The sequence below is a fragment of the Glandiceps talaboti genome, chromosome 8 (assembly GCF_964340395.1).
Source record: "Glandiceps talaboti chromosome 8, keGlaTala1.1, whole genome shotgun sequence".
Taxonomy (NCBI): Eukaryota; Metazoa; Hemichordata; class Enteropneusta; family Spengelidae; genus Glandiceps; species Glandiceps talaboti.
In genome coordinates, this window is record NC_135556.1 from 12,068,293 (window position 1) to 12,140,381 (window position 72,089).

The following is a 72,089-nucleotide window of genomic DNA, read 5'->3' on the forward strand; positions in this document are numbered from 1 at the left end:
ATGTAACTATTATTACAAATCCGTGGCAATGAACTGAATGAAGAACAGTGAAGTCCCAAATGTCATTGTCACTTACGGGTCATGAGGCGTCTCAATCTCTGCCAGCTCTGGGAATTAAAAGTGACGAAAGTTCATATCAGATACGTTTTTACACCTACGCTGTCAGCATACCTTATCGATGTGGTCATATAACCTTGTCTGTCCGTCTGTTTGTTTGTTTGTTTGTTCATTTGCGTCGGAGTGGTGCGTTAACATTGCTGTTTGTCTACTTGTGGTTCAATAACCACATAAATCACCGAAAAAAGTAATAAGTTGTCAGCAAATTTGTCAACACCTCCAGCAGAGTTCCACTTCCATTAAACTTCTGCCCCCACGTAGAGAACGCAACCACGCCTCTAACTCGTTCAACCGCTCTTTTTCCACGTACACTCTGAATACAAACTTACTGAAGCGAAACAAGAAAGAATTGGTGTGAAATTTTGATTTTCAAATTTTATCACAGGTTTGGGAATACTACTCTCTTTGTTATCTTCAGTTTGCCAAGCAGGGGAGCTATCCACGGGAGGTGATATTTTCAACGGGACCTGTCGTCAAAACAAACACAAACAAATTAAAACTCGTATATGTCACCCATTTCCATTGATCTAATTTAAAAAGATTTTTAATTTCGGATCCTCGAACCAGACTTTATTTATGTTACTGAACACATATTCTACCAGATATGGAAAATTACAAATTCAACGGGGCTTGTATCAAACGAAAGTGATCAAAGAGTCAAGATATTATAAAAAAAAGGAATGACCCGAGAGTCAGTATGAAGTGTACAGGAAACTAGGCGGGAACGGTGCAGTCAGACTGTCGTCTGCAACCAGGATCTGAAAGCGTCATTAGTTCCAATACTACACCTGACACACATAATAGGCTTTAAGTTAATACTTTGAAACGAATCCTAAACCGTAAGCCACACAACTTCGCACCATTGTAAATATTACTTCATAATAAATATTTTTTTCTAAAGTTTCTGGATTCAAAACATAAATAATATTTCATCATATCTCTGTCGACATATGTTGTGCATTAAAGTGGCCATATGGATTGGGATTGGCATTTGTATTCCTTTCGGATTAAATTTTAATTTAGAAAACAATTTTATCATAGCTTCCTACTTGGAAAATTAATGCGGAATAACATATGCCAAGTCTGTGTCTGTAACTCAACATATTACAAAAAGCTATAAAAAATGTGTACTTACAATAACAATCATTTTACACATTTATTAAAAAATAAAATTAATTTCATTACAAACAAGAAGTTGGCATACGTTGTTTCACAGTGATTCTTCAAGTAGGAAGCCATGATAAAATTGTTTTATAAAACTATTTTTCCAAAAATAAATGCCCAACAATCCTCATCCATATGGCCACTTTATTATTTTGATAAATTAAATTTGTTCTATAATATGAGGAGAATCAGTAATTAGAATTCCCGGTTTGTAACCCCTTTATTTGTGTTCCATTAATATGGATATTTTTACATAATACAGGAATTTTGATAAAATTAAATACGTTTTTGAAATACTTTAGACAGTAAATTTGTTTTGCGACAAGGAACTTCTTTATCATAGACGCGTACGTGATGCACCCTACACCGACACCGTTACATATACATAACTCAAGCCAGATCTAGGCCTGCATGTATGTATGTATGTATGTATGTATGTATGTATGTATGTACACGAGTCAGATCTAGGCCGATAAATACTCGACTCAGATCAAGGCCGACATGTACTCGATACGCGATTCAGATCCAGACCGATATGTATTCGATTAAGATTTAGGTATGTACAAGCATGTACACGAGCACATCTAGGTAATATGCGTGTACTTGAGTCAAATCTAAGCCTATGTACGCGAGTCAGATCTAGGCCTGTATGTATGTATGTACTCGGGTCAGATCTAAGCTGATATGTACTCGAGTCAGATCGAAGACTGTGGGTACTCGACTCAGAAAATTTCATTATTCTTTCATTGCTTATATTTGAAATTTTTACAGAATGATACATAATGATAATAAATACACATGCTTGTACATACCATAGAATACGGTTATTGTTTCCGTCTTAAGGCAGATTACCGTGCTTATATGGTGACACTGAATACCAGACCTACCAGACGACCCCATCTGTATATTAAGGGAGCGATCGTTTTAAACACCGTGACCTTTGGGGCGTGAAGTATACGTATTGGAAACATTGGGAAGATTGGAAAACGTCATACAAAATGTGTAATATTTCTGAAGCGTTGACAGAGAAGAAACAAACTGCAAAGTGGTCATATTTATAACAAGAAAAATAACAGATTTAGGGCAATTGTTGTTTTGGTGGTAAGAAATGTCTCTACGAAATAATGATGTACGGATAGAAGGGATGCACCTCCCCCCCCCCCCAGCTTCTGATATGATACTAACGGCTTACATATCCACTTACTGCCTTTTTCATGAAATAGAGCAATTAACTATTTGTTGCTGTTGTTGTTGTTGTTGTTGTTGTTGTTGTTGTTGTTGTTGTTGTTTGGATACAATATCTACGAATAGCTACATAGATTTCCTATCATGCCTATGACCTTGAAATCATTCTTTGTGTACGAATAATTTTCGTATTTTCTTGACAATTCGTCTTCCTTATAACCAGAGATGAAATCGTTGACGGCTTTATAACCCTATCCAAAGATAATTTATAGATTCCTAATTTTAAGAAAGGAGGTAGTAACATACGTGCGTTACACAAGGCCGTGTTTTCACTGTTACATTATTCTGTCTCTGTCGATTGAAAGAATTACTACATAAATTAAGCAGATGCAGACATCATTGGTAGAATTATGAGAAGGCGGTCATCATGAATCCATGGCTGCGATAAAAAAAAATGAAAACGAAGCTGCAGTAGGCACACTGGGTCACCTTTGTAAATTTCATGGCTATCGAAGGTGCAATAAAAAAAGTTTTGGTCATCAAATCAGATGATTTTGAAAATAAAGCGGTATTCAACTTCAACCCGTACCCCCCCCCCTTGTCAGCTAAAATGGCCACTCCCTGAAATATACTGTTTGGGCATCGCTACGTATAAGTGTGAATTCAGGCCACTGCAGTAGTCCCCAGTGTGTAATACGTTGAAAGAATGAGGTGGCGCGTACAAGTGTGCTATGAATAAAACGTCTTAATTCTTCTCTAGATATAGTTTCTTTTGTACAAGGTGAATAAGAGCAAGTCGGGACATTGTTCTTTTTTTCTACCGATGTCTTCTCATTGACTGTGACAATAGCTCGGCAGAATGAACCACGTTAAGTGTACCTGGAAAGAATAAATACGGACAAAGAAATCACGCGATAATAGAGATAGGTCCGATTTGATCAAGTAAAACAAATTGTCCATATATATATATGTGACCTGGTTCGATATTGTATGCACCAAGTGATCGAACAGACAGTCAGTGCGACCAGTTTGCTAATTCGATATCACCGTCGACGTCGCTGTAATAGAGTGTAAATTACTCGCGTAATAGTTCAAATGTCTTAAGGAAGACTCAGTTCAGGATGAATTCGGGCGAAAACTGATTCTGACATGAATGTTAAGGACAACGAGCGACAAGAATTTGTGTTCAGAAGGCATTCCACATCACACCGGGACAGTACTTAAAACACGTTCGCCGAAAACCAGCAGTCCACACCTAACACCTTCAATCACTCATTTGGTTTTTTTAACGACCCTTAAGCCTTGGGCTAAAAACGTTCCCTCGGATAGGGGGCAAGCTTGCTAAGTAATTATGAATGGATCGTATCACTCACTCCATATCGTGCAATCATTGAATCTGTCATGATCTCTTAGGATAAAATTTACTGACCGCGAACGAGGCTGACAGCGCAAGTGAACAGATCATTTATCGCTCTCATTCAATTCTACTGTTCACAATGCTGACTTCACCACATGCACCGTGTTTTGGCAAAACAGTTGAAGACACTTAATAATCTATTGTGTTCTTGTGTGTTCACGCAAAGATTGATGAGGGACGTTTACGATGTTTTACCCGCCCTGGAATCTTCCTTTTGTTGGTCGATATACGAGAACTATGGGATCTTCGCAACCGGTGGTATATAACGGTCTCACCGCACCGTTAGTCAATGATTCACTACGAGATACTTTAACTAAGTAAAAGGTACAGTAGCGGACAGATAGAGGTGACGTAATCACACAACCAAGAAGTCGAAGTACTAGGTATAATCGTACATTTTTGTGTGGTTATTCACAAAGTTTTGTTGCGGGAGAGAGAGAGATAGAAAAAAAAAGAACGCAATTTCCTTGGAGGTCGTCATCAGCATCGTCGTAGTTGTCGTCGTCGTCGTCCGGAAAATATAAACAGTCACTGATTTTTTTTCACGTTGCTCTTCATTGTGGAACGGTGCATGGTCGCATAGGACTCGCAGGAGATTGACACCAGAGGAACGGAGCCGTAGTTTGGAGTACAACGTGTTGCAACGTAAAGACATGAATTCTGAGCAGATGAAGCCTACATATTCACAACGTCGCTATATACTGTACTTTTTACTGGTATTCACCCCTTTGGCCAGAGGAGCTTCTTTACCAAGAAATGTCAATATCGGTAATTAATCACGTACATTATTATCTTGCTTTCTTTTCTTAGATTAGCGACAGAGAGATAACGTTACAACACCTTAGGACAATAGTATACATGCTTAGTAGAAATTTCAATTAAAAAACGAACTATGTATATCATTTTTTATCTCTTTCAAATTATTGTTTTGATAATTTTATTGGAATATATTAGTTTGATTGAGGAAACATGAATAGGTGTAGAACGTTGGGTTTCTGGGATGAAGTAATAATGTTCACACAAAACGACGCCCCAACCTTCTATAATAATGTCAATTTGTTCAATTTCATTACAGCTCGCTATGTCTATTTGAACAAATGTTTTATTACATTTGTGTAAACTACGACTGTCTTTCACAACGTTCCATTTTTTTCAACAATGCTAAAGTTGACAGAAACGATACGGTACCACCATTTCTCATATTTTATAAACTAAACGTATTAGGGTAGCATATACGACCTTTTTTTGACTAAGACGAGGGTGCGTAGGAATACATATTTTGTAAAAATATAAAATAAAATAAAATAAAATCCAGGGGGACATATGAAATAAATAACACCCTCAACAGGAAGGGATCCTAGTGGCTTGCTTTGAGATATAAACTGTAATACTGTCAACCGAATAGTCTCACATAACAACGGAGTTTACGATGTGAATGCTAGACTATTGGTGTCTACCTTTTAGGTAACTATCAGCCAGTGCCAGAATGACGCGTCATATAAAAATCGCGACTGTATATGGCCGTATGATAATGAACAAAACATAGCAATAACTGTGATCCAATAAATACCTCATTCAGAAACCGACTCTGCCTAGCAGATTGAGCTAATAAAAAAAAAACTCGTCCAATCCCTACGTGTTTATGCCATAGGCATTCATGTGTATGAAGAGATAGAATTGTTGGTGTGGACGACTCACTCACAAATGCGATATATCACCTTTGGGGTGTGCCTGAATACTGGTTATGGTTCTATTGTTAAGTAGCTTAGGAGAATTTAATCACTACAATAGAGTAACCGAGCAGATACAAATAGACTATATGTTCTAGCCGGCTGAACAGTTAGAATGCATGAATACCAGAGTAAGATGTCATGTAAATGTATACTTCTCAGTGACTACACAAGACTATGCAGACTGATATTGAACACTCCGATAAACACTTAACATTCACGATGTGATGCGTTGAGTAATATTATATATATATATATATATATATATATATATATATATATATATATATATATATATATATATATATATATATACATACATACATACATACATACATACATACATACATACATACATGCATGCATGCATGCATGCATGCATACATACACACACACACACACACACACACACACACACACACACACATACACACACATACATACATACATACATACATACATACATACATACATACATACATGCATGTTCAAATATCGAGTCACAGTTAAGGTAACAAACAAAGTGTGATCAATTAGCAATTGATTTTATTCTAGCATGGCAGAAAATGAGTATTAGCGGACTAACACCACATTCAATTCCAATACAATGTCAAAAAGCTAAGCGTGAATAAAAATGCTGAGTAATAGGTTATTTTGCCGATAATGTGAAACGAATTCAATCAAAGACAGAAACTTCCGTCCAATAAGACTGTAAAGATCGATTTGCTTCAACGTATTGAAGAGTATCCGGCCACGTTTACATTGTCTAATCCTTGTAGTCCAAATAGATTATAGAAGATCCATCAGCGCTGTAGACAAGACAGAATTCATACGTGCCGATTCACACCATTCATTTCTGTAAAGAAATTGATAAAATGTATCACGCCATACTGATTTGTTTGGAACCAACTAACTAGATATTGTATTCATAGAAGCATAAAATTTGAAATGCCGACATGTATGTAACAGCGATAATGACTGCTATTTATATAATATTACTAAACGAATGATGAAAAGGCAAACTCTTTGTTAATGTACTTGTGGCCAATTTCACAATTTGTTGTTAGTTATTAACCGTATAGTTTGTCAAATTCATTTACGTGTATTATTAGACACGCGTGTTCGCACAGAGAAGTTTCGAGCAAAAAGACGTGACGTTCTCCTGTGGTCGACAAGTTTGACAATTTTAGGACAAAATTGTAGTCATACGTATATATATACCGAGTATAACGGTACCCAAACTTTGCCCGGGCCCTATTAAGAACGTTTAATGTGTAAGCTTAGATGACAACGTTTTCATATATTTTTCCATATCATTTTTCAAAAACCATTCTATGAATTTCCGCCTTTGTACCACTTCCCTTTGAATTTTAGTGACGGGGTTCACAAAGATGGCTTTTGTTACGTCTAATGCGTTTTAGCCAGGACTAAAATCAAATCTGTTTTTCCTCACTACATCGATTTATAGTTTGATTTGAAGTGACATATTGCCGGAAGCTAAATGCCATGATAGGTCCAGCCAGAACCGGTAGAATGTTTTACGCTCGGGACCTGTATGTAACGTTATCAGATAAAACATATTGAAACCATAAAACGCTGAGGACAACAGGAATGCATATGATGTGTTTTAATGTCTAAAAGTCATAGATTTTTACAAAAACCATTTCGAATTCAACGTCTTTAAGTTCTAACTCTTTAAGGCGAAAAATGTCGTTTAAAAAGGCCTACTAATACATGTAACTTCCAGCGCGAGAATCGTGTTAGCATGTACGAAGTTCATTCAAGTACCCCGGATGTCACAAGAGACTTTGAGATACGGTAAAGTTGATAAATACGACAGCTAGCTATAAGCAGCGGTTAGACAACATGGTGTGTTTTTTCAAGAGGGGGCGATAATAGGTGTTCTCCAACTGTCTTTATCTCCCTTTTCCGCAATGAGACTTTCATGAATGTGATAAAACTCTAGCTTTGATGCCAGAAGTCCAGAAGTCCCAACTATAGTAATTTTGAAATAATGTGATTTTTCAACAGTGCATTATAATTTGATTAGATTACATCAATTATTATCTTTAAACATAACGTCATTTCTTTTGTGAAAAAAAACCTCTCCGTAACTGACTAATCCAATGGAGATCAAAGGACAACCATAAAATCGTTCCATCATCTACATAATTTCATTATGACTTGCGACTTGTCGTATTAAAGTTCTATTTACCGGAACCTGATCCATCGAGTAACAAAAGTCGAGAGCTACACCAGACGCAAAATTTGATAAACTAAATTCCTATACACGTAGGAAATATGAATTATCATATTCCTTTTAATATTATTATGGTTCTTGCCAATGGCTGAAAAAAACAATAACCTATCCATCAACCACTCGTGTGGCCACTGCTACTAAACAAACATCGGTAATTCATATTTTGAACAAATTAATAAACTCAAATATTTTCAAAACATTTTTTCTTGTCATTAATTAAATCAATACAAAATCGAACATGCGCAAAACACCTTCAGATCTATATTCAGTATTTATTTCCTTAGGCAAATGTGTTAAATTTTACATCATAATCTTCAAGCTTTGGTTATCTCTTTCAAAACTTACACATTTACAAATGAAAATACTGCAAAATAGTAATTGAAAAACAGTAATTGTTTTCCAAGGTTTTTGATATGTTGCATTTTTATTAGCAAAAATATCTTTTTTAAATGTATAACGTAAAAAAAAACCAAATAGATCAGGTGTCACAAATAAAACGTGTGTTGTTCATTTCACCAAAATGTGATCACTGCCTTGTAAGCAAGTTCTCGGTAAAAAAAACAACGGCATTTAATTCTTATGCTGCTCGGAATTATAGGCCCATTAGCAGAGAAATGCGTTTTTAGTTCATGGTCGTGTACCTCTAATGACGAAGAAATAGAGAGACTAGGTCCGAATATAATGTATTTCAATCTTGTATAACTTGGAAACTGACAGCGACTGGGAACCAGTCGCTAGAATTATGACATATATGATAATGGCGACAGTTCTGTTAGCACCTGTGTGAATGAAAGTGCATTTGACAAACAAAGGTGTCGATTTCACCACAGGCATGTTGTCTGTTTCATTAGAATTAAAGGGAAATGCATTATACCTTGGTGAGTTGTATTAGATTTAAAGGGATTGACATGTACGAGGGACCAAAGGATGGGTACTCCTTTTGTTCGAATGACAATAGCAGCTTATTAAAGCACATCACAATAGCTCGTTTTGATAAACGGATAATACCGCTTTTTTTTCAAAAAATCTCACTGGAAAGTTTAAGAGATACAAGTCTCCCGCAGAGCGGCGTCGAATCGTTTTACCTTTTGTTGGTGTGGATTTTCCGATACGGTTCATTGCCATCACCCCTTCGCTAGTTCCCTTGGTTGTCACAAACTTAAACACTATCGTTGTCTCGATTAGACTACATGTATGATAGATCTATCCTTGTGCAAGGTTATTCTTGTTTCTTTAGTGTCACGCTTATTTTGTTACCATGGAAACTGCATTATCGAAACAATAGTTTATTATAGTTAGCATTAAAAGGCTTCTTGAGTTTATATGCTTTGATAAACCAGTCATTGATTATAAGAAAGTGCTTTCTTTAAACTGGGTCAGACGTACGGTAAAAATATCGACATTTTTTTCAAACGTTGTGATTTCTTCACACAATTTTGAAGAGGAGTCTAACCTCAACTGTCGTCCATCGGTTCTTTGTCACATGAAGTATTTAATAAATAAAGCGGATATTAGACCGATTTGTAAGGTCAGAAAGTCGAAGGCAAGCCATTGTTGTTTTGGGCAGATGCGCACCGTTAAAGTTTAGTACTTCGGCGTGGAACGACCCCCAGGGGACTACCAAACAATAGACATTGTGCTGTCATGGCAAATTCCTCAATTTGGAAAAAGAAGGAAACAATTTGTTTACATCATGTCTTTTTTATTGATGTATTTATTCAAAATCATCACGATGCGATCCGTTGGCATCGATTTGTTGCCATGGAAACATAACGCCCTCCAGCAACTTTGTTCACACGAAAGGGCGACTGATGACGTCACTACCTTGATATAGACTTCATTGATACATTTCAAGCATTGATTGGATTTACAACACGAATTTATCATGTGATCAGAATTTGATCTGTGCCTTACGACAACAGTTTCAGTTTGTTGTGCAATACGGATTTCAACTAAGACATAAACATGTTGTGTAATACATTCCTATGAGAATATTCATCGACCTGTTTTAATTGACAGTCCTGCTTTGTAAAGTATGTATGTGTGTATGTATGTATGTATGTATGTATGTATGTATATATGTATGCATGTATGTATGTATGTATGTATGCATGTATGTATGTATGTATGTATGTATGTATGTATGTATGTATGTATGTATGTATGTATGTATGTGTGTGTGTGCATGTATGGATGGATGGATGGATGTATGTATGTGTGTATGTATGTATGTATGTATGTATATGTATGTATGCATGTATGTATGTATGTATGTATGTATGCATGTATGTATGTATGCATGTATGTATGTATGTATGTATGTATGTATGTATGTATGTATGTATGTATGTGTGTGTGTGTGCATGTATGTATGGATGGATGGATGGATGTGTGTATGTATGTATGTATGTATGTATGTATGTGTGTATGTATGTATGTATGTATGTATGTATGTATGTATGTATGTATGTAAAGTGAATACCAAGTATCACACCTCAGCATATATTCGAGACTACGTACGTTCCTTCTAAAGATCATTGAAATATTATAGATTGTCAAGTATCTCGAAGTTGGAAAGAAGATTGAAATAAATGTTGTCAGCGAAAATATTGTGTCCTTAATGTTAACAGACATTTTTTGCATGGAATAAAACCCTTCCACTATGTAAATGTAACATACATACATACATGTACGTGTCGTCACGTATATATATATATATATAAAAACGGATATTACGTATAGGTCGTTGAAGATTGCACCTTGTAATATTGTTAATTGCATATCACTTACTGGAATCATCATCCAAAATTTTAAATAAGTGGTACGGAAACACTGCTATCTGACAATAATCAGTTAGCCGCATTAAAAGCTTGTATTATTCTAAATTGTCACCTAGACGAGATCGCGCTTATCTTGGGTTGTACATTTCAATCAATCGTGTCAATTTTGTGTACTGGCGAGTGATATTTTTTATAATGAAACTAGCATACATGCATACTAGTCTGGCACTGGTCCCTTGGGACAGTTTTTTTTACAGTCGCATATTCTTCCAATGTTTTGAGGTTTTTTCATTTTCAAGTTTTTTTAAAGCTGTAACTGAAACATTGTTTTGAAACTTTTTTTGTTAAACATAATGATTTATAATTACTAGTGGTATTGTTCACCATGTATTGAATTCTTTGAGGGTACACATATTGTGTAGCAGTACACATAACATGGTGCTATACATCCAATCAATATAGATTTTTGGGTCCGCACACAAAAATCAGCGCCACAAATGAATCCCGATTTCAACTTATTACTATACTACTTATAGATAAAACAGACCGCTAATTGATGTGGGCAATGTCTTATCAATGGAAATTTAAGAATTTCAGTAATATATCATTGACTGGTTGATCGGAAATCTGGTTACAACTAGTGTAGGTTGAAAGGAAAATGTCCACAACGTTTTTTTCCCCACTTACTAGTAGCTAGTCTCCAGGGCTCTGGCCGTTCACTCAAATGTTTCGCAATCACTAAATCTTATAAGTCGGGTTATTATTTCACACACAAAAACACAGTTGTGGTTTTTTTTTCAAAATAAACATTTTAATCAAATTAAAAGAATGAAAAAAGCCCGGGGACTTGATCTCTAACATGGATAGCAGTACGTTTGGCATTCATGTGAAATTACGTTTCAAACTATAGAATCGTATATATGGTCTGAATTCACCAAGCAAATCAAATTTGCTCTAATATGAATTCAAGGTATTTTTTAAATTTTTTTCACGTTACTTTGTTCAAAGTATGAGAAACAAAAAGATAAATGGTTTTATTGTAAGCTGCCATTTTATTGATTTCCCCTTCCAGTATTTAAAGTCCATGGCATGTAAATCACGCATCTACCCAATTAACCAATCAGCATAGTTAAGTCCATTACCACCAAGGTCATTCGTGTTAAGGCCATTAACACCCAAATTTGAAAGCGATTGTTGGCATAAAAAATACAACGTGGTACCGGAATAAACGGTTAATCGCATTGATGCGTAACTACATCTTAAGATAATACAGACCCACGAGATGTTAAGAAGCTAAAACAAACCCCACGAGATGTCGATTCGCTAGATCACGCGGCACCATGAATCTGTGCTCAGTATTCACCACGGAAAGTTAATCGTAAATAAAAAGTCAGCGACCTTCAAGTTCAAATTCATCATGCCTCTCAAATTGAAAAATGGAATTCTGTCAAACTTCTGTTCCTTCGCGGCCTTCTCTTTCATTATGAAACTTAATAAAGTTTCCTCAGTAACAAAAAAGGCGGTAATTTTTTCTGACATAGATTTGTTTAGACAGCTCTGAAGCTGTGTGCAAAGACAGTCATAAGAACTTAACCAAGATTCCTCAAGATTGCCTTGGAGTCTTTCTTTTGGATTATGATGGCCTGACTTGCATGACTTTATAATACTTAATGCAAATCTAATAATCCTGGAATTGTTATTGCAGCAAATTTAAATAAATTCTTCAGAGAAAATCGTTCCTTGTTCCCTCGGGAACGATAGCTCGCCGTCATCTGACAGTAAAAGTGAATTTAGGTATTAATTTTGCTATCAGTAATAAACAATTTCGAATGTTCTGATAATGACCAAAAACTATACTTTGCAATTTACAAATATGCCAAGAAGAATATGAGTGACAGAAAATGGAGTTTTACCCCCGGGTTTTAAAAGTTAACCATAGAAAATTTATCTGATGACAAAATGAATTTCTGAATGTACTTAGGTTCAAGGTTAACGTTATAAACATTAACTATAATCCCAAAAGCATACATGTGTACCAGCATAAATTAGATAAACTCAGACGTGTACGTGAGTATAAACACGGTTTTGTTTGTTTTTTCTTATTTTAGAAATCTAGTTAGGTACAGAAGACATTCACCTGTCGTTAATTCGTGGGTTGTTTTTTCACTCGTCTGACCTAAACTGTATGTTTTATTAGATAAACTTTACAATGTGACTATCTACATCTATAAGACCATATATTCGATAACGTTTATCAGACGCCGACAACAACAGAACTAATGAAAACAATAAATCATTCTTTCTTTCTCTCTTTCACTCTCTGACGTGCAATGTACGTCTTTATTTTGGAGCTACGCCGTATGAATACGACCAGTGACGAGGTTCACACGTATCGGTACAATCAGATCTAGTCTCGCTTGGGTTACCTCCACGCGTGTTGATTCGCGTTGCATTGTATGTCTCACCTCTCATTACCCTTGAACGTCAATGTCACATTTTGTGTGGGCTAACAGCTCTCAAATGGTGTCTGTTATAACAGTTGTCGGATCACACTTGGACTTTTAATTTAAAGTGATATACCATATCAACACATGATAGGGCACCATGTCTTTCGTTGTGTATATGAGTAATTAAAATGGACATATGGATGAGAATAGGGTACTAGTATTTATTTTGGATTTTTAATTAAATAAAACAATTTTATCATGGCTTCCTATTTGAAAAATCAATGTGAAAAAAAACATTGCCAAAGTCTGTGTTACAGTTAAAACATCGAGGGGTCGCCGAATGACTGTGCGTATCATACACATTGTATGTTTCCTAAGAACGATTTAGATAGATAGGAAACAGGAATGTGCACATACATGTATTTCTTTTCACTTTGAATCAATACACTTGCATGTGTCAAAATCTGAGCCTGCAGTGTGGTGACTTTCAATAGCTTATTTGTTCCAAGGATGATGATGATTATGATGATGATGTGTGTGTCTGCCTGTCTGTCTGTCTGTCTGTGTGTGTGTGTGTGTGTGTGTGTGTGTGTGTGTGTCTGTGTATCAGTAGGGGCCGGATGATGTTGTTTATATTTGTATCGAGTGGTCTGTGGGAAGTCTGTTTCTTATCTATCTAAATTGTTCTTAATAGGGAACATAAAATTGTATGATACCAGGCACAGTCGTTCGGTGATCCCTCGATGTTTTAGTAGTAACTCTATACACTGCAAACCACGTACGCTAAAAATGAGTTTGTAAACGTTTGTTTTTGTACGTACAATAACAAACATTTACTACATTTATTTTTGGCAGTTTATTGCGTCACAAACAAGGACTTGGCATATGAGTTTTACGTTGATGTTTGAAGAAGCCATGATAAAATTATTTTATATAAATCAAAACTTCAAAATAAATATCCAATCCTCATCCATATGTCCCCTTTAAGAAGTCCAACTCAATGTATAATATTCTAACACATTCATGTGAAATAACACGTACGAATAGTCACGTAGTCGTATAGCAATTAAATGTCTGAGTCACAAACGTGTACATGTATCAATGAGTACTTGCCACTGACTGAATTAATATGCACACAAAACATAAATATTTTCACTCCCTTTTCCAAAATTCAAATTATTGAATTCAATCAACGTTAGATGCCATGAAAAATGTATTTTTAAAAACGGATATTGATCATATCCTGTGAACAACAGAATTTTCATGATTTTTTTTTATAAAGCTTACATAATTTCTGTACTATAGTTTGGCTACAGAATAACAAAAGCTGAAAGCAAATACATGTTTGAACGTGTTGTAACTCATTACAATGTTTGCAACGTACGTACTTTCAATAAAAAGCATTTGCATTCTGTAATAATAAGAATATGTGAACGAGACTGCAACGGATATATGAACTCCGGCAAGCTGAAGTCGAGATTTGTTTCAGACAATATGAATATTTAGCTATAGAGTAGATTTATCAGGAATATATACTGTGACATTAGTTTAAGTCTGTATTTACATAAATTCACATTACATTAATTTGATCTGCAGATTTTTAAAAATAAAATCGATTTAAAGCTGCATTGGCTGGAACTTTGAACTTGAACTTTTGAAATTTGAAACTGTGTTGTTGAATATAATAACTTAAACATAAATATGATACACTCTGAACGGTATTGAATCACATGTAGGTAAACATATTTGTATAGCAGTAGACAAAGTATAGTGCAACATAGGCAATCAATTTGATTTTTGGGGTCCGCACCCAAATATCAGCGCCCTCAATTTATTACAATTTCAACTTCTTAATATAATACTACCTACAGATAAAACAGGCCTCTATTCCACGTAAACAGTGTCTAATTATTGGTATTTTAACAATTTCCAGTGAATATATTGTTGGTTGTCTGATCGACAAAAATAAAACTCCAGTTACAACTAGTGCAGATTTGTTAATGTAATATCGATAGCGCGATTCAAATGCATGAATTCAAGGTTTGTTCTTCTGTTTTTTATTGTTTTATTATTCATTTTTCTGTGGGTTGTTTTGTACTTATATAGTCATTCATTTGATTTTATTCGTGTCACTTGCTTTCCCTCTATTGTTGTATTGTATTGTATTGTATGTATGTATGTATGTATGTATGTATGTATGTATTTATGTATGTATGTATGTATGTATGTATGTATGTATGTATGTATGTATGTATGGATGGATGGATGGATGGATGGATAGATGGGTGGATGGATGGATGGATGGATGGATTTGTGTGTGTATGCATGCATGCATGCATGTATGTATGTATGTATGTATGTATGTATGTATGTATGTACATTGTATGTATGTATGTATGTATGTATGTATGTATGTATGTACATTGTATGTATGTATGTATGTATGTATATGTCTATTTTTCTATCTGTCTCTCTACTTGTCTGCATGTCTGTCTGTCCAATTGATAGCCCGCATCACTTGTTTGATAGGCGTTTTTTATGCTTACTACTAGTCGTATTTTGGAATATTCCCAACAACGATGACTACCACATATCTGATTAGAAACCCAAGTAGGACTTTTAACGAGGTGTGTCATTTCATGTAGTCAATCGTTATTTTCACATTTAAGACCACATTCAACGTACAAAGAGAATTATGAAGACACTTTACTAGATCTGAAGTCTTTCGATTCATTCAATATGTCGTTTGTTGGCGGAAAACTAAGCCAGCATGACTGCCGGAAATATATAACATTATTAAAGCGAGATAGCTATTCTTCACGTGCAGAATCCAATAGAAAATGCCATGATCTTCGACGGCGAACCAATTCTATTGGGAATTAACTTTTAATTCTATCCATTCTTCAGCAATTATGTTTTCAATATGAGTAACTTTCTTGGCCTTTTAATGAATTGATCAACATTTCGCTTTTTTTACAACATGCCAAAAAACACAATTTGATTAATATTGACGCTTAATAAAAATTGTTGGCCTAATCTCATCATAAAGTCTTTTCCTTTAAGTAAATTCCATAACAGCTCTTGAATTTGTAAGACAATTAAAGCCGAGGGGGACCATCGAATCTTTAATTTGATTTCTCGACAATCGTGGTATGAATGTATGTGATGTCATAATCTCTTATTAAAGACGGGGGTCAAAGGTCCTTAACGCATCTTCGACGGCTGGCTGTAATTATGATTTTAGCTTTAGGCACTGAATGCCAATTGTGCGCATTTTGGAAAGGTCAAGGCAGAGAACATTCAAGATGAAGTTATTTCGCCATATTCTTGTTTAGCGGTTTGAATAAGCTCCAAGCAAGACCAAAAATGTCAACAATTTGCGTCACAAATCATAACGTGTCAAACGTGGTTAAATTAGCACCATGTAATTAAAATTTCAATTTCGCAACAGAAAAGTTTAGTGTTTGTGTGTCATCCATGTTTGGCCTACTTTCTACGTCCGCCTTTCCTTAACTACTGATCGACGACATTTTATCTTGCCAAGACTTTTTACCATTACTACGTTAGAATACTCACAGACAGACAGACAGACAGACAGACAGACAGACAGACAGACAGACAGACAGACAGACAGACAGACAGGCAGGCAGGCAGGCAGGCAGGCAGGCAGGCAGGCAGGCAGGCAGGCAGACAGACAGACAGACAGACAGACAGACAGACAGACAGACAGACAGACAGACAGACAGACAGACAGAACAAAAAAAAGTAGGAAACATTTGTGAAATGACATTTACAATATTCGGAACACTGGGTGTCTCATTTGTTGGTATAGAAAATATTTAGACGAAGGTTAAAAAAAAACTCTTTAGTATAATGACATTATTGTATTTTGAAAATAATTTGTTAAGTTTGATTTTCATATATTTATGTGTGAGCACAGAACGGAGGAAATGTTGTCTTCGTTTGACATATACACATTTTAGAAGCAAAAATTCGTGACCCGTGAGTGATTCGGCATTGAAGAATGTTTTCCTTTCTTTTAAAGAAACGAAACACACACGACTTGATAAATCTCACTTGACGTTAAATGAAAACGTTTCGGTGTCTTCAACACATAATTGGTACAACGTGTGAGACACGTCAACGATATTACTACACTATCGGGTGACGAGGCTGATATCCGATTATGATTTGATACGTATTTGTTACACATAAATGAACATGCTAAAATTATTGCTGTTAGTTCTTGTGTTGACTTAGTACTTGTAAACCCCCCTGGTTAAATACTCTTACTAGCGGCACATCAGTACTATAAGGGTTGAAGCACCACCTCATATTGCAATAATAATGGTCAACACACACACAATTCCAATATGAATTTGTTCATGTTTGTTCTGACTGATAACAAAAAAACCGTAATGGCTTTAAACTGAATAGTATAGATGTAAAGTGAGAGCAAAGACTCGTGGAAAGTTTCCAAATGACGTATTGCTTTAGTAGTTTGAATTAATACGAACCTCAGAATTGATCGAGCGTAAACGTTCATCTCGGGATGTTGATTCAGATAGGTCGGGGATCGAATAAATTCTCCCACCTTTGACCTCTCCAGGATTATCATTACCTCTGATATTCGACAAACCATTCTCCTTTTATCATTGGAATCCACAGCTCTTACTTTCAAAAACATAACGCAGACAGATAACAATTCCCCGATTTATTTTAATAACAATGCGTCCTGTAGCATTCGGTCAGGGGTCTCTAAGACAAAGGTTAAGATACCCTCACACGTGTTTGCCATGCCCTTCAGCCAAAATCTATCCCGATAATAAATGATGGGAGAATTCTTGGCGGCTTGGTCATAACGAAATTGAAGTAACCCAACACTTCAACAACAGAAAATTGAAAAATTACTGAATTTACCAAGATATTACGCTAATCTTATCTCGTCTTTGATTAAACAGTCAATTAAAACTGTTATTTGACCATAAAAGTTTGTGAACATTATTATAGTTTTAGTTTCAACAAAAGGGCAAAATAAAAAAAATGGTGTCTCTGCAACTGAAAAATGAAGGAATAGTTCTTAGCTGACAGCCATGGATACTTTTGCTCTACTTGCCTATTTCTGAATCAATTGTTTTCTGAAGCATATGGTGTGGCTAGGTATTTAGCAGAACATGATATCAAACATTATAACCCCGTACATTCAACTCACAGAGTGACACATTACCAGTCAAAACTCACTGCACTATCTTGTCACAGGCTAGGCAGTGGTGCTTACGCTCAGTCAGAAATACTTCAATAGACGTCTAACATCCCTGCTTTACATTATTTCGAAGTCGTCGTATTAGTATGTCATCATGAAAGAACATTTCTGTTTTGAAGTGCTGGCGAACATACGCCAAAAAACAAACCAATGAATAGATGCAGTTTTAATTCCCCTGGCGACATATGTTTTTTTTCATATCCAATCGAAGCAATGTAAAGAACATGGTGAATAGAGATAGAGAGATGTTGCTGAAGTGTGACGTAGTCAAACTGTCATTTTAGTCATATCCATGGTATTAATGAATTTTATGATGTGTGCTATGTATTTCAAGTCTACTGTTTCTAACGGAAGCAGTACCTCGTTCGTAACAGTGATTAATGTTAATTTTATGGTATTCTATGCCTGCTTCGATAGTGATTATTTTTCAGTTTATAGTAGTTTGTGCGTCAATTAGATGTACTGTCCCCACCAATGGTAGCATTTCCTGTCACCGCTCGTGGCAGCAAAAATTAAGAATCAAACATAATATATGATGGAATTGCATAATAGATTATAATAATAAAAAAATTTGAAGGTTGCATATTTTTGTGAAATGACTACACCTCCAAACTGCGAAAAGATGTCCGGTATTGTATCGTATGATGGATCACGTTACTTTTTTTCTATGCCACGTTGCCATCCCCTTTTTTAGAAGAGCTCAAAATAATCATCACATATCACGTCTTGGCGTCTGATTAATTTTAAAGAATTCTGACGACATGCAAGCTTGGAGAAGAATAGGGGGTGAATATTCTGTGCATGTCAGCTATGTCGTGCTAGCAGCAGACATAAGTTCAAATGAGACTACATTGTATTTGCTTTAACCGTTCTTTTCCGATGACAGAACGATGCTATGTGTTGACTCAATATATATTTGAATTTATGTTTCTTTGAAATAAACAATGTATTGTAAACTACTGTCACTCTCAGTCCGTGCCGCCAGGTAATGTTAATGTTGTAAATTTACCTCGGAGTGGAGTCACATTCTTTGTAATAGAAACATGAGGCAATGTTTTTTTTTATTAATAACCGATCTCGAACTCTCTATCGTTACTGTTTACATCGCGTGCAGAGAAACAAGGCAGTGTTGTCACACTAGCCAAGGATTTAAACCCTATACATTCTCTTTACTCTATATACATATATATTGGTTTAAAACCCATTTTATTAGGATTTTTTATCCTGAATATTAAATATATTGACAGATGACCATATGTTATCGGACGCTACTGTTCAACCCAGACGTCAAACCGATCTGTCTGAGGGGAATGTAGTGCATAACACACGAGTATAAATATACATCGTACAATTGTCAGTATTCGCTTATAAAGGCGCGTTCTATGGGAGCCCAATACATACGATATTCCTGCAATGATAAATAAACTACTGTCTTAGTGTGAAATGGTTATGGTGTATGTATGGGACGTGACTGCACATATTTGTATTCGGAAAATGTCATCAATGTTTCTTAGTTATTTTGTTGTTCGTTTGACCAAGTGTCACTGTATAGTGGCCTGAAGTTTACCCCGACACTAGCGCACAAGGAAGTCGCCATCAGAATATTCAAAGTACTTGTTACAAATTGTCATTTCTTTCTTAGCTTGTTGAACTTTTTCCCTGGAGGACCAATGGAAGACGAGGAAACGATCAAGCGATGAAATATTATCTGGCATCGGAATTGAAGACTGTCTGTGTATTTTTTTATGATGGTACAAAAGAATAGATTGTACGAATATGAACCAAATATATCAATGACAATTTTTTCCTCTCCAGAAGAGGAAATTGCGTGTGGAATTGGCTCCTCTCGATTTCAGTGCAATTTACCACTTATGATTATTCAACACACAAAACTGTTAACCCTTAAAGGTCAAAGGTTGTGATAAGTAAATATCATAAAATGAGTGACACTTGCCTTTGTCTGCTACATACCAATATTCGTATCACGTATACGGTCTCTGATTGCCGGTGAAAAGTATGTGTCTACTCTTTAGGAACAAAATTTGCAGCGTGGCATATCAGGAACAAATTGGCTTCTTGTGAAAGGTACTTCCGGTTTGGGTAATGGGAGTCCTTGGGAGTGCTTTATAGTGTCTATGAGTGTACTTCAAATGTTGTAAAATAATTTGATCGAAAGAATAAAAGATGTCGAATTAGTCAGTCAGACTATTACCAAAAATATATATTCGGATCATGCTGAATCCTTGCAAACTATAGGAAATGCTGGTGCCGTAGCACTCATTAGATTGCCAATGTAATGACGTAAGTGTGACATAATATGGACAAATTGCTTCCTATCCCCTGCTTCTTTTATCGAGATGTCATAGTTACGCAAATGTCTGTGAGGTGATGTAAAGTACGGACGGCTAACTTATAAATCCCCTCATTTCATTTTGGTGTTGCCCTTCCCTTAGGCTACTAGTACTAATCTACTCTACTCTACTCTACTCTACTCTACTCTACTTAATTTATATTTCATTGTACTCTATGATACACTCTACTCAATGCTACTCCACTCTTCTCCACTTCCCTCCTTCCTCTTCATCCAACCCTATTCTGTTGTGCTCTAGATCTGCTTTACTCTACTCTGCTTTTAGCTCTACATACCCAACTCTACTACTCTCTATAATATGTACATCTCGAATTTACTCTACTCTGCTACGCTCTACTCTAATCTATTCCACTCCATGTTACCATCTCTGAACATGTATACGCTAACGTATGCGCTAATCTATATTCAACTCCACTCTAATCTATTCCACGCTATGCCACTACCCTCACATGTATAACGTATACTCGACTCTATGCTACTCTAATACATGCCTTTCACAGTGGACTGTCTATAAACAAGCATTATCATATTCTACATTGCATACAAACTTTTCAATGCACGCAAAATGAATACACATTTCATTGTATAAGTACCATATATATATATATATATATATATATATATATATATATATATATATATATATATATATATATATATATATATATATATATATATATATATATATATGACAATAAAACATAGTAAGAAATAAGATACCCTTTTTACCAACACATTGTACACATACCCCAGAACAATGTGATAAACACTATATTATGCCTGTACGTAACAGACGGTAAAACATCCACGGAGAGTGCTATTTCATTGGGATTATATATATATATATATGACAATAAAACACATTCATTCATATTCATATAGTAATCGTTTTCTGTGTGGACTTTATTAAACTCGTAAATGCACTGTAATCTGCTCTGCTGCACTGCAAACCAACCCTGGTGCTACACGTAATCCCAATGAAATAGCACTCTCCGTGGATGTTTTACCGTCTGTTACGTACAGGCATAATATAGTGTTTATCACATTGTTCTGGGGTATGTGTACACTGTGTTGGTAAAAAGGGTATCTTATTTTTTACTAGCAGTGTAACACTATGTACAAACTATTGAACCAAATTGTGCCTTTCTGTTACTACGATATGTGCAAGATTTACCTTAATGGCATGCAAAACAACTGACATCATCTGACGTTTATCCCCTTCTGATTAGAACAGTGTGACCTTTTCAGCACGTGACAACCTGCCACTCAGAGTGCGATCCACAATACGGTTACACATGTCAGCTATGTTTGTTTTAGAACAAACAAACATATGTTATTAAAAAATATATCACATAAAATTTGCTTTGAATAATTGCTGCCGGGTTAAAGCTGATGAGCGCATGTCCTTTGATATATAATACGCCTAGAGTTATTGCCTTTAAAAAAAAGAAATTGTCTCCCTGCAGTGGATTGTACTGCTTGAAGCTGTTATCATTGATAACATACCCAGTATCAATGGATATTAGTAGTCAACATGATTGTGACCTTCGCAAGCTTCTGTGTTATCGCCAGTTAGGATTAACTCCTCGTTTTTGATTCTTTGAGACGTATTAAATCTGTGCATGCAATGTTTATTTAGTGATGGACTTAACAATGCTTCTGTCCCTGATTTATTTTTCAATCTTGCCAATAAGTAATCTTAAATGTCGTTGATTGGACTGGTTCGAGAACTACTCGTCGCGTCATGACGGATAATAACGTAGTCTGTTACAGACATGTTCTAAAGAAAAGTTTGAAACAATTTCTTCCGTCTTATGCATGTAATGTAAAGATTTGCATAATACATCTTTCCCCATCCCCCACCCCACCCCCGGCCTGGAATATTCCTCTCCGCTCATCCCATTACCAACACACTGGGGACCTTCTGGAGTACATACTTCATATATTTAAGTACAGTCCATCTAGAGGGACTGTAACGTAACTTTAAACGGAAATCGTTTCATATTGATGCATTTCTCTTTTCAGTATGAATTGTGGAAATATTTTTGAAATGTAAACTACAAATTAAAGTACCCATCATAAATGTATATTTTTTCCTCCCTTACAGGTGTTGTATACTGCGACAGGAATGCCACCATGGTCAAAGATGCAGTACGATTGGCACTGGAGTACATAAACAGCGACAATCAAACCCTTCTAGATGTGAAACTCATAGGTCTCCAAAAATACTTCGATTCATATCCCCTCATAAGTAGAGCACACAGTGGTAAGTTGCCTTATTTAACTCTGCTCTTAGGCTTCGGAGTCCGCCTCAAAACCGGTCGTTCGATTCTTTCGACATCCTCATCACTGTCAGCTTCCATATCAGAGAAAAAATAAATCCACAGTATTACCGTAACCAGCCACACTTTGATAAGTTTACACCACTCATGAAAATCAACAATATTCAGACTTTTAGTAATACTGCACGGTTTTTTTTTAAACTTGACATTCCAAGTCCGAGCAGAGAATGAATAGTAATACCCACACTAAACACATTTATCACTATCACACTAATTTGTGGTCTTGCTATGTATATGTTTTTTGTTTATTAATTTTCTGTAACTCCTGTAGTGTCCACTTTCTGCATCAGTGTTCACACACACTTGTACTCAAGGCCAGTGGCCAAAGAACTGAATAAATGATAACAAATATACATAACACGAGACAACAAAAGCACTTCTTTTTGGTGTTTTTCTCCCATTTTTTAGACAATTTTAACGAAACTTGGTTTCAAATATGTTTTTTAATTCTGTTGGGATTTGATATTTGCCATGGTTTTCAGACTATCTGTGTTTGATTTTGATCATATCCAAACGTCAGAAACATATTGAAACCATATGTTTCCATGGAAGCAAAATAGGAACCATAGAAACCATGTTACCATGGAAACGGTTTATTGACATCGCCCTTGTTACTTTAATTCGTGATGTATGACAAATGACCTACTTCGAATTCCCACAAGCTATGTAAAAATGAGAGTTGTCAATCACTTTTCAAATCCTTGTAACTGAACCAGTGATTTTTTTCTTTAAATCTGGATATATACAAAATTAATCATAAAATCGCAATTTGAGAAGTTAATCAGTGGAGGTTTTGAATAATAGACGAGGATTCGAACTAAGTACAATTTGACAAACATGACTTAGCCTATCAATTTTGTAACAATAACTGTTCTTTTTAACTGAAGGTGTAATTTAATATGAGAAGGGAACTTTTCTCCTGACATTATGTTGATCCTTTCTGCGGGTTTATCTATCGCTTGGTTGATTTTGATATCACGACAGTTGCATCTTTGTAAGACGAACTTTGGTTTACGGATTCGATATCGTCTTAAAGCAAACTCTTTGAGCGGTTTATATCTGAATTAATATTACAAACTCGATATCACGTTCTATTGCGAATCCTAGGCTTAGAAATAAGATATTTCCTTCGCAGGACTCCATAAAACCTCAAATCCAAAAAAAAACACAGCGCACCAGTTTATTTATTCAGTTTCAATTTAGTATCATGAATAATGCGTTTGCTGGGCAGCATTTCTAGCTAAATTGTGTCCCCTGGCCTATGCATCGTATAGCTCGACCAGCTGTGGTCAATTTAAATGCACACTCAAATGCATGCTTTCTTAATATTAAATCCTATAATGACTAGCCCAGTAACTGTTACGGTAACACTTGAAAGTTACCTCTGACTTGTTTGACCCTTCGATGAAATGGAGTGTGGAAATTCTGCCATCTTGCGTGTTAAATCTCAACGGTTATACTGGGTGGCCGTCTGACAACCATGGATATGCATGAGTCTAGTGATCTCATCTTTCAATTAAACTTTTTTGAAATGTCAGGGAATATGAGAATCGTCAAAACCTTGAATGTTTTATGTGGTATCGTTGTTACGTATCTATGAAGTAAATACACCAACTTTAGTTTAGTTTATTCGTTCGTAGATTCCTTTTACTCAATCTTTCCGGGTGATGTTTCTTCTTCAGCATGCGACTTGGTGTCTGATAACGTCGCTGCAATAATCGTCAGTGACTCGTGCAAGTCCTACCTGGGTGATATATTTTATACAACAAATCAACTAGCTATTCCGACAATCATCGCCGACCATTACATCATCGAAGACATCGCGACGCCTTTCACGATTAGCATGTTCCCTAGCAAGAGACTTTTCACCAATGCCCTGATGGATTTATTGGAATATTATGACTGGTCTGATTTTGTTATCATCTACGATGATATCTTAGGTAAGTACAAAGTCAAGAGATCACTCAGAGACTTAAAATATAACAGCGAACGAGGAGCCAGCTTATGAATATGCAATTGACTGCACTTTTGGAAAATTTCATTGGATGCAAAAATTCCACCATTTCCGTATATGGTTGATTTAAGTAACACCGAACTTGAACCCAGTTTATGAATATGCTAATTATTTCACTTTTGAAACGTTTCATTGGGTGTAAGAAGTCGCCATTCTCACCATTTCCTTATATGGAAATCGCCATTTTGTACGACCATGTTTTCCCCTCCACTAGTATAACACCGTAATATCCTAGAGTAATTGGTACGGAGATAGTTGAATATTTAATCGTCATAAAAGTTACATGAGACTTTTTACATTTTTTCATCTAGGGTTTAGAGACCTCGAATATTTTTTCATGGCATCTGGTAACAGAAAATGGAAAATCAAAGTCAAGAAGATGTCGGTCCAAGCTCTCGGAAAATCCATCCTTATGGACGTGCTACATGACGTCAGGTCGTCGGGAATAAGACAAATTATTGCCCACTGCCACCACACTGTCATACGATCAGTTCTCTACACTGTAAGTATGACCACTACAGGTCTGAAATAAGACAGTGTGTTACACACTACGTCCACGCTTCCGATACCGCAGGTTCTATGACGCCAGGTCATCTGAAATACGACAAATTATTGCCCACTGCTTCCACACTTCCAATATGGCAGGTTCTATGACGTCTGAAATTAGTATCACCCATTCCTCCCAATCTTCCAATATTGTAGGCTCTATGGCGTCAGGTCATCTGAAATAAGACAAATTATCACCCACTACTGTCACACTGTATGAAGTAGGTTCTCCACATTGTATGGCGTCATATCACGTGGAATATTTATTACCATCTCGCTGTGGTATGGTTTGTTGTCTAAAGTATATAACTCAACAATATTTCAACAGCTGTGACACAACAGAACTTTAGATTTCGTAAGACTAAAGGCAGACATAAGGCTGTTTGACACCGACAGACCAATGAAATGAAAGTTAAATACAGATGTCATTGATTACAAGGACGAACAGGGAGAATGATTGATGGATCGTGACACACAGACAGACAGACAGACAGACAGACAGACAGACAGACAGACAGACGGATGGATGGATGGATGGACGAATAGACGAAGGACGAACGGACATACACGTATATAGACGGACGGATGGACCAACGGAAATACTGACAAAGCAAGAAAATACGATAGTCTAAATAAAAGTTAACTACTTCATCCGTGATCATTTTTTCAAAATATCATTAACCGTAGTTTTACCTATCTGATTACTTACAGGCAATGCAACTTGCAATGGTAAATATTCGATACAGTTGGGTTTTCACAGACTTGGTGAGTTTACTAACCACTGTTGCCCTTGCAATGATGACTCGGATCAGCATTTGAGAATTCATAAGCTTTGAATTGGAATTTAACTCAATGGGATGTTAACATGCCGCTCAACAGTATGTCACCATGAAGTTTGTTCAGTCAGGGTTCGTACGTACTCAGGCATCCGGGTTTGAGTTCCGAAAATTTGCACATTGTGTAATTTAGATAATTATGAATCATTTAATTAAAACATAATGTAACTTATATTTTCAATGATAGTCAATAAACAAATTCCTTTGGCGTTTTACTGTCCACGGTTACGATGACTTGTAATTCATATACAATTTTATGTTATGATCTTGTCTATTAATATGTTTACTTCATTTATTTTTAAATATTCTTCTCCAGCAAGCATCTTTCGCCAATATTGAAGAGTTCCAGTACAGTCAAGTCAATCTTACGATGTTTGCTCTTGGCCAATCAACCTATCGTAACCAAGCTCCGTACAACATTCATGAAAATTGGCTTGCGTCGTTAGACAACGAGAACGGGTTACAAGAAATGCTGGTCTACGATGCCATACATGCTTTGGCGTATGCACTCGACAACATGGCTAAAGATGGCAGAACGATACGCACAGCTACTAAAACCTGCTCGAACCAAATGGTGCAAGTTGTTGATAATGGAGGAAAAATAATGAAATACTTTAAAGATGTGAGTTGGCGTTTGAATTTTTGTCGTGTTTTGATTTTCAATTCAGTTCAATGTCTTGTCTCAGTGTCAGTATATTAAGTGACACATATTCCAACAGTATGCGATAACTTTACCCTCAACGTTAAGGTTTTTCTGGCTTTGGATGTTGTTTTTGTTTGTGTATTGTGTTTATTCCCTTTTGGAGGGGTCATGTTTTTAATAAGAAATCTATAACCCCAAAACAGAAATCATAATGTGGGTGATATTTTGGCTTTTGTTCTTTTTCTTTGTGTTCTTTTTGGAATCGATTTGATATAAAAATTAATGTAAAATTTACTACAAATTGACTTGCCACAGAATTGTGTTATTGTTAGCTACTTGCAGAGCTCTCGGTTTTGTTGCAAGTAGGAAAGTAAACATAAATTAACCGATGACGTAACATTCTTGGGTAAAATATGACGTCGTTGGTTTAATCTTGCATATATATATATTATCTAAATGGCAAATGGCAGTTTAGCGATCAAGTGATAATGGTGTAATATCTTTGTATTCGTCTTTTTACATGAAACTGAATTTTCCAAAATCCATTGCTAGACTATATTGTCACGACGATCGTTATTTATAATAAAATGCCGCCACCTTCGAAGTCGTTAACACAAATTGTTTTTTAATCAAGGAACCCCTGCCACTGCAGAGTAATGAAACAAAGATGTGTAATATACTTTGATGAAATGAAAATGAATTACTCCTCCAGTTGTATATCCACAAAGCGGAAAACTAAAATTGTAAAAGATGTGTCGAGAGAATAAAACTGACAATGTTAATGGGTTATTAAAAGGTAATAATTTAAGTCTGTATACAAACGCTGAAAGATAAACCACCAACTGTATTAACTTGGACATCTGTGACATTTTCTTCAGGTGCAATTCGAAGGTTTGACTGGAGTTGTGAATTTCACAACCAACGCAACACGTGACGATATAGAATTATCAATACTGGGAATGAATGACAGAGGTCTGAAATCGGTAAGAAATAAAACTTCAGTTGTACACTTTTAATTGTATAATTATGGTGAATTTCAAATTTGCAAGGAGAAATGGAAGAAAGATTTGTAATGTGTGTAAATAAATTCTGATTGAACGACTCTTCCAGTTAGACATCAACAAAGCGGAAATTTAGGGGGGGTTAGATGAAGATTGTTTTAAAAGTCGATTCCGAATTTCCGTAAACAAACTAAAATATGAAGCAATATTGTTTTTCAGTGGTTTTAATTTTAATAGTCTCAGCAGTTTTAATGGTGCTTCAAACCTTATGAAGCAATGTATACCATGGCAACAAATTTGCACGAAAGAATTTCCTGCGTAAATTGCACACAGTATATCGTTTCATACGGGTTACATCCAATGTAACCATTATGTATTCATTGTTTTAAATCGTAATCAAATATACATGAAAAGTGTTTGAATTGAGTTAAAATGACCATATGGATGAGGATTGGGTTTTTATTTTGTAAAACAATTATCATGGTAACATATAAACTTAAGCATCAAATATAAACTTAAGCATCAATGTAAAAAAAATGTCAATGTTGGTTCAAATTGATTTTTCAACAAGGAAGCCATAATAAAATTGTTTAATAAATTAAAAATCTATACAGCAACAAAAATATACAATCCTTATCCTTATGGCCACTTTAAATTTAAAGAGTTTGTAATATTGTGAGGGGAGGAAATTAGAAAGTAGTACAGTGATATTCAGCTGCCAAACAAATTATGTTTACTTTGAAATATTTCCACATTTTATTCAGTATTTTGTACATACAAATTCAAATCACAAGAGTCACCAGGTGGTTGAATGTCATTTTCCTTTACATGGCCTTAAGATGAAAAGCACAGTTCAATCTTCAAAATATTTCTTCCAGATGGGTGTTTGGACAAAACAAACCGATCCTTTGCGTTTGGTGACTTCTCGACGTAACGGTACGTTCGTGTTTGGAGAACAGCCACTACGGGTGACCACTATCATTGTAAGTATGGTAAAAAATTTCGTCTGTCACATATGTAAGGTAGTAGAGAGGGAAGCTATCCTCACATATATCTGGTGGCATGCTCGTTAGGTACTATTTAAAGCTTAACCATCCTCAGGTACAGGTACATAGGCGACAATATATTTTCAGCTCTAGCTGCTAGCTATTCATTTTTTTTTCTTTTTTTGATAATCGTTAATAAGAGTTCATTTCCTGATAGTTATAGAACCAGTCCAAGCCAGTTTGATGGATTTACAGGACACTTTTTGGGTAAACGCTTGTTAATTTGTCCAAGGCAAAGCAGAGAGAAATCGCCATTACCTTCCTAAGAATGGAAAATACGGTAGCTTGCTTGGTGGTAAAATGGTTGGTCATAAACTCAGACAACCAACACCCAATCTGTGACTTCCGACTACACTGTCAAACGACTATTGTTTTAGACAATCCCAGTAAAAATATATCAGAGGTTGAACATGTTGAAATATTACTGTGTAAATAAGAGTGCTGTTGTGTGGGGACAGATGCATCCCGATTAAAATATATAATAAACGCTCGATTTTTGCACTACACTACTTTCACTTACTTTAGATATTCTCTATAGTAACGGCGATCAACCAGAAGACATAAGCCTGTGAAATTAAAACACAGTAAATAATATCAATATGGCCGCTATCTCTGCCATATATTAAGACACGTAATTATCAATATGCCAACACCAGTTTGTTGTCATTATATTTCCATCGGTCTGTAGGAGGAACCGTTTATCATGGAAAAGGCGAACGCAAGTGGCAAAGGGCTCATTGGTGAAGATCGTTTCGAGGGCTATTGTATCGATATGCTGAAAGCGTTGGCGAAAATGATGAATTTCAAGTACGAGTTATCACTGGTACCAGATGGAAAGTTTGGGTCTAAGGATGAAAATGGGGAATGGAATGGACTGGTACGGGAACTTCAAGACAATGTAAGTACTGGTTACTGATGATGATGATGATGATGATGATGATGATGATGATGATGATGATGATGATGATGATGATGATGGTGATGATGATGATGATGATGGTGATGGTGGTGGTGGTGGTGGTGGTGGTGGTGGTGGTGGTGATGGTTTATGTGTTTGTTCATTTGGAAATGGTTTGTCCATTTTTTGTGTATTATGTGTACATATACTATGTATGTAAGTATGTATGTATGTATGTATGTATGTATGTATGTATGTATGTATGTATATTTTTACTTGTTACTTGGTAGACTGGTCATTCATTTGTTTGTCCAGACATATACCTAACTGGCTTTTCTTTCCATGTTGCACATGTTGATACTTTGCATTACCTAAAGAAGGCCGATGTTGCCATGGCTCCCCTGACCATCAGCTCAGAGAGGGAAGGTGCAATTGACTTTACCAAACCCTACATGACACTTGGAATTAGTATCCTGATAAAGAAACCAGACCCATCCAAGCCAGGATATTTTGCATTTTTACAGCCACTCAACAACATTGTATGGGTTTCCGTCTTAATAACATATCTTGCCATCAGTTTTGTTTTATTCATGATCAACCGTACCAGTCCCTATGAGTGGAAACGTCTGGCAGATCGTAACATCGTTGCTAAAGCTGATGCAGGCAATCTGGATTATTTAAACAGTCTGTGGTGGTGTTTTGGTTCATTCATGCAACAGGGAGTAGACTATTCACCAAAGTCAACAGCAGCACGTGTTGTAGGTGGCGCATGGTGGCTCTTCACGCTATTTCTTGTGACGTCATACACAGCCAACATGGCGGCCTTTCTGACAATTACAAGACTCGATACACCAATACGAGGTGTAGAAGACTTAGTCACGCAGTCAAAAGTAGTTTATGGAACAGTGGTGAACAGTCAACCGTTGTCTTTCTTTTCTACTTCAAGTAATCTTCTGTACAACCGTATGTTTTCCTACATGGACACCACACCCGGTGCGATATGTACGGACACTGCAAATTGTGTGGAGGCGGTTCGTAAAGGCGGGTACGCATTCCTTTGGGACTCTACAGTCAATGATTACTTAGTTCAGAAACTTCCGTGTGATTTGATGACTGTTGGCAACACGTTTGATCTCAAAGGTTATGGCATTGGACTACCGCGTGGAGCAACATATCGGGATGATTTCACTATTGCTCTGTTAAAACTTCGAGAACAAGGTAAGAATTTTGAGTATGGATCAACAGAAAAAGCGTTATTTTTAGGTACTTAAAAAGGTTAATAGCAAGTACAGCGTGAACTGTCAGTGTTTAGTGGTTATTCATCTTCAGCTGCATGACGTCATATACACCTAACATGGCGCCTTTATTTTTCAGGACAGCGCTATTTATATGTTTAATGTTTTTCATTAGCAGATCGACCACGATAATTTTGCAAGCCTTGTACATAAAACTTAATAATCGTCAAAATGTTTACAAACAGGAAGAGACTTTCACAGCCTTGTTGCGTCATGAATTTACCTTTATCGAAAGTGACGTAAAGGTTGTCTTTTTATCCGGGGGTATCTTTCATTTGCCTAACGACCGACCTGTCACTGTGATACAATCAAAAAGGAGATAAATCTGAGTCTAATTTGCCAACAATCACAGATTAAGCTGTCTATAAGTCAACTTGCACGCAGACTGTGACATGATGTGTATTTTTAAACATGACTTTTCTCAACAAGAGAAATAAACTTGCTTAGCTTCGGGTGATATCATTCACATCAGTCGATAGCAATCAATATTTGCAGCCCTGTATGTGTCATTCACACTTTCTTTGTAGATTCTGTATGGCAATTAGTATAGAAGCAAAGATTAAAAGTCAGCAAACTAGAGTAGGTTCATTACATCCCTACCTGTATGATGTATGCTTGTCTGGCTGTCTGTGTGTGTGTATGTATGTATGTATGTATGTATGTATGTATGTATGTATGTATGTATGTATGTATGTTTGTGTGTGTATGTAGAAAGAAATGCATTAGGAACTTGTGAGACAGTCCGAATAAACAGATGTAAAATCCGACGCTTCGAATAAAAATTCTTCTTCAAGGTATTTACAGGCAAGACATATTAGATAAACACATGAATATATCTGAATGTTATGGAGCAGAACATGTATGTATGTATGTATGTATGTATGTATGTTATGTATGTATGTATGTATGTATGTATGTATGTATGTATGTAAAGCTGTACATCTCAGTAAGATGCATTGTACAGGTTAATAATGTTTAGTATGATTCCAGCTTAATCTAGAGGGGGGGGGGGTATTAAGCCAAGGTATTTATAGTGAGGAATATCTTTGATTAATTGACCATTACAGTGTTTGTAATGCCTATCCCTCTATGAAAAATACAACCTGTGTTTTACTTAAATTTACACACAAGCCTCAACAGAGTCAAAGTATGAATTATTCAGATACAAAGTCATAAGATACCTGTGTACTACGAAATCAACAAATCTGGGATTGTTACTGTAGCATTAGTTTATTGATCTCTAAACATAAAGAGCATCATGTGACATTGGAATCTATTTAAATCAGTTGTGACTGTTTCTTGTATTAATACACATTACAGTATTCAAACGTCGACTACATGTATGTATATCTATGAGCGATTTCTGTATTCATAATTTACATTATAATTACTATCGGTTTAAATTCCATGTTACTAAGCGGCGAGATCAATAGTTCTTAATAATTCTTTTATTTTTGGGGTGGGGGTTTTGAGCCAGTTCTCATCCTACAAAAAAAAACGATTTTACTTTTAATGAATCTGTTTGTACAAAAGAAATGTCGAATTGAGAAATAGAAGAATTTTCGAAATAGTAAATGCATGGCCCCAAAATAAGTAAAGTGTCAACAAAAGAACTATTTTTCCTTACTAAATACCGGTTTTGTATTCATAGCACTACATACTACTACATACTGATTTGAAATTGATTGTACTCCCTGAAATATGTTCAGTTTGTGGGGGGTTGGGAATCTGAGGCCTAACTAAAAAAAATTTTATCCTATACTGAACTATTGATGTCGCTACCAAGCAATAGCGAGCCAAAGCGATTTTTGGGCAATTTCATATAGGAAACAAGAGTACATGGACAAGATGATACAGATAATGGGGAATCTAATTAAAATGAGCTTCATAAAAGGAATACCAAGTTATCATTTCTGAATTTGCAAATTTACAAAACATTCAATTTTAGTCTGCAGGCACGATATTGTTTTTATCTTTTATTTGTTTTCGTTTATTTATTTGTTTGTTAGTTAGTTATATTTATCCCTGTTTGTTTTGACTTTGCATACTGTAAAATTTCATCCACATTAAGTATTAAACGTCTTACCATTTCCTACCATTTTTAGGGTTTCTCGAGGAGATTCAAAAGAAGTGGTGGACGGAACGTGGCGACTGTCCTAAAACTGAACTTATTGGTACAAGCGACATACCAACTCAGCTTGGGTTTGATCAATTTTCGGGTATGTTTTGTGTGGTTGGTGCCGGCGCCGGTCTAGGTCTGTTGACGTCGCTCGCAGAGAATTTAGTTTTCATCAGGCATAATCAGATAAAAAAGAAGAGGAAAAAGAAGGCCCAGGTAAGGATATGTAGTAACACTGGAATAACTTTACAAGTTCACTCTAGACTGTGCCAAATCTTTATATTGTAGGTGTCTTTACATCACTACATGCTTTTCTACGACCTGTGCTGCTTTGCTAACAATTTCCAATGGCAAAAATATAATGCTGTATTTCTATTTTAGATTGGGGAAATTGTACAAAAGAACTCCTTACTCGGGTTACGTAAACAAAATAAGAAGACAAATGTCTATTGTGTTTAGAAGTCAAGTCATCTTCGATTTTGACCTCCCATGTATGATCTCATGGTCATTACCGTGTCATCTTTCATTAAAATACACCACGTCCTGATGACAAGGACTTGGATGATATGTGAAATGTTGTCATCAATGAAGTAAATCACTTTAATGGACGTTCTGTAATTCAAAGCATTTTGTGTTCACAGTGTGATATACAATTTAGCAGGTATAGAAGTGCCTCGTTACTCCCTTCGTCGTCCCGAGAAGAAATGTCATGAGTAAATAGACCATAACGTCATAGTGAGTCCTTGAGTCAGTAGATTTGCACGACAACATTTCACGGTCATGATCATGCCAGATGCACTATATGTAACAGCATTGTAATTATAATAGCAGAAAGTAGAAATGGGAGATTTCGTAAATGAGCTATTTTATACTAGGAAAATGAGACACTGTTGATGACTAACTGGGCTATAGTCCATATTTCAAAGGAGATAATGATTATATTTTCCAGATAATTCACATTTAATTTAGTCAATCTAGAATAAAAAAATTCCCTAAAGACATTTAGTCGTCATATTTTTGTCGTATATCACAGAAATAGTTGTATATTATTTCTTTCCTCCAAGTCATTGCAATAGTAAATATTTCATGATACAAATGTTTTTTTGTTGATGAAATTAGTAATATGTTATATCATATGTGAAGGAATTGAAAAAAAAATATTATTTTAACCCCGCAAAAATACGTCACATGACACTGAAATGACCAAGACAATCTTCTATGCAAACTTGAAAAATATAGAAATGGTTTTGAGTACTTCATATAATTCACTTTATTCACTACATATTTGGGTGCCAGTCAACGTAATCATCACCCCCTACCCCCACCCCCACGATATAATTACACCTCTAGCCTTATATTATAACATTGGCAGCTGTTCTCACCTTTCACAATGTGTCGTTCAAACACTGCTATATTTCCCAAACTACACTTTGCTCATCAAACCACTAAAATATAGATTGTAATGGGAACCGAGAAATAATTTCCCCGGCTGTCAAATCGATTCCCTGTGTTCGGTAAATGTACATTCCTTGTTTTTATTCACGTTGCCGTCAATAGCAAAGCTAACCTCCGCATAATCTTCATTTTCGAGGTCTCTCTCTGTACAAACGAAAGTGTTAAAATCTGCACTCTGCACTGTAAATGCTCCATGATTTCGCTAACAAGCTTTATTTTTATATTTTGAATGGCACAGTTTGAAGAAACTTAATGTTTGGAGTGCTTCATTAAATACGCAATACATGCATATGAAAGCGGTGGTTCTTTTTTATTTAATAGATCGATGTACGTTTTGTCGTTTTACTTTAAACACGATGATTCAAAAATAGAGACTGATTCGCATCCTGCATTAATACAATCGCTTCGATCGAAAGCTTCATTTCCTGCAGGTACATACAATTACAGCGTATTGCATAATACATGGAGGGTTTTTTTTCGAGTTCACACCAAACATATCTCGTAAATGGAAGATTTTGTGGAATTAAAAACGACATCAAAGCTTTCCACGACGATTGTACGGTGTACACTAAACCTGTGTTATACCGTACTTACTCTGTATTCATGCCTTCAACTTGAAGTTCAAGAAAATGACCACATTTTACATATTAAAAATTGCGAATCGAGCTCTGTGTCGTGATGAATCATCCTGTTCAAATAAAAAAGAATGATGACATGCGCAAAAATATAAAAATTAATATCACCCTCATCATTCTCATCCTCTCTTAATACACATCAGAAAAGCGATACGATATTAACTATATAAAACTAACACTGCAACGCAGCTTGTAGACTTAATTGGTCGTTGATGGCGCTATACTAATTTTGCTCACACTAATGACATTGCGCCACATGTGCATCAGCAATACGTGTAGAATTTACAAGATGTACGTATAACGTATGTAGTATTAGACTAGTGAGTAGTAAGCCAGACAGAGTTAATCATGTGTGATCTTTTCATATAGTTTATGTGCCATACGGAGTAAAATTCTATCAAATATTTCATTTTTTGTATATGTGTTGTTTTAAACTTCTACATGTACAATATGATTTCGTCAAACTGACACAAATTTGATTAACGTCGATCAAATTTATAATTTTGCCTTTTGTGACAAGTGTGTCAAAATATTTTACCACGATCTTATTTTCTTTAAGGACGGGGTTGTGACACTCATGATAACTGTATCACAACACTGAGACAGAAAAAAAAGACATTTCATATTGAATATTATTCCAGAAAAGTCCTGCACAACGACGCATGAGTTCAAAACTAACTCGACTTCTGGCCATCAACACAATTAGTGTATGCAAATGAAGATCAAGACATGCAAGGTTAACTCATTCTGGTGAAATTGATAGTCAATTTAGAACTACGATTTCGTGTAAACTCCTGAAATAGATTCTTTATATTCTCGTGGAGTGTACGCCAGATCCATGATTTTACCGCTACCCTCCCCATAATGTCCCCTGTGACCTTTGACCTATTTAGCGTCAGACATGTGTGACCTTTAACCCCTTTATTAACTGACAACATTAACAGAAATAAAATTAAAAACATTTGAAGAAAAAAATCTAAAGATGATTTCATTTTTGACCACGATTTTGGAATACATTTCTTGTGGAGGATTATTTGGTCATTTCATCTAAAATAAAATTGAGATGTGCAAAACAATTATTTGGAAAACACCAAAATGTTGTAATGATATGATTGTTCGGTTTGACTTGTCTGTTACTGAAGAGGTTAAGATCTGCAAACAGCACCAGCATGAATATTTACCACCTTATAATTCATTATGTGTTTTATATTAACCACACTTGCCATAGGTTGTACACATCTCTGTTCATGTTCTTTCTTTATTTTGCAGAAAAGAGATGGGTTCCCATATAATGGAGTGCGCTATGGAGCGAGACTCGCTGATTTCCAAGCTGTGGAACCCAATGACGACATGGTCTCGACGGTGTGACAACGAGATATTTTGTAACGAGACTCGACGAGATCTGTACCAGGGTCAATAAAAAAAAGCAATAGGAACGTGATGATGACATCATCAATAACGATGACTTCATCGAGATCCAAGACTGAGACGAACTCAAAATATTATAATGTAACGTACAAAATTAAGCAAATGACTTATTTGAAGAACACAATAATCAACAGGCATACTATAATTTTGCATTCCAACTTGTGCGGGGGTGTGTGTGGACTCACTGCAACAATGCGATTACCGGTGAAAGACAAAATGTTGCGGAAAAGTGAAAAAATATTGCCAAAAAGTTATGAACTCTTATTTTGATACCAGCACTTGATACTTTGTAAGTGGTGGGCTTCCGAGTACAATTATACGACTTTCGTCGACATTGTTTTAGTAGAGAGAGAAAATAGAACTTTTCCTTTGCTGCTGAATAGATGTAAAGAACCTTTGCCTATTTGAAATGAGTCGCCGTGTGAAAAAAAAGGACAGAGCCCTCTGACAAAGTCAGAACAAATTATTCACTTTTCATACTTAAATTGACAATTGAACATAAGTTTTTTCTGCTCTACCGCAGCTGACAAACTTTAAGTTTGTATTTTTTAACTGTAAATCATGGCTCGAGATGAGGTGAGCTAAATTATTACAGTGGAGCTCCAAGCTGACGATCTTTAGTGGGAAATAGCTCAAGTTTAACGAGTCAAAGTTCAAATGTTATTATTATGTTGCATGCTTCTTCTCAAATACATGTATCTAGATTTTTTACCATAACTCTGCCTTCTGACAGAATTGTAATATACTTAACATGATACACGAGATTTGATTGGTTCAAAACAATAATAAGCTTATATTTTGTGACATATCCCCTCTTGCTGGCCTTGTAATATGGGTTAATGTGCCAACCTCTATAATATTCCGTCGTATTAAATTTACTCTTTTTAAAGAGAATTGTTTTAACGCTTTCATGTTATGTTTAGTTTGAACAGTATGGCTGTGTCGTCCACTCTGAAATATTTTAGTCTAGTTACTTCAGCTTTGTAAGAAGCACGTGTACGTCCTTGCTCACGTGCAGTCATTATTTTCGCGCCATATATGCAAATTTCACGTTACGTTCCGGGTATATTATCTATCATCAAAACCCCTCATGAGTCTTAGTAATCCCCATAATGAAAAATTGAAGGCATAAGTACTCTTTTCAAATGTTCAAATGTACCCTACAATCACCTTATATGCCAGTCAGGACTGGATATTTACTAATTTTACAATCAAAAAATCACGTGACACAAGAATGTACTGTCTCCGTCTACAAGCACAATTTTCATCACGTGATTTGATATAAATTGATACTCACGTCTTGACCTAACTTTGTCTTTGATACTAGTATTCGACTGAGCAATCGAGTAAATTTGTAACAACACTGTGTTATCCCTGTGTAGTAATGTAGTATTGGTATTAAAATAAAGCTAATAACGTATTGCTGAGGCAGTGATACGTTGTTTAGGGGGGCATACAACTACTCAGCTTCCATTCAAGTGAGACTAACCATCGGGCGTTTTCATTTTGCAACCTTACTTTCAGAAATTCTCTCTGTGCTCCCAATGAGTTTGCAACCACAGTGATAAAATATAAGATGAATGTCCCTCCTGATCCAGTGATGTATCCGGAATATAAGACATTTTGTCCATAGCTAATATTTTACTGTGTATTTTTAATGCATTTTACCCACTGCGGCTACCCTAACTTCAGGACTTTTATGCTGCAGGGCAGCAAATAACCCTCGTCGCCATTTCCCCCGTTTCCTACCATCCCTGCCTTCGTATCTGGTACATTGGTATGTTCATAACAAATCGTTTCATTAGGGTTTCTCTTTTTTAAAATGCAGGCCACGGAAAGTGACAACACAACACTTTCCAGTCGGTTATACCACTGTTCAAAGTTGACTTCAATGAAAATCAATTCGTAAAGGAAGTATATCATACATGCGCCATTTGCCCAAATATACAGATACACACTGGTAATACCATGTCAAACAGTTTGATTATATGAAATGGCCGATGAATCATTTATCGCGGTATCAACCACGGCTTAGAAATGTTGATTGCCAACTGCACAGGAAAAGGAAACTAAATATTTGTGTAGGACTTTTCTGAACATTAAGAGTATAACTTTAAATGACTTTTTTATATTCCTGCAAACGCAGCCCTCCCTTTTCAAATCAACTAAATATATGTCATAGTATCGAGAGTTTCAAAACCCTTGAGTCGCACATAGGCGACATCACCCGATGGTTGCTTGAACTTGGACTACTTGAACCAAATACACGTGTACTTTAATGTAGTGCGCCACCAAAGTTGTAAAGGATAGATAGATTTGTTTTTTATGTTATGACGCGCATTACACTCCAGTATTGCGGCATGCGTAACAATTTTTAGAGTTCTGCTGTGTATAAAACATTTTAAAAGATCGAAATGTAATTTAAAGAAAATAATTTGATCCATTCAAACAAAAAAAATAAGAGATGGTAATTTTTAAGTGTCATACATGCTTTTGTAACTTAAGTTACTCAGTTTCATCTGCTGCTTCGGAGATTGGTCATTTTCAGTTTTACGAATATCTCATATAGAAACAGCAAAATGTACATTTTCTGGAAATGGTGTGTATCGCTCTAGTTTTAATAAAAATGAGCTAAACTAGATTTGATATATGAGAGACTATACTGGTTAAGTCGACTGGGAAATATAGTTCCGTAGCCGGCCAGGGATGACTAATTTAATCGAGTCGCGTTTACAAAAAAAAAAGTGTTGTCTTTTTAATTTTTTTTGCATGATATTTTTATATCGACAGAGGCTAATGATAAGTATATGTTAAGTTACCAAGACATTGAATGTCTGTTGAATCTGTAAGTATTAACAGCGGTTAGTTATTTATCGTAACCTTGTATTCTATATGTAACCTTTATAAACTTGAAAAGTATAAGAAAATTACGGGGCTGGAAGAACTCGTTCTGTTCAGATTTCTTTCTTTTTATTTGAAGACCAAAAATAAAAGAATCTCGTTTTAGTAGTTCTGGTGAATGTGTCGTATTTTTGTGGTTTGTAAAAAAAAAGTGTTAGTGGAATACTACTGAGTGTTTGCTTTCATATCGATTTTTTTTAGTGGAGAACTGTGATACATGGTAAACAGTCTATTTCCGAGTCGCTGAAGAATTTTGAAGAATTAATAATATACGCAAGACTATGAGTAAGCATGGCGGTCGGAGGTGTGAGCTTAATATTCAACTGATGAAGTTCATACATTAATAAGCTACCACCTATATAGACTGAACTTAAGTTCAGTAGTGTAGTGTCTTTGTGTTTGTTTGTTTGTTTGTTTGTTTGTTTGTTTGTTTGTTTGTTTGTTTGTTTGTCTGTGTTTGTGTGTCTGTGTCTGTGTCTGTGTCTGTGCATGTCTGCGTGTGTGTCTGTATGTATGTGTATGTGTGCTTGTGTGTGTGTGCCTGTGCGTGTGTGATGACTTACATAAAAAATAATACAGAGAGAGTGGGGAGAGAAAGGAGATAAGAGACCTGGGGGTATGCGGATGGATTTTAGACAGGGATGTACCACCCAAATTCTAAAAATCTACCCTTGGAGGGGGGGGGGGGCTGTTTTTTCGGGCCCATGACTAAGTTAAACATAAACAGTGTAGACCCATGGATAATGATTATTTGGTCGTTGGGGGCGCTACAATTCAGTGCGTAGGCATTTTTATTCGAGGATCATTGTAGACATTTCATGAGTATTGAATAGGTACACGTCTTTATCGACCACCTTTCTTGGGGAAATGTCAGACACAAAGGTGTATTTTCATGATTTTTCGATGTGATTACTCCCTCCCCGGGAGGAGAGAGAGTGTCAGTACAACCGGCGGGATCAAACTTTAATTACGGCGAATTAAATATTAGGTATACATGGGTATCGGGTAGAAAAATACAAGATATGTTCTTCAACAAATATAACAGCAGTAAATCCTAGATAAATGAACTCGTGAGGGGGAAAATTAGAGAACAGATGCTTTGACAGGATAACCACGATTTCTTGCAAAATTCCTCTTGACCCGAGATAGATAAAAAGAGAATGGGGACGACTAATAGCTGAAGTGGAAAACCTATCATAACTCTTCAGTTCCCCAAGTAGATCCTTGTGAAGAATCTACAGTTATATACTGTTATACAACAAAGATAGCTAAGTGTCAAATGCTTGATATATATGTTTGCCAATATATCCGTCTGTCTGCTTATCTGTTTGTTGTTTGTCTGTCCGCCCGCCCGCCCGCTCGTCCGTCCGCCCACCCTTCTGTCTGTCTCTGTCTTCCTGCCTGTCTCTCTGTATGTATGTCTGTCTGTCTGTCTGTCTGTCTGTCTGTCTGCCTGTCTGTCTGTCTGTCTGTCTGTGTCTGTTTGGTTGACTGTCTGTCTATCTGTTTGTATGTCCACCCGTCCATCTGATTGTTTGTCTGTCTGTCTGTCTGTCTGTCTGTCTGTCTGTCTGTCTGTCTGTCCGTCTGTTTGTCTGTCTGTCTGTTTTCCTTACAGTATTTCACAATACCTTCCCACCAATATATTGATGTTAACGATGATTAACAACATACATCATTCTTGTTGCTGAACGTTATATATATATTTGACAATAATATTTATAATATTTGAATATATATAATTTAGATAAAGACGTCTAACCTCACTGGGTAGAACAGTGCTCAATGCAATACTTGTTGCAGAGCATTATAGCTCAATTTGAAATCCAGTATTTACACTTTCATATTATAATAGTGTACTTGTTACCAAATGTCGAAAACATACAATTGGAGGCAGGTGACTGGGAATGAACCGTTGTCACATTGGTCACATTTTGTCGTCTGGCTCAACAACTATCATTTCACTTAAAGTGGCCATATGGATGAGGATTGGATATTTATTTTGGATTTATAACTTATAAAACAATTTTATCATGGCTTCCTACTTGACAAATCAATGACTGTGAAACAACATTGACTAAGTTGAGTTTGTAACGTAATATATTGCAAAAAGCCAAAAAATGTTTGGAACATTGATTTTTCAAGTAGGGAGCCATGATACAATTGTTTTATACCATATGGCCACTTTAACACAATTTCTCCTCATCTTAGCAAAACTCTTAGCAAAATTGCAACATTTTCTTTGTGTGAGCTACTGATATCGTAGCAGACCGTTGCCAAATCATGTTGATACATTGTGATAATCCCCGGTACCTATACATTTTGTACAGTAGTGTGCACGTGAGTATAACAACGTAGACTTTTCCAGGATTCTAAATGGATTAAAATGTAGCATTTTTTCTTGTCATGTCAAACGACAAGATATAGCAATTTTAATAATATTTTTGTTGAACCAGACTATAAAACGGCCATGTTGGTAAAATATTTGTTGAAGAAAACAAAAAAATGTAGCAAAGTTTAAATAAGAATTTAGCCACGCCAGATTTGTTTCAACTCAAATGGCTCCCATATATTGTGAGTGTAACGTAGAACCAGTCATGTAGCATTTTTGTAAAATATTTTACTCATAAATATAACACGTTTTGTAGTGTATTCTTAATAGGTGTGACAACAATAAAAACACACACACACACACACACATACATACATACATACATACATACATACATACATACATACATACATACATACATACATACATACATACATACATACATACATACATAAGTACATACACACACACACAGACACACACACACACACATACATACATACATACATACATACATACATACATACATACATACATACATACATACATACATACATACATACATACACACACACACACACACACACACACACACACAGACACAGACACATCTAATGTCAGTATATGGCTTCTATACGATTAAGATCGAGTTTTACTTTTTTCTCAGATCTTTTAACAAGCATCTTATTATATTCTTAAATAAATCAAACAACAAATGATTGAATTAGAAAAATAAAACACACAACTATGCACAAAAATAGAAGTCATTACATGGGGTCTACACTATTAAGATCAAGCATCGATTTCTACTTTTTTTCTCGAATCTTCTGATCAGCACGACAACAGGATACGATAATCAGGACGACTCTGGATGTCAATGCTTCTTTATAATCATCACGTCCTGTCTCATCTCCTCAAGGACGATAAATCGTTCGCCATCTTTCATACCTTGAAACGATGGTCAAATCATAACAAGGCCACGATAAAATGAACAATGTTGGCTATATATACATTTGGTGTGGTGAGATCCCAAGTGTGTGGAACATATTAAATGTCAACCCTGTTGTTAGTTCCTGTGAGTCTCCAAAAATTCAGATTAAAGTGGCCATATATACATAAGGATTGGGTATTTATTTTGGATATTAAATTTTTATAAAACAATTTTATCATGGCTTCCTACTTGCAAAGTTTTTGTTTGTAACTCAATACATTGCAAATGGTTAATAAATGTGTACAATGTTTGTTATTGTACGTACAATAATTTGTTTATACATATTTTTTTTTTTTGGGGGGGGGGGCTTTTTTCAATATATTACGCTACAAACACGGACTTAGACAATGTTGTTGCACACTGATTTGTCAAATAGGAAGCCATGATAAAAATATCTTATAAATTATAAATCCAAAAGAAATACCCAATCCTCATTCATTTGTACACCTCGGAAAAAGGGTGTTAGATTATTGCTGTTACTTTGTTCACGAAATATCGTGACATCACGAAATGTCTATCGTTAGTTTTTAAGAAAATAAAATTAGGGGTCACCGTGCAATGCCGGTGTCAAAAAAATCCAAAATGGCCGCAAAAACTTTGATTATTTAAGATTATTTTCTGTTATGTCAAGTTATGTTATTTAAGATGACAGATACCACTATATTTCTTTGATAGTCTTGTTCATAACGTTTACTATTTCCATTGTTTGATCAGCCTAGGTGTTAGTTGTGTTATTGTTTTTTGTTTTTGTTTACTGGTTCCGGACCATTGTGTTCTACTTTTTTTTTCTTTTTTTGTGCTGGGAATTCCTCCCAGCGATTTTCTGTTATGTTTCTGTTAACACACACTAATGCTACAGAGATCAGGGCTATGTAGCACGCTCTATATCACGTTGCTGTCAAGGCTTTCCCAGTCAGTCCACAGAAGTCACCCAGGCCCGGCAAACATAGCACCTGCGGGCTCCGTGTGAGTAATCGTTCCCGAATTTTCGAGTCATTACTCCAGGAGTCCCCCCAAATTCGCACTCGTCTTGTGAGTGAGACACGGCTGAGCCTACCCATTGAGTCTGTAGAACACTCACCCTGGGTTTGGGTCGGGCACAGAAAAATCCCCTGTTTCCAGTGGGATTCGAACAGGTGACCTCCCGACTGCTAATCCTGTGCGCTAACCACTACGCTACAGGGAGCCGGTTCATTGTGTTCTACTTTGTTAAACCTGGTTTATTTATATATGATATCGTTTGCTTTTATTTCATTTAGGAGAGTTGTTCTGTCACCCCCCCCCCCCTTGTTTCGCTAGTTTTGGTTGAGTTTGTTTGGGTTAGGTTGGGTTGGGTTGGGTTGTGTTCGGTTAGGTTGGGATGAGTTGAGTTGTGTTGGGTTGGGTTGGGTTAGGTTAGGTTAGGTTGGGTTGGGTTAGGTTGGGTTGTGTTAGGTCGGGTTGGGTTGGGTTAGGTTGAGTTGGGTTGGGTTGGGTTTTGTGGTTTGGATTGGGTTGGGTTGGGTTGGCTTTGTGGGTTGTGTTAGGTCGGGTTGGGTTGGGTTTGGCTTTGTGGGTTGGGTTGGGTTGGGTTTTGTGGGTTCGATTGGATTGGATTGGATTGGGTCGGGTTAGCTATTGTTCGCGTTTTGGTTTGGTTGGTTTGGGTTGGGTTTGAGTTGAGTTTGGGGTGGGCTGGGTAAATGAAAGTAATATCTTTTATGCTTCACGGGTTTTTTTCCCACACAAGTCTGTGAGGGCGCTATGAGCATACTATCATAAATCGAAACTGTGTACGTGACTGACAATTAGAATGGCTTATTGTCATTACGCTATCATTTGTTAAGGTGGGTTTTCTCTCGAGAAATTGCAAGCAATATTCATTGAAATTAGAATATGTCGGATACACTTGAATGAGCAGCAACTGTATGTTCGCTTAGGTGCAGGGTCGTCGTGGATGCTTGATTTCCACCAGATGTGGTATTTTAAGATCCAGCATCCTTCAATCTTCCTTTTTGGAAATTTCAATTTTCATAATCAGTCACAACTGTGAATTTTACCGCATCATATGTTAAAGAGTGAAACATTTACAAAAAAAACACACGGTACTGTACAAAGCGGCCGGTGCATGCTACATATTGGATAGATTTCCCTAAGTACCTCGTAACCATGACAACGTTCCAATACAACAGCGTTCTACGATCACTTATGAATATTCATGAGCTATGCATTGTTACTGATAGGTTGCCGAAAGCCGCTTTCGCAAGACGGTAATTTTCTGTCAGTTCCCATTTGTGAAGGGTGCTTGCTCGCCGACGCTGGTAGAGCCAAACGCCATGGACGACATCGCAGCGTCGTATTAGAACACACCAAGACAGAATATTGACACTGAGGTACGTACATTTCGGATTATTATGATGTGACGAAAAACACAGTGCATGGGATGTCGATCCGCTCAGACACGTCTTACAAGACGTGTCGTTTCCGCTGTATAAGAAGCTTTATTCTAATTGCGTCAGACTCTGTGATCGGGGTTTACAGAAAAAAAAATAAACGAGAAATCGTCCAATGCCTTGTGAATAGATACCAGGTAACACATTTAAAATAAAAAAGTAAGACTGATTTCGTAAAATAAACATTTCCTTATCGTTTATTCCTGTGTGAAAGACTAACAGGTAAAAATCGTCTTCTAAAGTTGACAATAATAAGAAAACACAACACAAGAGATGATATACCCTATATTTTTACCACAGCAAAGTGTCCTTCAAAAACAACGGATGGCCGTGTTAATTTCACCTCTTCTTGTACACCAATTCATACAGCCTATGCTATTGACTTAATTATCTCTCCATTTCTTTCCTATAGAAATCCATTTCGGATTAACGAGCACAATTACAATGACGTAGTCATAATAAGCGTAGGTTAAGAATTAACAAAAAAAAAGTGTTTTTGAATATTTACAATGGGAGCTTAATATGTAATTGTGAGCATTCATTTCATAAATTAATGATGACACGGATGGCGTTTGAGGAGGAAAAACACGGTATCGTATTTTTCAAACGGTAAATCTTGATTTTGATACAACCGTATCTAAAATTATCTATTCACGAAAAATAATTAACTTTTATTTTGGACTCTCTTCGCTTTCTTACTACCTAATGGACCGTTATACATATTATATATATATATATATATATATATATATATATATATATATATATATATATATATATATATAAAGTTACAATTTTAGTGTGATTGTGGTCTCCATTCGTAATTGCTACGCATGTTTGTTTCAATACTTTCTTCCAATAGTATTTTTTTACCTTTAAAGATCTTAAAAAATATATCCTTCTTTTTGACTAATATAGTGCGAAGCCAATTTATTTCATGAGTCGTGTTTTAGATTATAAACGCAAGGTTAAAATTATTTCACTGGGTTAAAAAAAAGCGTCGACATAACGTATCAAATCTACCCGTTAGTGCTTATTTGTCAGTGTTTGTGAAGAACCTTCTCCGTTAACAGCTACAGAGGGGTACTTACGTAATATGTTTACAATGGATATTATACATTTCATCGTTAATTTCTCTCACTTCTCTTTATGTATTATATATATAAATATGTAATGGTTTACACAATTTTAGGTAGACACACGAAAGTGAATAATCGTTATCAAAATATTACATCCTTTTTTTGTTGCTGATAAACTTGAAATGGTGAAAGTGAAAGAAAACCTACTTTCATTTTGTGCAAATAAATCAAGATTTTTTGAAGCAGGAAATAGATTTGGTCCTTTACTCATTTGCGACATGAGCGTAAAACTGAGATAACCTGATTCATATCGACATCAGCATTAGTATTAGGTGTGCATTCTATGACATAGCTCTTGTCTTTTCATAGATTGTGTAACGCCGTCAAGCACGTGGATTCGCCATTGAAACAGAAACATGCATGATATGATGATTGCGTCTTATATTGAACAGGAGTGTTGCTTGTAGGGGAATAAGTGACAAACAGAGCATCACGACTATCCTAGACACCTTTAACGTATGTGAGTATACTACAAATCGTTCGTTCAATCGTGTCACACCTCAACAGACGTATAGACACTAGACTAAAATAAAATAAAATAAACAGCTGACGGGTGGGTGGGTGACGACAGCTGTGTCCGCTCACTGCATCATCGCGTACAATATCAAACTATTCGAAAATTGATAACCTTAATTATTCTGATGTCGTGCTTCTTGAGAAGTAGCATTAGTGATTTCTAGGGGCGTTTCTATTCTTATTAAGCATTCAGCGCTGCCCAACTGCCGTGAAACATAGTGCAATCACTCGATTTACTCTGTAAGCCTCGTCATTTTCACCATGTCTGAAATCTTTATACATCTTTAGAATTCGTTTCATTATAGTTATTGACAACCTCGTCCAGTAACTTTTAACTGGTAAAACTGACGAGATAACTTCTGCTAAGTGAGGGAGAGGAGAACGCTAGACAGACAGACAGACAGACAGACAGACAGACAGACAGACAGACAGACAGACAGACAGACAGACAGACAGACAGACAGATAGATAGATAGATAGATAGATAGATAGATAGATAGATAGATAGATAGATATGCTAGGAACATATTATACAGACAGACAAACAGACAGACAGACAGACAGACAGACAGACAGACCAAACACAAACAAAAAACATACAGACAGACAGACAGACAGACAGACAGACAGACAGACAGACAGACAGACAGACAGACAGACAGACAAACAAACAAACAAACAAACAAACAAACAAACAAACAAACAAACTTTAAATGAATGGACAGAAAGAGAAAAGTAAGCATATGAAATAGAAACTGACAGATAGAACACGTGGGTAGACAAACAAACATACATGTACCTAGTACAGAAAGATTGACAACCAGATGGACTGGTTTATTTGAAGATAGACAGACAAGCGCCGATGGGTAAACAACCATATGATAGCATGTACACTGTGGGTAAATAGATATTTATGAAACATACTTCTTTTCAAGAAAAAAAACCGACTGAACGAAGAAAAATATTTAGGACAAATAGACTGAAAAAACGCGGAAGGTTTGTGAGAATAATCACGTGCTCGCAGAATTGACATAATATGGATAATTAATAGGTGAATGATTGGAGGTAGTAGAGTATTATCACCTTGTGAGAAAACACAACAGAAAGAGTCACTGAATCGTTCAATCAAAGAACCATAATCCACCCTTCGCATCAGTTAAAGTCGGATCAAAAAACGATCCGGTACTTTTTTTCTACTTCTTTCTCATCGAGGTTTGTGCAACGAATTGAAAATCCGCACACAAAAGATGACAGGTCACTTATCTATCGATCACTGCCGTCTTCTGGGTGTATATCTGCAGTACTAGGGGTGTGAACGGAGTATAAGCGATAAGGACGTGTTATCTTGAAATGTTGTGTATAAGGGATGAACAAAACGTGCCAACGTATCAAGTAGTCCGGTGAAATAATTGCTCTTGGACACGACGTATGCGTAAACCTTTATCAATCATAACTTTATTTCATAATGATATTTATTTATCGTGTGAGAAGAAGAATTTCTTCTTTTTTGGGGGAGGGGGATAAAAAAGTAAGAAAATCGCCGGTAGAAAGATAGTTAGAAAAATGAAAATATTTTTTTTTCTTTTTTTTTTAAAGGTGAATAACAGGTGTATTGGATCTAAATTGGGTACACTATAGCAAAGTACACAAATAGATAGACAGTAAAACCGTGACAATTATATCAGTATTTACAAGGATGGGTGGGAAGGGGGATTAGGGGTCACATTTTACAAATCGGTTCTTGGGGAGGGCCATATTTTAGAAAATGAAATTAGGTGAGGGTCACATTTTACTTTCATTCATGCAATATATTATCTAAATTTGCATCATTTTGATATTTTTGACATCCCACCGCTGCCACCGTTGTACCGTAATATCTGAGCATAGCAATCAAATCACTGCTGACAGCCATACAGTGAATCAATTGTTAGTCACGATTTGAGGAGAGCTAGAGATCATTGGGTCTGACAGGAATGAAGGAGGGGACAGTTTAGTAAGATATATTGCGGACAATGTGATGGAGTGTGGAGGTTAACCTCAGTCGCGACAATATCGTTAGTGTGCCAATTTAGTCTAGCCTTCAGCTCTGCTAATGAGATCCAAACACAGGAATTGATTAATGAAGTACCTTCAGACAAATTCACTGTGGTGGTAGTGGTGCCATTAACATTATCAATATGGCGGCAGCGGTTGAATTCAAGTCATTACCATGGCCATTGATTCTGGGACTTGTGCGCCTTTTCACGTCTGACAACATTTTAATACCCATGGTTTTGAAATATTTGAACATGGAGAAGGATCACATTTCATATATTTGAAAGAAAGGATATTGACGAGGGCTACTTTTTAGAAAACGGTTTTTGGAGGAAAGTCACATTTTACGCAACAGAGTGGGCTAGATTGTCCCCCGTCGTCCTCCCTCCCCCCCCCCCCTACAGTACTGATGGCTCCCTTTAGAGACGGGCATTGGCAATGTTTAATATAGACATTCGTACAGTGTCCAATTAACTGGAATTGTCAACACCGATATAAAGGAAAGAGCACACTTGAAATTACAGTTACATAATATTTGTTCACTTCTGACAGAATAATGCCGACACTTTTGCATATTAGATACATATCGTTTCACACAATTAACACTTCCTGGTTGGGACACATTTGAGCCAAACTGTCTCCATATTTTGATATTCTGTCCATGTTCATGGAAAGCTGTTGGATCGTTAACCCCAACTACACTGCGTACAGTCAACATAATTATTCCGTGTGCATTTATCGGCTCAAGTACTACCTACGTTTTAAAATTGTTGTTTAAACATCGATCTCTCATGACTTGGGGAAATTAATCAGTCATTGCGCTTGCGTGGTCGTTTTTAAGCCCAACGGGCCCAATGTACGTGTTCTGTTCTCTTTACGGGGACACTGACACTTGCAATCAATGGAAATCCGTTTAGCGCTACATAAGTCCGACTTTTGCTGATTAAGATGCGAAGATATGGCTGATGATAAAACAGCCCTTCAGTAAAATGGCAACTGGAGACGATGTAGGCGATAAAAAGAAAGTGATATCTGAATCTTGTTTCCATTATTTATGTTTTCCATTATATTGATGTTCCATTTGTCACCAAAATATTGGATATTTGTTTATACAATACGTACATGCCTCCACATACACATACACACACGCGCACACACACGCACATATACACCCACACACAAACGCACTCATACATACATACATACATACATACATACATACATACATACATACATACATACATACATACATACATACATACATACATACAAACAAACATACATACATACATACATACATACATACATACATACATACATGTACATACATAAATACATGCATGCATGCATGCATGCATGCATGCATACATACATACATACATACATACATACATACATACATACATACATACATACATACATACATACATACATACATACATCACGCTAACATGATTTCTACGTGTTTGCTACCTTTTTGTAATTATTTGGCTACAAACATGGATGATAGTTGTTCAAGCACAAAAATCATAGTAAAGTTGTTTTATCAATTTAATAATTCTAAACAAATACCCATTTTTCGTCTATATTGCCATTGTAAGCTTCCAAGTTTAAAGTCAGTTTCAAGCATTTTGCATTATTTCTATGATTTCAAACTAAATACAGCAAGGGTCCTGAAAAAAATACATCAATATAAAGACTGTTATTCCAGAGTATAGGGTTTGCTGAAATAATTCGAACGTTTTTGAAGGAAGCTGAAGATTGTTCTAAATGGGATACCAAAATCTTCCTTAAGGCTCGCACTCGGTAATATTCTGTTAAATGTATAGAGTACATATGAATATTCAAGGTGATTACATATAGACTTTAAAAAATAGTAATTTTGAGACTGTGCATTGAGCTCTCTAAAAACCCATTATGGTATATTATTTTTAATACTGTTGTCTAGAAATAATTTTACAAATTGTGCATGTCTCCTTGTTAGACGAATGACCCCCAATTTCAACTCAAGCAATGGGCAGATGTGTCGTCTTGCGTCCCAACCAGCCCCATAGGCACGTAATACTATGTATATATATCCTATAGCCCCCATATTACAACCAGCTTAACATTAGATAGCGCATATTTTCCATAGACTTTTTTTGTTAGAAAGATTTCCAGGGCTCTAAAAATTGTCTGATTTACGGAGTTTGTTTGCTGGCAAGAAAACGAGCAGAGTGATTGATGGATCTGTACACTGGCGGTTTCAGGAACGAACGGATGGATGGATGGGTGGACGGATGGACGGACGGAACGAGGGTGGGATGAAGGAAGGAAGGATGAGGAGGTAGGGAGCGATGGACGGATGGATCGATGAATGTGCTGAATTGTGGGTTGAATTGAGATTTGTATTGAAGGAACAGCAGAAGGGAGGGGAGGGTGAATTAATTACTAAACGGGGGTTTGTCGATGTGCAGGTAGGTTCATGGATGCTGACAAATTCATTTTACCTTCCGGTTATATATTTCAGTATAAAATTAATGAAATATTATGGAACACTGCTGGTAATTCTTGTCAACATTGCATAATACAGAGATAATTCGGTTCTTCGCAATTAAGGCCACGATTCCATCAATCATCCCATTCAGCAAATTCCATCATATTATTATGGAAAACAATGATAACACAAGAATAAGATCAAAATAATGTATGAATACAGGTCAGACGTTGTAATTAACCTTTTGCCATTAAAATGATTAAAACCAAATTTCATAATTGTATCTGGTTAGATAAATTTGAGTAACATGGTAGTAACAAATAAGTGTACAGTCATTTGAATTTTTTAACCACATAATTTTCAATTTAATAGGGAAAATGAGAATTGTTATCATCGTGTTTCTTTGCAAACGGAGTCAGTACTCTTTCGAGATGCTAGTTTTATGACGTTGAAATTTCAGTGGTACTCAGCTAGCTACGCATGTTCCAACCGCAATGTTGAATTTGGCTTATATCCATGACGTCAGAAAATACTGTCACAATATACATTAAGTAAATTTCTGCTGTGATACCAATTTTTGTTTCAGCGTCCCTAGTTACTGACTAGGTCTTCGTAGCTTGGGACCCTAAGGCAAGCGTGTGTGATTCGGGCTACTGCTGTGCTAAAATACTACAGATAGCGGTTTACATCGGTTCTGTTTTTGAACAAATATTATTCCAAAATTATCTGCAATTCATCATACCTAATGAGTATAGTGAGTAAGATCTGAATTTCTAAAATTCATTTTTAAATTCCTAAACTTCAATAGTAAAAATTACGAGTTATTATAATTCTCTCTTCAAACAAGATGGTGGACACTCAGACTGGACAGGATGTTTTGTTTTCCTTGGTAGCATTGGACAGGGTATATCTGTGTTATGTAATCGTTCTCCGAGATAAGTACACATTTTCTGGTCATAAAATGAAGACATGTTTGACTTGCTTTTAGTGTATATATAAGTCGTAATGTAATGTATCGATGATCCAAAATGTCTAAAGAGACCTTTTATAAACTTACTAATGAAAATAATTAACATGATTTATCGAATTGCAATATTTCAATCTCGACCATCCTACTCCCAGATAACTATAATTTCCAAACGACAAAATTTCTTTACTAAAACGATGCATAAATTATATGTATGCCTATGAGATATTGATATTAATAGAAAATGCCTTAGGGAAAGCCTGGGGCTACCGTCGCTTAATCCCTTCTCACCTATGCCAGAGTAGATCAATCCAAAATGATGGAAAATAAAGTATTACAGCATAATGCCCTAAAGTATGAAAAAGCTGAAAATCTGTTCAACCTATTGGCAGTATAGCATTTGGTGGATTTAAAAAAATGATTTATTGTGCTATAAATAGTGTAGTCAGAGAACCTCTTAAAAGTTGTCCGGGTAAAGTACATGATACCAAAACAGCTGCAACTGGATCCAGTTTGGAAACAAAAGACACTGCACTTCAAAATACTATAGTATCAGAAAGAATACGCAAACAGCTTGTTTGGTTGAATAAAGCCTTTCCCGAATAATAGCCTTATGAAACCTTCTTTTAGATTTTCCTGTTTTTAATAGAGATAACAGTTTTGTTTGGTTTAAAATTGCTTATTTCAGGAGTGGTAGTATTCCTCTAATCGTTAGGTTTTCCTGTTTTTTCAAAAGATAACAATCGTTTTCCGGTCATTTGAAGAGAAAAGGAGCGGATAATAAATTGTTCGTGATGTAAACTACACCTCCATTTAGTTTCACACCATGGATGTAAGTCTCCCTCCGTGTAAACACTTCAATGTAACGTAAAGTTCGTGTAACTTCCTCTTGAGGCTAACATTTGTAATATGTTTCAAACCCGGGTCATCGCATTAGTGGTATCGTATAGCCCTAAAAATATTGCGTGGTTCTGATTATGCTCAACTTTAGAATAGGTGAGGGAGGTCGATTTTTTTCCCATGTGTGAGTAGTGTTCAGGTTGTTTTCCATATGGTCTCTATGTTATTGGTTTCTTCTCATCAGATGTACAGCCATTACAGATTGGAAGAACAGTTTTATATTGTCAGTTTCCGCATCCACTATTTCTCGGGAGACTTCACAATTTTCGCGCGATTTCATTTTATTTTTTATGGAATACACACACAAAGAAAAGTTTAGGGTCGGCAATGAAAAACTAGGTGGGGTCGGGTAACCGGAATCAAACAATTTATTTAAGTCTTTTTAACTATAAGGATTACATGAGGCCATTATTCATGGGACTTTCTCTATAGCGCTGTCAAACAACCGGTTTCACGTATAGATTTCAATCTGCATCCGAAATGTGCCTTTAAGTATAAGGTGAAAACAAAAACAAAACAAAAAAAACATATAAGCTGCCTCGAGTCGTCAAAACAGAAATCACTCTCTTAGGATGAGACTACTCGAATTTAAAGGGGAACCGGAGCGCCAGGAAATCAATTTCTTTTGCAAACTTTGAGTTTTGGACAATACTTTAAGCAATTTCCATTGACTCAATGACATAATTTGCAGTTGCTGAGAAAATCTGAGTTGAAACTTGTAACTCATTCAATGTTCAGATGAGTTCATTGCAATGGGCACGCATTGTGTTCATGAGAGTCAGCAGGCATGAATATTTAATAACAGAACATAGACATTTACAAAGTCCTGGTGGTTATTGCTTTCAAATAAATTTAGTCACAGTCAGTCAGTTGTCATTGACTTCTTTCGATCAAGTCCTATAACCTTTTAATGTCACACCAAAAGGTTTTGTTTAGTCTCATAGTTCTAAGATCTTGCAGACAGACTTAGCTTGATTAATTCCTTATATGCCATTACAGGACATCATCTTTGGATGTCCTCTCCTCCGTTCTTTCCCCCTTCAACCATTCCATCCATTGACTTTTCCAGACTATTTGGTGCCCTGGTCACATGCCAAAATTAGTTCAGCGGTATGTTTCACCACTAACCCTTTAAAACTGCATATGTTATTGTATTAAAAATATGAATGTTTTGATCTTGGCTGTCCAGGGCACTCTTAATGTAAAACCATCCTGAATATATATATATATATATATATATATATATATATATATATATATATATATATATATATATATATATATATATATATATATATATATATATATATATATATATATATATATATATATATATATATATATATATATAGTTTTGGTAGTACTGGAACTCTTTCTTGGGTGTAACTCGGAGTTTCACGCATATTGCGATCATCAGTGTCTGATGATCGCAATATGCGTGAAACTCCGAGTTACACCCAAGAAAGAGTTCCAGTACTACCAAAACTATTACGCTCTGCCACTGCGGTATAGAGCACTGTCTTAGCAGATTGATACTCACCGAGTTATATATATATATATATATATATATATATATATATATATATATATATATATATATATATATATATATATATATATATATATATATATATATATATATATATATATATATATAGATACTTTAACATTTATCTCAGCTTCTTACTTCATTAAAAAGTTATTAACGCTAAGTGCTGAAGTCACTGAAGCAATAACCCTGTATATTGTTAACTGATAATTGCAATTTCATAAATGTATATTGAGTGATCAATACATCAGCACTTTGTGAAAGAAGTCGCATCCGACAAGGAACCAAAATATGACCCGAATATTTTCTGTCGAAAGGTTTTCTTTTATAACTTCAATCGATAAGCACAGTTTCTTTGAAGTCTGTTCGAGGTATTACAATGCTCATCCACCTATATGGTTTTATCCTTCTATTGGCAATAGTGAAGATTAAACCAACTCGTCAAAATATCATTATCCACATAATCATTTTATATATCTTCACCACTGTTCACTGAACGACTGCGCATTAGGTTTAATTACCATGGAAACCATAAGCGATAATACAAACTAATATGTATATTAATATGCAAGGTTATAAACCGCCGACATATTTATAGCGTGGTAAATTACTAGTTATTATTATATTCCATAAAAACACACACACACACGACTTTTGGAAACTTAGAATATACAATCAAAAACAGCTGTTGGGTTCTCTCCACTTACAAGTCTATATTTTAACATACTATTATATTGAACGTGTTTGCGTTATACTAAAGTTTCGCTGAATGATTTTACGTTTTGTTAGTTATCATTCATCCGTAATAAAATAACACCTAGAATGGTACATCTCATTTAAAAATATTTCATATTACTACGGGCTCTTTATTCATTATACACCACATTCATTTTATTTTATCATTTGTTTCCAAATCTATTTTTAATAATTTAACTAATAGACACGCTATTAGTTATATTATTAAAAATAAATTTGGAAACAAATGATATGATAGGAGATGTTATATTTTTTTTAATTAATAGTTTAGATTAACGACACATTCTGTATTATTTCTTTCAAATTAATAATTTGGCTAATGGCATATTTTTTCACGGTTTATGGTTTTCATTAATCACTCACTTTGTTGACCGTCAAAGACTTGTTTAGGAGGCGTGGCAATATATCAAATTCTACTTCTTCATTTTTAAGAGCATCGTCACATTTCATAATCATGCCATTTTTATCAAGCATTATGAACAAGTTTCTTATTGTCTTTTTCTCCTTTAAAAAAACTACCATAAAGAACAACTTCGGTGTGTACCAACAAGGATTATAACGCGTCATTTCCTACAGCCTTCACCGATTGGCTTAGATCATGCCATGTGGTATGGACTAGTGACCCATAGTCACCTCAATTTGCATAGAATGTGCACTACTCGTAGTCTATTCCCCTGGCTATGATTTCCCCTATGGCAACAGTCATGTAGCAGAATTGTTTTGACTATGGGAAGAATATGTGCCTGAGTTATAATACACTTATTGCCTTATTCGGACACTAGTAGACATCATATTACCCCTCGTTCTGTTATTTTGCAACTATTTCCCTCGACTTCCGGCCTCCGGAAATAGTTGACCACGTGGTAGTGGACGTCTAGTAGTCCTCTCATAGCCATACAATAAGTGCATAATATTATACAAAGCGCAATCCGTTCGAACAAAGAACAAGAAATTTATACTACATGAGCGGAAATACAAGTAGTGACAATGTCCCTTAGGTCGCTCATATTTTCCTTGATTAAATTTGGAGAAGAAATATTTTGAGAAATATTTGTAATATCTAAGTGCATCGGACTGGTTACTCGACCAACGAACAGCATAAATATATTTTTGTTTTTGGGACTATTTGCATCTTGTTTATTTATTAATTTCTACCTTTTTTCTGATTCGATGATTATAAAATGCGATAATTCTCTGAATGTGTTCTTTTTCAAATGTGTATAAACCAGCTCGATAGTTTCCGACAACTGAAGTGAGAATATATTGGTGAAGTGTCAACAACAGATGTTTTGAAAATGAATTGTCAGAGTGATTCCGCCTCGGACTATATAGTAGAATAGCAAGCATTGTGTGAAGAACTCCTAATTTACCATGTGAGCTGGGTGTTTGTCGAAGTGTGAACCGCTCTGTGAATCATGCTGATGCTTTTAATGTGTGTAACACGGTGGGAGCTTGAGAAAATACATGCTAAATCTGACCAAGTCTGACATAACATACCTAAGTTTGACACCAATGATAAGTGTTTTTGCAATATTTTGGCGAAGAGTAAGATAAAAAAAAAATTAACACAACATATTCCATTATTTACACAACCGTGCTGTGATCTGGAAGACAAAGTTTTGAAAATGGATCACGTTTAGCTTAGATGTTATGTAAGTCCTATGATTCAACTACTTGAATTTTGTTACATTCATTTTTTTTGTATCACTTCAGCATAACTCGAGAGACCCAATTTTGATTACTTTTGTCCATTTATTACAAAATTATTCCCTTATTCGCAAGAGAGAAATAACCTCTGTAAAAAAACACTTAGATGCAACTTTGGCTAACTATGGCATGGAACAAATATATTTTAAAACCAGTACACTTGTGATAAAATTAAAATATAAACTTGCTGGGTGGGGGAAGGAAAGATGACGATTTGTTTTATTGGGATGGTCTGCAATCGAAGCTAGTTACCTTGAGACAAATTCGATATGCTAATGAAATATTAGCTCAAGCAAATGCAATGTAGTAATGTAAAGTAGTAAGATTTTTTCAGGCCAATGAAAAGAAACATTGTTAGTAATTGATACTTTGTCTGTGGTAACATTTTTGTGGCGCCAGACGATAAAATGTAGCAATGTTAGTAAGATTTTTGTGGCGCAAGACGATAAAATGTAGCAATGTTAGTAAGATTTTTGTTGAACCAGACGATAAAATGTAGCAATGTTAGTAAGATTTTTGTTGAACCAGACGATAAAATGTAGCAATGTTAGTAAGATTTTTGTCGAGCCAGACGATAAAATGTAGCAATATTAGTAAGATTTTTGTCGAGCCAGATGATAAAATGTAGCAATCATTATCACTTATTTTTTTGTTGAACCAGACGACGGTTTGTTTGAAGGTAACTGGCTTTCATGCTACAGCTAATAAAAACTAAAAAAGGCAAAAACGACGACAGTATGTATTGAGAAGACGGCGCCAATTGTCATGACAACCACTGCTTACATGGTTCAGTCAATCAATCAGTCAGTCAGTCAGTCAGTCAGTCAGACAATGAGAAATGGATAGAGAACAGATGGAAAGAGAAAGCGATTTTAGAGAGAAATGGGGAGGAACATAGAATTCGAACATAGCTTTAAGATTGTGATTTTTTTCAGGAGACCTTGGGCGCATGTGTATAACATGCGTTTGTGGGTATTGAGAAAGAAGGATGGTGAATAGGTATATCCCTCCAGCTGTACAATATAATAACTACATCAGTCTGTACAAAGACAGCTTGTCGTGTCCAACCTCATAAATAAGTCTTATTCAGTAGACAACAAATAAGCTGCAAGAACAGGTACAAAATGTAAATTTGCAAATTGAGAAAAGGATAGGAGTTGTTCACCGGTACGTGTACACAAACTACAACGTTTTGACATTTACAGTCAATAGCCATATGAATCCTGTAACCTTATAAATAATGTACGGATACTACACATCAATCGACGGTATAGATTTTTTTTTTACTTTCCCTTTTATGCGTATGTGTGTCACACCTGATTTTTAAAACCTTTTACCACTTCTCTTGACAATGTGATATTAACAAAACAAACCTCAATTGCAGTTGACACTCTACAGCAACGCATCAAGATTATTTCTCTAGCTACATTATTGATATGCCATAAAAATGGGTCCCTTTTGAATCTAAAAAAAAATCGATATGTCACTGCATCAGATAATATGTTCGAGTTCAAGCCCTGTCCTTTGTGTTCCCAGAGCATAAATTAGTACCTTTTGAAAGTGGCATGACTTAATATTGAGTGAGTAAACACACAGACTTAACCAAACATGATTGATGTTGATAATAATCAACCATATGAATTAATTTGAAATATAATTTATTACCGTTTAATAACTTTAATGGGATAACAGTATTTTTTGATTATTTCATTTCCGGTTTTTTTCCCTAAGAAATCGGTCAGACCCGCTCAGGCCAATCCAAACACTTCTGTTCGGTTTATCGCCTCCATCTACACAATAATTGCTATTGCTATCACTGTCAGACACAAAACAAGCATATACAATACCTCTACTTGGTTGACAAATTACAATGAACATTAATATCATATTAATACTTTGTATGTTAAAGTGCATTTTTAATTTTTATAATCTATGTCTATCTATCTATCTATCTATCTATCTATCTATCTATCTATCTATCTATCTATCTATCTATCTATCTATCTATCTATCTATCTATCTATCTATCCATCTATCTATCTATCTATCTATGTGATATATATATTTATCCAGCTATCTAACTACCTGCTTACTTACCGACCTATATATGTATATATATATATATATATATATATATATATATATATATATATATATATATATATATATATATATATATATATATCATAGTTTGTCCAAACTGATTTAGCAGTCTGAAAGAGTTATAGCCTATATGTATGATCTCCTAATTTATTGGATTAAGTCTACTGTGAATTTTGAGCACTGTTCTCGCTAGAGAAACACATCTGTCAATATATTGATGTCTCCAGCTTGTCATTTTTATTCGATATATAACAAATGAGACGAAACGTTGCAATCTCTGTTTAACTGAGAAACTATGTACAATCGATGATGACAATAGCATGCTACTGAACAAAAATTTTGAATTAGTCTCCAAATGTCGCCATGTCATAGTTTAGTCAGACAAAATTGATGCGCCATGCATACACAAACATCTAAGTGTACATATCGACCTTGGCAATCTCAATTTTATCAGTCGCCTAATGATCGCTGAGGAAGCGTGAAACTCCAAGTAACGACTTATAGCATCCATATTCTTAGGATTTATTATATTATATATATATATATATATATATATATATATATATATATATATATATATATATATATATATATATATATATATATATATATATATATATATATATATATATATATAATCATATGCATCGAACTTAGTTTTGAAGTTGTTATATTTTAACCTATAATCTAGTCCAAAGCACGAACCTTTAAACATAATTATGTACATAAACACTGACCTTATATTCCGCTAATCTAATTTTCATCATTCCACAAATGATTAATTAGAATTACTACTTAGGTTTGAAATATAGTTGTCTGACAGAACTATAGAAAACGTAGGTCCTGAACAAAAAGAATAATCCTATGTAATCAATATGGCTCCACTGATAAGATAACAGTAATGCGAGAACCAGGGACTGAAATCCTGACCTATGTGAGAACTGGTTTAGACAGAGTTCGAATTTTATTCTGTTCTGTCAACAACGTCACGTATAATATCTGTGAGGGGTTATTCTTATACACACTGATCTTGCGTTGATGTACTGCAGTCGGCCCACATATACTACGCCCACTTTCGATTAAGACTAAAATGATAGCGGGAGAGCTCACCGGGGCTAATTATATATGCATGATGAATGTACTACAAACGAGACATTGACAATACCGTGCGGTTACCATGACAACACTCACAATAAATCCAATTCGGAACCACCGGGTAATAAAGACAATTATGAAGTTCGACTTATGTTGATAGCCGTTATTGGCCACCATCAATTACGACTGAATCCAAGTATTCAACTATGTTTCACCTCCCAAGTTAATGCAATTTACTCTCTGTATAAAAATGCTGAAACGACGATATTGACTTCTTTCCGAGTTGAATTTCGCGTTAATGGGTTTAGTTATATCGCAGTATTTGTCCGTCCTTTCATAGTCCTATATCTAATTTGCATAACTCGGTGTGCGCGGCGTGCTTTAGAGATATTTTTTGGGTTAATTTGATTGGGTTATAGAGGAAAGACTGTTTATGTTCTTATTGGTTTAAATCTCGACTTAGACCGTCCCTCCGTTCATCCACTCAAAACTTGCGTAGTACTGCGAATATTGTGTTGAGTCGCACTTAATACCCACTGAACAGAATAGAGGAAGATTGGCGAATCTGATCCCACGGATAATAATAATACCAATGCTGTCATTATCAGAAAACGTCTGCAGATAATGAGTATACAAAAACGTGTAATTCTACGTAATGAGAATTGATTTATAAAAGCAATAGCACAGAATTTTATAAGTACTCCGTATCACACACATTTTGTTCATTGTACCACACTGTGGTATTAATTTTTCTCGATGAAACATTTAGCAGGGCTTTAATTCAAGGCAATAATAACGAAAATTCATCATCACTTCTTTAAAAGCTATCGCATCCTGATGATGAGTTGCGAAACTGACTCATTAAACTCTAAGATACCTGAAGACTAGTAATGCAATACAAATAGGGAATAAACAAAATTCAACGCTTGGTCTTATTTTTAATACCGTCTCCGAGACGTGTGAGATTTGCCTAGGATTCTATTGTTATGAAACTCATCACACCATTCAAAGAGTCGCTATTGATAGTATCATATCTTTATAGTCATAATATACACTATTTTCTTCCCCTGTCACGACTCTGGTTGAATGAGATCGCCAACATCACTATAATGTGTTGCTTTACATAATAACGAATTGAAACACAACCATCCGAGGTGTGAAACGTACAATGTAATGTACATGTAAAATGAAATTAAAATGTATAATGGTTGCTTTACGTAATGAAACATAACCAACCGTGGTGTGAAATGTACAATGTAATGTACATGTAAAGTGAAATAAAAACGTCTAATGGTTGCTTTACGTAAGGAAACATAACCAACCAAGGTATGAAATGTACAATGTAATGAACATGTAAAGTCATGAATAAATTATTCCTTTACGTGTTCAACTAAACACAGCCACCCTAAGTGCAAAATGTACAATGTACACATATAAAATGAAATAAATATGCAATGGTTGCATGTCGTAACGAAATCCAACCACCAGAGGTATAAAGTGTAAAAATCTTCAATATAATGAAATAAATTACTGGTTACAAAAAAATGTAGAATGTAATGTAAACATGTCATTTAACTTATATGACTCGTGCAACAGGTTATTTTGCATCAGTAATTTAATTCCAACGAAAGTAGAATATCCTGGAAGAAGTTAATAGTGATAAATGTTGATGAAATATAGGCAGTAAAACACGCAATCTGTGTAGGAGTATATAAGCAGGGTAACGGAGCTAGAAATTGTCACGTGACTGGATTATATTTAAGGTGTCAAGGGTGGCAGACGTTAGAAATCAAATCAATTATGAATATATTAGACATACATCTATATACAGCGTTTTTCAGGTTAGTGTTCACTGATTCTGTTTGATAGAGCCACGCAGAAACCAATAAGAAACTGTACATCTTAATACTCTTTGTCTTTGAGATAAAAGATTGCAATTTATTGCCACATTTAGTCTAACTGAAATACGCGATTTAAACATACTGCAACTAGACACACACACACACACACACACACACACACACACACACACACACACACACACACACACACACATGGGCGCCAATGTTTTGATGTCTGTGTCGTGGTACATTAAGTTCATTTCATTGCTACACAAAATGTAGCAAGGAACTGTATCCATTCAGTCTTGCTATCTTAAAGTGTAGCATGTGTAGGTTCTTATTGATTCTGTATAAAAAAACAGAACGAGTGAATGATAACATGCGACTCGCTGTATATGAAAGTTCAACCATAATTGTGGTGCCTTAAAGCTAATACGTTGTTATTGTTATGGATCTAACGTCTAATATGTAAGTGTTAATATGGTTTCTTCTCGATACGTAAGAATATCACATCAAAGACTAATATATTTAGCATTTCTATAAACTTATATGAAAAGTCGACAATAGTGGACGTGCCTTCAATTTAAAGCTAATACGTTTTTACCTAGGGAAGGTTATATACTAGGGATGAAAAGTCTGTCTGTACTGTCTGTCTGTCTGTCTGTCTGTCTGTCTGTCTGTCTGTCTGTCTGTATGCATGCATGTATGTATGTATGTATGTATGTATGTATGTATGTATGTATGTATGTGTGTATGTATGTGTGTGTGTGTGTCATCGTTTTCTCAAAACCGTCTGGCTCAATTCAAACAAAATTTGGTGTACATATTCCTTAGGGTAATGGGTAGAACTATTTATGTTTTGGTAAACATTCCGTGAACAATAATGAGCTATTTACATAATTAATTGTTTTCGGTTATTAGGCTAGATCTTCAAAATGCATACTTCAACTTCAATATGATTTGGTATATACTTCAAACAATTGTTTTCAAGACGTTGCCCTTACGGAACAAATTCAGTTTAAATCTGGTTAACGCTATGGGGCCTGGTATGTATGTTTGAATGGTTTCTCCTCGGCGTTTTCAAGTACAACGGTACGTCATTATCAGTAAACACGTGATGGAAGACAACCTGGGCTCGGGGCATTGTAAAATATTTTACCCACAACTTCCTGTGATTTGTACTCCCACACAAATCTCACCTGTCTAGATACAGGCTTTTGTGAAAACGTTTTTGTTATTTTTGAATCGTACCTTTGTCACTGACGAGTTTCTGAATGCCCATTTTCATCGGTTCAAATAACAATTATTATTTTTATAGAAGGAGATAGAAAGTTTATAAATTTTTCAACAGACTTTCTTGAAAGGCATGCAGAAACTTTGCTAGGAAACTAAGAAGAAAATGTGCACCTGTTCATGACTGCATGAAAGATATTGATTTCTCTGAATAGGTATAATTATGAAAGATATTTACACTTTCTAAAGACTGACTACAGAAGTTGGTGATTACTTGATCTTGAAAAGTATTTTATTCAAAGCACGTGTTTCGTTCAGTTTTCTGGTATACTGTTACAGTATTGAAAATGTGCAGTTTTTTTCTTAATCTGTTCTGCTGACTACCCCACGAGGCAATTATGGCTCACAGCAAAGATTTCCAACAGAGGGGCAACAACACCAACTTGATGTTTCTCTGACATCGCATGTATTGTACGTCATGTAACGCCATGAAACGACTCTCCAGAACTCAAAGTTAATGAACATGTCTTTAAATCCTGGAGTGATGTTCCCCTTTAGCAATTTTCAATTCCCGTTATTCAACTTGTGACTCATAATCAACTTTCAAAATTGCTATCAAAGCTCTCTACAATGAAATATAATGGACATAAAAGGTAACCGCTAATAGTGAATACAGCATTTAAATTGAATTCTCAAGATTAATTCTGAAATAATGAACTGAAAAGATACAAAGTTTGTTCGCTTTTACTAATTTAATAAGGATGAATAAGGGTACAAATGTCAACCGACATAGAAACTAGTGACCCCAGGAAAAAACAAACATTTTCATGCAACATTTTGAGAAATATGTTTAAATTCCGAATTGCCATATTTTTGACTTTGAGTAAATCTATACTTTGAGCTTCATTTTGTTGGATTTATTATAACAACGTTTACAACGTACACCGTATTTATGTTTTTGTTTGTTTTGTTTTGTTTTGTTTTGTTTTGTTTTGTTTTCTTTATATCCATACGTAATATCTGGTTGTCATAACACAAATCAACAAGGCACCGCCTACCAGTTTGAACCATCGCTGAACGTTCTCTTGTTCACATAAATATTTCAGAATTTTCAGTTTCAGATTAGTTTAAACATTTCTTGGCGTTTGGAAAATGTGTGAAAATTTAGACGTGATGACGGGAGTCACTGCTGCAAGACTTGGTCAACACGTAGCTGCACCTGTTTTTGGTTTCACGCTCACAACTAGTAAATATAGACCGTATGTACAAACACAGGTTCTAACTATAAAGTAGTGATTATAACACTGTGTCCCTGGAGTAGACTGTTCCCTTAGACAGTCTTTGCACTTTCTCTGCACTTTCTCAGACTATTGAGGAAAGTGGAAGTTTGACAAAACACGGTGATGTTCATTTTAAATTGTAAAATCTCTACCTAGTCAGCAAATCTAGCAATCTTCGACAATTCAGTTAATCAGTTGAAAGCTCTTTGGTGACCTTTTGGAAAATGGCTGTCGCCTCAGAGACAACACAAAAACTTAAATGCGAAGGGGAGCCTGCCTGCGTTAATCAAGGTCAAATCTTTCCTAGTAGGAGGTTGACACTGGGAAGAACACCTTCACAGATTAAAACCTTTCACGAAATAGCCTCGGAGAAACGGTGATCATAATCATTGGAAGACAAAATCGATTTTTCTGGGGATCCAAAAATCAAGACTCAGTTCATACCTGGAAGAAAATAATAACCAATCATTTTTTTCTCAATGTAGATATTGTAAAAACAATTCTAGGTATATCTCAACAGTGGCTAGGTGAAAACTAGGCGACACTCACCTAATGCTATATAGTTCGTGGAAAATAATATTATTAGGTGTTGAGAACACAAGACATACAGTAATGGGTTCCTGGTAGCATATAATTATGATATACCCCAGAGTAACCCAACCCAACTGGATGAACACTTGATTCGTTAAAATAAGATTATTAGTATAATGAGAATTTAGTCTTGAGCTGACGACCAAATCATCTGCTTTCCCGCCATTCATGTTGCCAACAATATCAATCGTTATGCTAATTATTCTCAAACGACGAAGATATGTTTCTACTTATTCAAAGAGAGATAAATAGAGTCGTTAGAATCGGCAACCATCGAATCATTAAAATGAATAGAATTCCAATAACAACACTATTAGTCTCGTTGTCATGGAGACTAGCCGAAATGCAATGTTTTGATTTTTGTTCGAATGAAAAGTGTTGGCGTAATGCTCTAAGCGCAGGCTGAGTCACTCAGGTTACGAGGCGTGCGAAAATTGAACCATATATATTTTGGTGCGACATGAAAGCATATATTGCCCGTTTCATGATCTTACACATGTCTGGGAACGAGGCTACCATGCATGCACTACGCCCTTCCCTCAGGCAAATTTAATAAAAACGATAAGCACTTCAATTTCTATCACAATTGTAGGTTTTTATGTGTGTTCTGTTGCCACAAGATATTATTTTCTGTGACATGTCAAATTCACAGATAAATATTGAAAACAAGTGTAGTTTTACCCACGCAGATTACTCGTCGACTTTGTGCAGAGCATGTCATAATTAATGACGAGGGAAACCTAATTTCAACTTCTCTATGACCCTGAAGAGTAAGATTTTTAATTAAACAGGGTTCATTTGATATGCATGTAAAAGTCCCGACAGTACTCCTGATATCAGATTTTTTGATGAACAACCAAAAAGGCAATGAAATATTTTTCCCCAAAGCGTTCTACGTCAATATTCATGTCTTCACCCTACTCTACTGTGTGCTTTTTCTCTCACACCGTGGGCTTTGTTCTTAGTCCTTGTACGTCTTATGTTGCTTATCGCTTATTTATCACGTATTCTGCCATGAAGAAGCCAAGTTGTACACATTCGAGAAAAATATGCGTGATTTATAACCCTGGTCGTTCTAGGCCACAACAAGGTGTGTCTGCGCGCGTCGTTGATTTTGCAAAGGTGTAATATTTGTAAAACTTGTCAAATAAATTACTCGTCTTCGACTGGTAGTGGCAAGGCCCCTTATGTTACTCTTAATTTCTTCGAATGGATGAATAAAGTGAAAAGTGTGGCAGTATTTCCAATTCTTTTTGGAAGTATGGCTTACTTCGAATTCGAGTTGAAAAAGTCGCTTACATGATTGCGATATGAGTATGATTTGACAAATTTGTCCACATATAGATTTAAAAGTCTAAGACATTGGGAAATAAAAAAATAAGAACAGAATTTCCAGCCTACGCGTAGTTTGAAAGGAAACTTTTCACTTTACGATCCAAACATTTGTAAACACCTGAGAAATTTCGACATGCTTGAATCATTTCCGAGTTTAGCTTTTTTTGTTTTATTTTCTTTGGTGTTTTATTTATTTTATTTTATTTTATTTTTTTTGGCGGGGGTGTTTTTATTTTTTCCAAAAATGGTTGAAATATTGAGTGGATATGAATCTACTCGTTTGGATTAAAGGGTCATTGCGCCGATTGAAATTTACAGTTTTCTCATTTTCATGAAATAGTTTATTCAATACACACATAAAATAAAACACACTAGCACTTCATCATTGTTAGCTTTTTGGCGGAAATCGCTTTGAAAAATGCAAAAATAACACGATGCCATTTTTTATACTAACTATTTGAATCATTTGTAATTCTATCATGACATTTTAACGTTCTGCTAATAGCGAAATGTGATTGAGTATGTTTTTAGAGTGTAGGGTCGTAACTCAAGTAGCTTTATCTTGAAATAACTAATATTGTACATATAGTCGTGTATGCAGGGTCGTCTTTTAAAGTTAGCTGCACTATCTGCAATTGAACATATTTTTTTGAAAATGTTTTGTTAGATAATATAATTTACTCGTAATGTCATACACCCTGAACAGTATTGAAATACTATGGGTGAACGTATTTTTTGTAGCTGTATACATGATAAATGAAATCAAATTTATTTTTTTGGGTCCATACCCAAAAATCAGCGCCCTCAACGGCGATTACGATTTAAACCAATTATTCCAATACTAATATGGATAAGATGGACCATTGATCAACATGTAGAATGTCTGATTATTGGTATGTTAATACTTTTCAGTGAATAGATTGTGGTTTTCTGATCGTAAAACGATACTTAGTCTACTGTTACAAACTAGTGCAGTAACAGTAAGTTAGATTCAAAACCAAACTTTCGCTCAAAATTTAAACTTGTCACTACACCACCTACGGATAAGGTTGACCACTACTTAACATATACAATGTCTTTTTCTAAGTAACTGACCAATTTTTAGTGAATATATATTTGGTTAAATGATGAACAAAATATATCCTAGTTGCAGCTTGTGCCGCTTTAACGTCATATACGCCGCCTCGGAAATAAAGTATTAAATTTCTGCTGTTATTTTATTCAAACAAACTCAAACACATCCTCAGTTATAACTTTAAGGGTCATATTAACTATGGTGTATCTTTTTGACGAAATTTGGCACGACGTAATGGATAGGTCTATATTTGTACACAGTAAATAACCATGCGCATGCGTACAACAAGTATCATATTTTGATTGTGAATATGATTTAAAGTCTATACCCAAAATTCGACATCTTAAAGATACCCAGTACTCAATATGAAATGAAACTAGTCTGCACTCATGTGTGATCTAACATATTACTGTCAATAGTGTTACGTTTTGAAAGGTGGGCGATGACTTGACATGCTTCACAAAATACGCCACGGCTAAAACTTTAATAAGAAAGCAGCTTAATGTGACAGGGGATCAAGAATTGGATGGCTTCTCACTGGCATGAATAATTTAAGCTACAGCTACTTGGGATTTCCTAGTTCGTAAGTGAAGTCAACCTACGAGTCACCTGTGTCTCACCTGTCTCTGTGTTTTTTTACTTGCAGCTTATTTGTGGCTACATCGATAGTAAAACAAACCAACTCGTCATGATGGAACTATCGTCTTCAACTTTAGAATTAGTACCCCCAAACGATGCCAGTAGCCCCGTCTTACAGGTACGAAACCCCGGCCCCATGCTAAACGCATTCACGTTTGTATCTAAACGATCGCCGTCAGTGATATCCGGCGTGAGCAGCATACCACTACAGTTATTCAGCGAAGGTAACAGACTCACCGCTAAAGAAAGGTCATTTTTGGAAGCTGCTGAGAAAGGGGACAAAGCCACGATACAAAGATGTCTAATGTTACCGGATGCTGTCAACGTCAATGTGACGAATATTTTGGGGAGAAGTGCGCTACAGATGGCAGTCGACAACGAGAATATCGAAATCGTGGAGATCCTACTGGCGCAACCTAATGTTCATATTGGTGATGCATTGTTGTATGCGATCAAGGAAGGGGTGTATAGAATGGTGGAGATGATGGTGAACCATCCGAGCATAAGCCGTGAAATGCTTGGTGGTGATTGGAGCAAAATGACCAAAGAAAGTAGCGACTATTCCCCGGATATTTCACCTGTGATACTGGCCGCACATTGTAATCAGTTTGAAATCCTACAATTGTTACTGACCCGTGGTGCTACTATCTCGAGACCGCACGCCGTGACTTGTAGTTGCGAGATCTGTGTCGCAAGACAACACGAAGACAGTCTACGTCATTCCCTCCACCGTATAAATACTTACAAGTCTTTAGCTAGCCCTGCCTGGATTTCGTTGACTAGTAGCGACCCAATCCTTTCAGCTTTCAAACTGAGCTGGGAACTAGAACATTTGGCGATGAGGGAAAACGAATTTAAGGATGTGTATCAGCAGCTCAGTGAACAGTGCAAAACTTATGCGGTAGATTTATTAGATCAGTGTCGAAGTTCGGAAGAAGTTATCGCTGTCTTGAATCGTGACAGTGACCCTGAAGATGAATATGCCGAGGATGACGTCATGGCCGGAAAAATTACACTGTCAAGGTTAAAGCTGGCTTTAAAATACGAACAGAGACAGGTGGGTAATAGCCACGTTGCCTCGGTGTATATCCTTTTTTACTCTAGGGTATTGTTGTTGTTGTTGTTGTTGTTGTTGTTGTTGTTGTTGTTGTTGTTGTTGTTATTAATGGTGGTATTGATGGCGGCAATTGTCATGGTGTGTACAGTTTTGCTTTTAGTGTATATTATCTCTCGAACCATTGTCGTAAACGACGGCCTCTTTTTCTTGGCAAGAGGTGGTTATTTCGGAAGAAATGACAGCTCTGGTTTACGAGAATGCTCCAGAACCGATTCGTTTAACATACAGAAAACAATAAAGTAAACATAAATACTCATCCGAGACTATCAGATGCAAAATTTAGTTTAAAAACAAGTGAATATTAGAGACTGTATATCGTTGGTTATTTACTTCATCAAATTTAAATTCCATTTTATTCATAAAGAATACATCTCTATTATACACATAATCTACTACGACCAAAGTTGGAGTTGGCAGATCTCCTTTGAAAGTATATAATGATATTATACACTTGTTATCATTTGTGTCAAATGCATTTTTTCATTAATAAGCCATGCATACTGGTAGAATCTTGCATAAATAATTAATTATGCATTCACAACAGTTCCCATACGCATAATTAAAGGACATAACGACATCATATAGGACCCCATTTTTTGTATAGGTTTCCGCCATCAAAGCTGAAATACTAATTCACCAAACCCTGTCATCAGGTGTTGAACTTTCTAGTTTTTTGTTAACTTCACCAGTTCTTTATAGATTTAGCATGAAACCGTCACCATATTTGACGAAATACTGTATAGGGTTTGTTTGTTTTTAAAATAAAAGCTCTCCTTTAAGTATTATGTTTAATGGAATAGTATACGAACTAAAAGCTAGAAATTCCTCAAGGTATTTAGTCCCATCTGGTATTTTCATACACGCCATAGACAAGACCTTTCTTGTCTCTTTATGCGCAGCGCCTTCTCCAACGTTCACAGATGTGTTATACTCAAATTACAGGTATAGCCGATGCGTTTCTATGGTGATGTTTCCATCCAAGTAATCTTTTTAATAAATCCAAAGTTACTACACAATTATATTCTCACCTTTTATTCCTAAATTTGAAAACTATGTTTATTACTTTATATACCCTCTCATATTGTTCTCCTGCCCACTCCGTACTAGCCTCCTTAGTAGACTTGCTAGTCGACCCAGCAAGCGTTCTTTGCACTCAGCCTGCAAACTCAGCAATTCAATGTTGGTATTGTTTATGGACCATGCGTAAAATCTGATTGGTTGAATAAGCCATACGATGCGCATACTAATGACCCTTGTATATCCTCGAACGCCTACACGTAATATGCTAATCTGATGTCGCAGATTGTGAGAGGTGGCCAAAATATGTTAATCAGATGATTGATGTCATTAAAATGTAGGAAATGTTTAGGAATGTGTAAAAGAAGCATTTAATATATTGTAGAACAAAGTAACCTGATTTAGGTTTGACATTGACAATTATTTATTTTTTTCACTTTTACAGTTTGTTGCCCATGCCCACACACAACAACTATTGACGTCGATTTGGTACGAGGGACTACCAGGATGGCGGAAAGCCAACGGTTTGGTCAAAATCATCATTTGTCTCAGTGTTATTATTCTTCTACCGTTTATGGCTTTATGGTATCTGATATTGCCCAGGAGTAAAGTGGGACAACTTTTGAGAACGCCATTTATGAAGTTTATGAATCACAGCATATCGTTTGGGTTTTTCTTGGTACTTTTGGTGTTGGCATCAACAGTTCGTTTTGAATCCGATAACTCATCATCTGCAAACTATGTGGAAAGCCCGAGAGGACGTGACCCCAACGCTATCGAAATACTAATTGCATCTTGGGTATTTGGTAAGTTCATTTACTTAAGAAGTTGAGAGAGAGAGAGAGAGAGAGAGAGAGAGAGAGAGAGAGAGAGAGAGAGAGAGAGAGAGAGAGAGAGAGAGAGAGAGAGAGAGGGGGGGGAGGGGAGGGGGGGGAGACAGACAGACAGACAGACAGACAGACAGACAGACAGACAGACAGACAGACAGACAGACAGGCGGCACGTCGCTTCATTTGATTCGTGTTAGTGTAGCACATGTGGATAAGACTAGTACAACTTTTACAGTAGTTG

At 35.8% G+C, this 72,089-nt stretch overlaps 2 protein-coding genes across 2 annotated transcripts in view; both read left to right on the top strand.

The window, feature by feature from the left end:
- Positions 1–4,541: 4,541 nt before the first annotated feature.
- On the top strand, positions 4,542–38,226 carry LOC144438955 (glutamate receptor ionotropic, kainate 3-like). Its single transcript, XM_078128186.1, has 12 exons — positions 4,542–4,651; positions 22,842–23,000; positions 24,759–25,016; positions 25,402–25,592; positions 26,348–26,401; positions 26,789–27,094; positions 27,994–28,098; positions 28,995–29,099; positions 29,851–30,060; positions 30,438–31,278; positions 33,461–33,690; positions 36,834–38,226. Exons 1-12 carry the CDS (start codon positions 4,552–4,554, stop codon positions 36,930–36,932), a joined length of 2,658 nt encoding a protein of 885 aa, XP_077984312.1. The 5' UTR covers positions 4,542–4,551; the 3' UTR covers positions 36,933–38,226.
- Positions 38,227–68,919: 30,693 nt separating this feature from the next.
- Positions 68,920–72,089, top strand: part of LOC144439118 (transient-receptor-potential-like protein) — an 18,386-nt gene continuing 15,216 nt past the window's right edge. Inside the window, exons 1-2 of the mRNA XM_078128384.1 lie at positions 68,920–69,941; positions 71,464–71,824. Of these exons, the coding sequence (XP_077984510.1) occupies positions 68,934–69,941; positions 71,464–71,824 (1,369 nt within the window). The 5' untranslated portion in view covers positions 68,920–68,933. The remainder of the gene's footprint in view (positions 69,942–71,463; positions 71,825–72,089) is intronic.

Bases quoted from the DNA above. Each gene is read 5' to 3' on its own strand.
- LOC144438955 (XM_078128186.1), top strand. From the start codon at position 4,552: ATGAAGCCTACATATTCACAACGTCGCTATATACTGTACTTTTTACTG. The intron at 4,652-22,841 runs GTAATTAATCAC...CCTCCCTTACAG, and splicing joins ACCAAGAAATGTCAATATCG to GTGTTGTATACTGCGACAGG. The intron at 31,279-33,460 runs GTAAGAATTTTG...TACCATTTTTAG, and splicing joins GTTAAAACTTCGAGAACAAG to GGTTTCTCGAGGAGATTCAA.